This window comes from Centroberyx affinis, unplaced genomic scaffold (assembly GCF_046629955.1).
Source record: "Centroberyx affinis isolate AG114_WGS23_722 - 3 ecotype Tasmania unplaced genomic scaffold, CSIRO-AGI_Caff_v1 ptg003438l_1, whole genome shotgun sequence".
Taxonomy (NCBI): Eukaryota; Metazoa; Chordata; class Actinopteri; order Beryciformes; family Berycidae; genus Centroberyx; species Centroberyx affinis.
Window position 1 is genome coordinate 50248 of NW_027281410.1, and position 72089 is coordinate 122336.

General features: G+C 40.5%; 4 protein-coding genes and 1 pseudogene across 4 annotated transcripts; 1 reads left to right on the forward strand and 4 right to left on the reverse strand.

Moving 5' to 3' along the window:
• Positions 1-24993: 24993 nt before the first annotated feature.
• LOC139661041 (P-selectin-like) lies at positions 24994-28749 on the reverse strand. The gene is made up of 3 exons (XM_071539364.1): positions 28709-28749; positions 28027-28338; positions 24994-25349 (listed from the first exon to the last, which is right to left on the reverse strand). Exons 1-3 carry the CDS (start codon positions 28743-28745, stop codon positions 24994-24996), a joined length of 705 nt encoding a protein of 234 aa, XP_071395465.1. The 5' UTR covers positions 28746-28749.
• A 9874-nt stretch (positions 28750-38623) lies between these two features.
• Positions 38624-44960, reverse strand: LOC139661040 (C-type mannose receptor 2-like). The gene is made up of 6 exons (XM_071539363.1): positions 44748-44960; positions 43809-43876; positions 43035-43409; positions 41119-41460; positions 40893-40984; positions 38624-39895 (listed from the first exon to the last, which is right to left on the reverse strand). Exons 2-6 carry the CDS (start codon positions 43843-43845, stop codon positions 39764-39766), a joined length of 978 nt encoding a protein of 325 aa, XP_071395464.1. The 5' UTR covers positions 43846-43876; positions 44748-44960; the 3' UTR covers positions 38624-39763.
• Positions 44961-48583: 3623 nt separating this feature from the next.
• On the forward strand, positions 48584-54814 carry rpl23 (ribosomal protein L23). Its single transcript, XM_071539361.1, has 5 exons — positions 48584-48632; positions 49862-49945; positions 51593-51721; positions 53523-53636; positions 54681-54814. Exons 1-5 carry the CDS (start codon positions 48620-48622, stop codon positions 54761-54763), a joined length of 423 nt encoding a protein of 140 aa, XP_071395462.1. The 5' UTR covers positions 48584-48619; the 3' UTR covers positions 54764-54814.
• Positions 54815-57002: 2188 nt separating this feature from the next.
• On the reverse strand, positions 57003-63333 carry LOC139661042 (von Willebrand factor C domain-containing protein 2-like). The gene is made up of 3 exons (XM_071539365.1): positions 62947-63333; positions 61200-61325; positions 57003-57245 (listed from the first exon to the last, which is right to left on the reverse strand). Exons 1-3 carry the CDS (start codon positions 63331-63333, stop codon positions 57003-57005), a joined length of 756 nt encoding a protein of 251 aa, XP_071395466.1.
• Positions 63334-66550: 3217 nt separating this feature from the next.
• LOC139661043 (SWI/SNF-related matrix-associated actin-dependent regulator of chromatin subfamily E member 1-like) overlaps positions 66551-72089 on the reverse strand; it is a 6485-nt pseudogene continuing 946 nt past the window's right edge.

Here is a 72089-nt window from a genome sequence, read left to right on the forward strand (position 1 = left end):
ACCAAGGTGAGGCAGAGAGAGAGAAAATGCAGAGAGACAGAAAGCAGAGAGCAGTCTCCGGCGATGAGAGGATCCCTGTTGGGAAATAAACGAATAGATTTCTCAGTTGGCTAGGGCTCTTCTCAATCTCTCTCTCTCTCTCTCTCTCTCTCTCTCTCTCTCTCTCTCTCTCTCTCTCTCTCTCTCGCTGGCGCACTCACTCTGTATTTATCTTCTTCTCTCTTTCTTTCGCTGTGTTTATCGCTCTCCCACTCCCTTGGACTCACTCTCTCTCTCACACACATACTTGCTTAGTTACTCTCTCTAGTCTCTTTCTTTCCCCATCTCTCTTTTTTCTCTCTACATTTGTCTCTCTTTCTCTTCTCTCTCACACAGACTCTCTCACCCTCAAGCTTGATGTCAGTCTTTTATTGCACACTGACTGCTGTGCTAATTATGAAATTTATCTTCTCTTCTCTCCTCTCTTCTTCTCTCTTCTCCTCTCCTCTCCTCTCCTCTCCTCTCCTCTTCTCTCCTCTTCTCTTTCCCTCAGTGAACCAGTGGCTGCTGAAGTAGAAATATAAAAAGATGTCAATCTTCCGCGCCAGAGAGGAGAGGCAGAATCCATTTGAGTCTTTTTCACACTGCCAAACCAAGCTGAGCAGAGCAGAGCCGGACTAAACTGAACTGAACTGAACTGAACTGAACTGAACTGAACTGAACTGAGCTGAGCTTACAGTCGCTCTGCTGAACTGAGCTACACTGACCTGAACTGAATGGAAAGCAAAAGAGCCGTGAGAGAGCTTACAGTAACTGAACTGCTCTCAGCTGAGCTCAGCTGACTTGACTCAATAACAATCTACTGTGCTGGCCTCCCACCACATCCAGCGTCCAGTCCCTGAAGCTCTGGCTCGTGAACGCAGCTCATGAGGGCCAGCACAGTAAAGGCACAGGTCACACTTTGACTCCAACGTGTGAAGAAGACTACAAGGACTCTCATGTCTACGCTGTACCGTGTTTTTATTTGGTGTGTGAACTGAAAAAGACTCTCTGCAGTGTTCTGTGGCTGGCTTTCAGCAGAGGGATGGACGTTACCTAAAGACTTTGGGCGACCGTTCTTCAGGTGGTGTTTGGCTGTCATCTTCACTAGGCCACATTCAAATCCTGACTAGTGAAGACAGCGCACTCCCTCCCCCCACCCCATTATGAAAATGATTAGCCATTTTCTAGATGACTTGCTCTGGGCCACGGAGATGCCGCAGAGAAACAGTCCGCTCTGATATGATTAGCGGTATCAAATTTGCTGGTTCTGATATCAAACACTAAATAAAGAAGGTAACTTTCACAGAGAAAACAAGTCAAGAAAGAGAGAATGTGACTTCAGGTAACAGAGGGAGAGACTGCAACACTGACATTTTACTGACCTGAAACAGATGGGGACACTGCAGAGCTTAAAGTGATAGGTCACTCATTTTGCATTACATTACAATAGTTCTCTTATCTTCAAGGTTGATAATTAAATAGTAATGACAGAATCTACCTTGCAGCAGATCCATGCTTTGCTCCGCTGCAGAAAAGGCCGGCTTCCCTTCAGCAATAAGCTAACACATCCTGCCAGCTGATATCAAAATAAGCCAGGAGGATACACTGAAAGCATTAAACGAAACTTGTGTTAAAGGCCAAATTGTACAAAACTAATCATGACCAAATTGGGGATGAAATGATTAGAGGTAGCAGTAACCAGAGCAAAGCAGAGGAACGGCGCAAGGTTGATTTCCTCATTAGTCTGTTGTTCAACTCAGCCAGAAGCGTAAGACGGACATTGTAATATAATTCAAGAGTCTCGTTCCAAAATGAGAAATCCACCGTTTGAAATGTTGTCTACCTACTCTTACTGCTGTTAAGAAGATGTGAATCACCTTAAAACCGTTGTTAGAGAATAGTCATGTCATTTCAAGATACAATAATCTGTGTCTTTGAAATATTAACTAATGGATCTCAGGTAGCAAAAGGTTTTCAAAGTGGGTGTGTGGACCTTTGGAATGAAACTCTTAAGTTGCAAAATGGCCGATCTATGCGTTAACGGACATCATGGATCAACTCATTGGTCGTCTGCTTGTTTGATTGTTTACTCAGTTTGCTGTGTTTGTTGTTTTTCATGAACTCTGGGGAACAATGCTGGTTCATAGTTTGTTTTTTTTGTTTTTGTTTTTATTTTTCAAAATATAACTGTAATAAATAGATGGAACTGAAACGGGGATGGTCTCCGAAATCTCTTGTGATCCTGTGTAGCTCAATGGATGGAGGAATGCACCTGCACTACAAGGGTTAGGGGCTCAATTTCTGTTGGGGCCGCCTGAGATAAAACTGCATTCCCTCATGGTACTCTAAGGCGCCTTGGATGAAAGTGTCCATCAAATGGTATATGTCATGTTGCATTATCTCTGAGTGGGAGTTCAATTCCAGCCGCTCACGGAGCCTAAATCCATGGTTCTTAACTTTATCGACGTCCGCAGAACCGCTGCACACTTTCTCTCTCACACTTTGGAGAGACACAAAATACACAGCATACACATGAAGTTACCGATTGTTTGAAAATGTAACACATGAAACCTTGTATGAGCATATACTCTCAGTAGGGCTAATGTGTAAATGAATGCTGGACAAGGCCCACGGTGCATGACAGGAGAAAATGCAATCCTGTATTTTCAAAAGCCATTTGGTTGATGTTAAAGGAAGTTAATCTAATACCGCTGTTGTCAGACGAAGACCTCACTGCATAAAGTAGGTTTTCAAAATAATAGTTTCTCATTAAAGTAATAATCTGCAACATTTTCATTTGCTGCTCTGGATAAAATGGATAAAATGCAGCAGTGACTCAACCTACAGTATATCCAGTTGATGAGATTTTCTCCACTGTCTGTTCTAAACAGCCGGTGTCTGGTAGCTCTTTCCTGGGAAAAATCCTCTGCCGCACAGGAAGTGATGCGTTTTACGATTCCGGTTTGTTTGGAACAAACAGAAGAAGAAGAACTGGGTAGTTAGCATGAGCAGTGATAGCCACCATGGCTGAACAGACAGAGAAAAGAGAAACTCAAACTGCAGCAACAGAAAATCCAAGCTCCGCCCACACTGTTTGATTGACAGGTGATCTGTGGGAAGCGCAGAGCAGAAACACCACAGCAATCAAAGCACCAAGGATGTCGCCCAAAAAAAAAAAAAAAAAAAAAAAAAACATATTGCTGACCACTTTAATGGCCATGAAGTTTTGAAATTATACAGTTGTGTTTTAACAGGTTTCAGTGGCCCAAGGGTGAGGAAGCTCAGCCAACACATAAATGGAAGAAATGAACCGGCAATCTTTTGGCCACAAGCCGCCTGTTCTAAGCTCAAAGCCACATCCGGCCCCATATATCAAGGCACATGCAAGCTTTGTCCAGGGCACATCAGCGTGTCCCATTACACCAGGTGAGGACCGCTGCCCTGGAGGCCTGCAGACATCACCCAATGGGAAATCCACATTATACAACAGATGGTTCCAGTCCTCAGAGTCATGTTCGAAGTCGGTGCAAAATGCCTGATAACACATCTGTTATCTCAAAGCAGTTCATATAAATAACGCCCTATCCAAAAATCAACACTCCTATTCGTACTGGTAACACTTGACAATAAGGGTACATTAATTAAGGTTTAGTTAATGCTTAATAAGCATTAACTAACCCTTAATTAACAGTTAACTAATGTGTCTGGTAATAATTTACTAACGGTGTTCATGTTAACTAAGGTATTAATTTATACATTATTTGATAGTTTATAAAGATGACTATTAAATACTGTATAAATGAATACCTTAGTTAACATGAACACCATTAGTAAATGATTACCAGACACATTAGTTAACTGTTAACTACCCTTAATTACTGTACCCTTATTGTAAAGTGTTACCTTTGTACTTACATGACGCTTAGCAACCACGTTGTTTAGCTACTGTTCAAGAACTATATTGCTGGGTGAAAAAAAACAAAAAAACACTAGTTAGTCATTAGTGATTAAAAAATGAAAGATTTATTGAACGTTGCATTCTTTTTTTTTTATTTCGACAATGTGTTACCATTGTTTTATAAAATGTATAAGCTTAAAAAAAAAAGCTGTTTCACTCCAAAGAACTATTACAAAAAAAGATGGTGGGGAAAGGGAGAACCTGCACACATAGTTTGCTTATAGTAATAATATTAATAATGACAAAAATGTGGCCAGTGGCTTTATTGCAGTGTATTAACCTGTGGAAAAGTGTTGGAAAAGTGCTGCAATAGTACTGTGTATGTGCTTGATGTACTGGGATAAAATTGTGTAAAACTAACACAGTGCTGGCACAGAATCATTGTGGACTTTTTAGCATAGATATACACATGTGAATACACAGGAATGAGCCCATTGTGAAAGTCTTACCAACAATGTTAACTGCTGACACTTTGCTTTTTTTATTTTCCTCTAAGCCAGATTAGAGTTGTGCCCAGCTTCTGTCTTTGCAGACTGAGACAACGTGATGCGAGGGCACCGGCGCTTCTTAAAACTGTGGATCAAAATGGTCCCAGGAGGAACAATGGGATGAAAAAATCTGGTACTTTGTATTCAGTTCAGAGTTTTTGTAACCATTTCAGGCTAGAAAATTAGTGATTTCCCCAAATGTTTGTGATGTTCATGTATCTGTTATTTGCGTGGGTTTCCTCTGGGGGTTCCGCTTTCCTCCCACAGTCCAAAGACATGCAAATAAGGCGGACTGGAGACTCTAAACTGCCCCATAAGTATGAATGTGATTGTCTGTCTACCTGTTTTGGACCGGCGGCCTGTCCAGGGTGCTTCTCTGCCTTCCGCCCCAGTGCATGCTGGGACAGACTCCAGCCCCTCCACGACTCTGAAAAGGAATAAGCAGATAAAGAAAATGAATGGATGGATGAATGAATGAAGAAATGATTTGCTCTATCTCGTAAATTTCAAAAAGAATAACAGATGTTGAGACCAGCAGAAAGGCCTGGAGAGAGGCAGCCGAACGGAGAGGACCGCAGTAACACACTCCACTGTATTTGACCTAGATCCTCTGTTAAACAGCGTGGTGTTTTTTTTTTGTTTTTGTTTTTTTTTTTTCTTTCTGCGGACGCGGCGCGGGACGTGATTTGTCTGCAAATTCAACTCACAAGGCGTTCCTTATCAAATATTTATCCTCATTTTGGAGTCAGAGCTGTAACTGCGAAGAGGAGTGTGTGGGTGCGTGTGTGTGCCTGTTTTTGTGCATATGTGTGTGTGTGTGTGTGTGTGTGTGTGTGTGTGTGTGCGTGCGTATCCATCCATCCAAGTCTCCGCTGGGCTCTATTTTGTCAGATTAAAGAGGGTCTGATGCTGAGTGTTAAGCAGCCTGCTGTCTGGTTTGGTTTCGGTGTCTATCACAATAGTGGCCATGGGAATATCACACTCTGCTCTGCCCTCAGGTTAGAGGCATGCTCGTTCTCTCTTCACTTCCCTCTGTCTCCGTCTCTCTCTCTCGCTGTCTCTCTCTCTCTCTCTCTCTCTCTCACACACACTCTCCCTCTATTGCCATATTTTCTTCCATTCTCTCCATCTCTTCCCGGCTTAAATTCCCTCTGATACCCTCCTGTATAAGAGATAATGAGCAATAACATAGCGATAAATTAAACTATCAACTCCATTTGTTGATCACTGTGATCTATCTATCTATCTATCTATCTATCTATCTATCTATCTATCTATCTATCTATCCATCCATCCATCCATCTATCTATCTATCTATCTATCTTTGTCTCTCTTTCACACACTTACATCTTACTTTCTCATCTTCTCCCCTCCTACATCTCTCTCTCACTCTCTTCATCTCTCGATCCCTGGAGTTTCCCACACATCCTCAACTTCACACATCACACACACGTACACACACACACACGCACACGTACACACACACGCGCACACACACACACACACCTTTTCTCTCTTCTTCTCCGTCCTATCACACCTACTCCCTTTTTCCTGTCTTGAGAATTCTTTACAACCCTCCTCCCTCTCCTCTCTCCCTTCTCCCTCACTCTTTTCTCTCTCTTCTCCCACTCTCTATTTCTCCTTCTTCCTCTTCCCCTGTTTTTTTGTCTCTCCCTTCCTCTTTCCTCCTCCCTCCCTCCCTCCCTCCCTCTGCCACAGTCTCTTTTCACTCTCTCTCTCTCTTTCCTAGATGTCTGATAAGCATTCAGCAGCAGTACCATCTGATTCTGCAGCCTCCCCCCCTCCAATCCCTCCCTCCCTACACACACTCTCACACACACACACACTCACACACACACCACCACCACCACCCACTCCCCTTCCATCTCACTCCAGCCTGCCAGTGTATCCTAGCAACCCAACTTTACTAGTAGTAGTAACATCAGTCTGGCATCTCCCCTCAGTACAAATGAATATGCTGCCTGCTGCATTTGAATGCTTGTAGGTTAATGGTGACTTTCAACCCAAAATGTAGACAATCAGTCCAAACAGTGTCTTCCAATAATGTAACTGAAGTAGTATCAAACTCAAACAGGTAAACACGTAGTGATGCAGCCACTGGGGCCAATCAGTAACAAGATGCATCGTCAGTCCAAGTTTTGTCAAAATCGGACCAGTGGAGAAGGAGTTACAGGCCAAGTTTGAAATTTTGACCTTTAATTATAGCGCCTCCATCAGGACTATCAGTGTATTTTTTTTTTCAAGGCCAGAACACCAGCGCCAAAATGTCCGTCCAAGTTATGTCAAAGTCAAACCTGTGGGGTCTGAGATATCACATTTGAGTTGTGATGTTTAGTGCTGTTTAGCGCCCCCATTAGGCCAATCAGTGTAATTTGTTGGATGCTAGAAGGCGGCTGTAGCATCTGTCCAACTTTCACCATGATCAGACCACAGTCAGTCTAAGGTATCACAGATGGATGGATGGACGAACGGACACAGAGGAAGGACAACTTCTTTTCATAGATTCTGCCCTCTCTTCCATGGAATAGTCAGGGTCCATCCATTAATTAACTTAAAACAGGCAAGTATTCCATAAGTATTTATACAAAAATATGGGAAGCCCTCATCAAGTCATGCATTATATTGTTGTAAATAAAAAAAAAAATTCTGGAGTTTTGGTTCCAACAGACTTGTTACCATGGCATGTGAGCGCTCTTGCAAATCATTGATGCTGCATTCACATTGTGGCCTAAAATAAACCCATACCAGTTGGCATCGTGGGATGTCTGTCAAGTGCAACAACAAACTACCTTCTCATTGCCATGGTAATTTAAATAAAGATTTTCTGCCATTCTATGCACATGGATACAACAAAAAAATAGGAGTGCTTTGTATTATTTTTGGAATAACACATCGGAATTGGACTATCCCAGCGAAACCAAAATTTAGCAGTATACCTTTTTGTCCTGGACTCCCGAGTGGACAGAAGAAGAAAGTTCGTGCTTATTCACAACTTTATCTGCATTGGAAGAGGAGACAGGAAGAGAAAGTGGACAAAACATGCGTCCATTTTGCCAGACTTTTCAACATCCGGCTTACCTTCACTGCCACAGAGGAAGGCAAAACGGCAAAATTCAACTTGCAGGTAAAAACAGAGCAGCAGCCTGTCACGCCCCGATTCAAGACTCCAGGATTCGACTCTCCAGATTTTCAGGCAATTTCAGTTACAAAACTGAAGCAGCAGCCTCTGTCTCACTTACCGGCCCTGCTGTTGTCTAATCTAACATCTATTACATCTGTCTATATGTATTACATTACATTTATTATTAATGATTACATCAATTATTCAGTTGGTCATGAATATGCACAAAAAATGTGATGTTGTGTGTGGTGTTAAAAGAGTTGAGGGATATAGATAGATAGATAGATAGATAGATAGATAGATAGATAGATAGAAAGATTGTTGCTCTTATTCTCCTGTACTGCTGCAAGGGTTCAGACTTTGTGGAGGAGTGGAAGGACGATCCTCAATGCCTACTTGAGAAAACGTAGTCATGAGGAGGAGGCATAGCATACTCTTTTAATTACACAACAAAAAAAATCATCAATTTATTTGAATAAAAGGCCGATGCAGCGGGCTTTCTGCCTTGAGATTGTTGCATCTCTTCCTTTGAACATTGGTTCAAGGTTTGGCGTCAGTCACCGTACTTCAGTGTCCCTGGATCTCTTCTGTCTGTCTGTCCATGTTCATCCTCAGCACCGAGACAGGGAGCGAGGTATAGGGGCAAGATTTACGTTTTAGGCGTCCATCTGTGGCCCTCTGCCACAGAGACTTGGAGTTAGACTTGGAGTTTTCCTCAGGACCATTTTAACAGAACACATGCCTGCAGAGGTGTGACCAAATCAACTTTACTCAAGTCCCAAGTTAGTCTCAAGTCCTCAGACACAAGCCTCAAGTCAAGGCCCAAGTCTAAATGTTGATTACCAAGTCAAGTCCAAGACAAGTCCATGTCATTAATGTCAAGTCTCAAGTCTAAATGTAGAACAGCAAGTCAAGTGAGAACAAATCAAGAGTCCAGTATCAATTTAATATCTTAAAGAAAACAAAATATCTAGGACTTTTCAATGCAATATGGTTTTAATAGGATAAAAACTTGGTAAGAGCATCATGAGTTTCAACTTCAATAAATTCAATCATTCCATACAAATTCAGAAAACAGAATTTAAATTCAGTCGTCTGCTGGAACAAATCTCATCACTTTCAATCTAAGTCATTTACACAAACACAAGATCTCAAGTCGAGACTTTAGAAACCTTTTCAAGTCGCCAAAGTACAAGTCAGAGTCAAGTCCCAAGTCACCAGAAACAGAAGTCAAATTGTGACACGAGTCCAAGTCACGTGACTCGAGTCCCCACCTCTGCATGGCTGTTACGGTGATCAAACCTGTGACCATTTGGATACAGGATGGTATCACTGACCATTGGACCACTCTGCCAGCTGAGAAAGTAGAAATTTTGCCTCCCGTCCTGGGTCCTAGACTAAAAAAAAAAACATCTGATAGTATTGCTGCTACAGTTTTCATGAGGAGACCCATCAAAATGTTTTCCATCTGCTGACATTCCTTCTCTACACTGTCTGATGCATAAATACCAAGAATGTAATTTGTATATATTGGACACAACTGTGAGCTTTACAGACAGACAAGTCTATTCTAAAAATGACATATCCACTAGAAAACTAGATATTTGTGTGTGTGTGTGTGTGTGTGGAGGTGTGTGGGAAGGTGATTACCTGAAGTTTCTCATTGAATATCTCTAAAATATAGACAATCCACTCTTCCACACTGTGTTATCACTTTGTCAAGGAAGTGCTTAGGTTACCAGCTATCCTGTAAAAAGTACAATGATTTTCAGATCGTTGATATCCCATTCAGAAACTCTTCAAGTGTCAGAGGCCAAAGACACATTTGTGATATAAATGCAGCATCAAAGGATATTTACGGAGCCCGGGAGTGGCCATCGGGAGAAAAATAATTCATGTTGTGGCCACGATTTACTGTAACGAGATACAGTTGGTTCCCTCGATTTCCTCTTTTCGTGTGCACAAATTGGTAAAACGTGCCCTCGAAATAGTGATATTGTGCTCTCGATATATAATAAATGCGCTCTTCATAAGCTTATAAAGAGTCAGTGCACATATTGGTGAATATGTTTAAATGTGGCGCTGTCCTGGGTGTGTTGCAGCACCTGATTGTGTTTACATGGCCTGAAGGTTAAGAGGCTAAATATGTTGCAATATTTGGGGGATTTGCCTATTCAGTGTAAACAGACAATGGATATTAACATACCAAATCCTTACTAGGCCTATATGCAATACCTAAAAGGTACCTTTAAGTTGCATTTTTTCCTAAATTGCACAGTTTAAATCGTGGCCTCGATATAACTTTTTTTTCTCTCCCAATGGCCACTCCCGGGCTCTGTAGATATTACCAGTGTTTTTTTTTAAGTTTGTGCCAGTCGTCCAGGTTGCCTCTTTTCTTTACATCCTTCCTGGTTTTTCTGCACACAGTCAGCATAGTTGCAGATATCAGGCAGCAAACAAACAAAAAAGTTTGTTTGCTGCCATTCATTCTTGTCTGGTATCACAGACTAAACATGAAGCCAAACTTTCTATTTTCTCCTCATTTCTCTGGACCCTGCATGTCTTTTTATACGGGGCGTCTACAGTTAGTTTCAACAGTTAGTTTCAACCTAGATTTGACACCCTGAAGTTTGTATTTAACGACACAAAAGGAGTAAATGTAAAAAAAAAAGACGTAGGCAGAAGTAAATGGTCTAAATGACACCGGTATTCTCCTTTAAGGTATTTTTGCTTTATTAGCAAGTGGCAAGATACAGGAAAGTTGGGAATGAGCAAAGTAACTAATGTTTTTAGTTCTAAGTTTTTCGAGGATGTTATTTTTAGAGTTTGGGGTGGGAATGAAAGACAGCAGATGAGTGGTGCAGCGGCAAAGGTCACAGGCAGGACCGAAACGTACGACGCTGCGGGACGGCCCGACGGACAGAAGCACGAGGAGGAGAACAGGAGGAGAACAGGAGGAGAACAGGATTCCTCCGCCGTCCTTTGATGAGAGAAGAAAAGACGCGGTGCAGAGGAAGGACATTGGATGTGAATTATTGAACAACGTCCGACAGCGGTGTGTCTGCGTATTCACATCACAGGGAGACTTTGAGACAAGACTACACACTTGTGCATGAAGGCCTTTGTAAAACACACACACACACACACACACACACACACACACACACACACACTTTTGCTTAGACACATATTGGCCCTCCTTTTCAGTCTCTCTCATGCATATATATACTTTTGTATTTACACATTTGCACATTTTTCTCAACACATACATGCAGCTCACATATCATAATGAAGAGTAACTCTCTCTCTCTCTCTCTCGCTCTCTCTCTTTCCCTCTCTCTCGGCCAGGAGCAGGGTAATGCATTGTGAAACATGAAACTTAATTAAACTCCCAGAGCATATAGGACAGGCCACAGTGCACGAGTAACATGTTGAGTGTGTAGCAGAGCAATTTTGCCAACAGTTGCGACCGTGTGGGCAGAGAGCTGCAGTCAAAGTTTAATTGCAGTCTCCACACTACAGGGGCGCAAAGTTACTAGAGTGGAAAGTTGAGACTTCCCAATGATTTTTCATTTTACCTGAAAGCCTGTGCCTTAAAGCATGATTTGAAATTCCCATGATTCTGCCCATTTTCCAATCCCCATCGCTTTTATCACAGGCAAATGTCCCTTTTCTACCTTTTCTCCCTTGCTCTTACTTCTTTACCTTGCATTTCTCTATCAAAGGACACATGAATATGTTTTTCATCTACTGTCTGGCAGCTCATTATAAGTGTAATGTCGCCAGTCTGAGGATTGAGGCTTATTTTACCGTTGCACTCATTGTACGTCACTCTGGATAAGAACATCAGCTAAACATCTATAAAAAATATATAAAAATTATAATAAATTTGTATAGCCCATCTACATTTCTACTAAATGTTACCCATGTGTCATCACCTGAAGGGTTTTTATACTTTTTCAGTTAGGGACCTAAGAAATGAGGAATTTAGTCTCTCACCTTGGGACCCACTCTCATTTGCTATAAAACATATTGGGGCCCACCAGCAAAAGGTTCACAGCCCATTTTAGGGTTCTGACACATACCAGGGCCCAAGGGCCTTGATACATGGGCCACTTTATGAGGCAGTGATGATGGGCTGTATGGCCAGCAGCTGGAGAGGAATTGGTAAAGGGGACGAAATGAATGTGCATAACATAGGGGACTATTGTAAGGAACGAAATTGCGATGTTGTAGAAAAACCATGTGACTGAAATTTGTATGCTTTTCTTATTGGATGAATTGTTTTCATGGTCATTATGTGCCAAGTGAGTTTCATTAACCTCGTGCCCTTGAAACTTGTTATGATATGATTTCAATACATGAGTGTCAATGACAAAACAGGCATTATACATTTTTCAAAAGTATTAAAATAAGCAATATTTTCTATTGCAGATACATACAAGATACATACAAAAAAATCATAATGGAAAATACATACTGTATATACAGTATTGGTTATAGATGTGGCCTCTTGTCTTTTGTTCTGTCTTACTTTTCCCTTTGTTTATTATGTTTATGCTCAGTAAAACACTTTGTGCCAAACATATTTTGCTAAAAGGGCTTTCTGAATAATTTTGAATTGACTTGAATTTGAGATTTTAGAAAAAAAAAAATTAACATCTACTTGGCATCAAAATGTGACAAGCATGCCAGTGTGTTGTGATGGTGGGGACTTTAGAGAGCACAGCCAGCTGATGCACAGGGAGACACAACAGCTTTAAAGGGTACCTTGACATTTTGGATTTTGCCTGTTATTCTTCTTCACCAGGCACCTGTCAAATAGTGGGATAAAAACTTCCTGTATTGACTCTCTAGTTAACCAAAAAGGCCTTTTCCCTACATGGTTAGCATGCTATGTGACAAGTGCCTGGTGAAGACAAAGAACAGACTAAAATTCAAAATGTCAAGGTAGCCCTTTGAGTGCTGTCCTAGTTTTAAAAGTATCTCTAAGGAAATTTTGTGTTCAGAGAAAATGGCCCAGGCTCAGGCTCAGGCACAGCGATTACTTTTTGACATTACTGAATCAAATGATATAAGTGGGTTTCAAAACCACAGCTTTTATCTGGACGATTCCTTGTATCCTTGTTTCAACCTGATCACACAGAAAAACGTGAAATGTAGCCTGCGCGACTTGTTAACACCAAATTACGAAAAAATGACGTGTTCCCAGCACAAAAGGTTACGTGAAGGAGACACGACTATAAACAGAAAGTAGAGTCACATTGAAGTAGCTCAGTGGAAAGCAAGGGTGTTGTGGTCGGGTGGTGGATGGGTGGATGAGTTTGTCTTTGATGCCTGTGACCAACCTAACCCTTTTTTTGGAGTTGTAACAATACGGCCCTGTTAACTTCAATAGTCTGGGAGAAGGCTGAGATGCAACTATAGGGCTAACTTGCTGTGCGGTTGATGGTTGTACAAACCTCAATAGAGTTTGTGGAGATGAGATGATAAAGACAAAATTTTTATTCCTTTAAAGACAGGAGACACTTTAAAGTTATGTACAACACTCACCGTCAATTTGTGAAGGTGAGTGTCAGCCCACTCCTCGTCCACACTCGTCATATGAAAGTAAATATTCTAACTGATATGAATTGACTATGTAATTGTCACTATGCTATTTGAAAACATACCTGTAAGCTTCAGGATTGATTTACATTTACATGTACATTTTTGCTGATGCTCTTTCCAGAGCAACTTGCAATGAGTGCAATAGTAAAAACCAAAAATCTTAAATTCCTACATCGCCAAAAATGACAAGCAACCAAAAATAATGAGTGTAAATGTCAGGGCTCTTGGTGCTCTTACAATATTCCTGGGGCCTTATAATGACCATTAAGATAAGAGCGAGTGCTAGGAAAAGAAACACAGTAAGAGCTAAGGACAGAAGTAGAAGGGATTTTTTTGTTAGAGAGCAGAGTGAGTACAAGGTAAATCATTCAGTGGGAAGAGAGTGGCATGAGCTATTTCTTGAAGAGATTTCAATTTTCATTCAGTGACAGAAGATGGAGAGTAATTCTGCTGTTTTGACTGGAGTGGGAAGGTCGCTCCACCACTGGAGGAGCCAGAAGGGAGAGGAGCTGAGACCGGGTGGAGCGATGGCCGGGACAAGTTTCACTCTTATTTAACCAAACAAACTGACTGAGGACATGTTTTGTCGAGTGGTTTCAGTGAAGGAGCTTTGCACACATCCACGCTCTCATCACAGCTGGGAGCTGCATAGCATTAGTTACAGAGCGGCTCCATTGGAGGAGTTTGTGGTTCAGTGCTTTGCTCAAGGGCGCTTTGACTGTAGTTACTGAAGGATAGGACCGTCTTTTTAATTAGTCTTAGGAATTCATTACGCCACTTTAGTGTCAGGAGTTATGTCCATACCCATGCTCCACAAGGTTCAGAACTGATTCAATGCATTTCCATCCTACTCCTTCATTTTTTGCTGTTCCAGTGCATGGTTGGACTCACCGACGGCTGCAGCCTACTGCATGCCACAATGCATGAATGCACATAGCGATAGAATTTTTTTTTTGATATATACTATATTTAGTGTAATATTTATAGTGCGGTGAAGGTGAGGTCTTGTTGTCCTGGTACCATGTGACCCAGTGTGTACGTTTATATCAATACTGTATTATTGTCGATATGCCTCTGCACCAAATGTCGCCAAGCCAAATCCTGTACATTTATTGCACTTGGCGAATAAAGTGATTCTGACTCCCCACCCAGATCTTTCCACACCCAGTTCACGGATTTGACCCAACAGCCTTCCAGTCACAAGCCTGTTTCTCTAACCTTCATCTCATCTCTAACCTTCCGCCCCCCCTGACCTATTGGCCCATGCCCATTTCCTGTCCGCCATTCCCCTTGTTAAACCTGAACAGGTCACCCACTGGGTACAGCCACACCATCACAACACGAGCTTGGATGAGCAGGCCAACTATGTGGAACTGATCCTGACCTTGGATTAGAAAGAGGAGAGTAAAGCTATTTTCACACTGCAGGGAAGAAATGCAGTAAGCCTATACACTAAGAAGAAAAATATATTCCCATACCATTCATTGTCCTGAGAAACTTGTTGATTTTCTAATTGATGCTCCTGTGCTTTTGGCACTTTAAAATTCATGTTTTTTTAGAAGAGGGTGATAAGGCCATTTTCATACAGTAGAACAGATCAGTATGCCTGTACAGTGAAAAGATACACAGCCACACATATAGTTTTTGGTTAGTTTCCTAAACATTAAATTCAACAAATTGATCAGGACATAATGTGGGAACTGAACATCTTTTGCATAAATCCTGTTCTTTACTGTTCTTTACTGTGATGAGTGTGTGTGTGTGGGGGGGGGGGGGGGGGGGGGGTCCCAGCATAAATGTGTCAGACACCAGCCTTCATGTATCATCTCTCCAGGTTTTGACAAAACCTGGAGGGATGATACATTTTGGCCCTGTGCTTTGGTGTTTACTAAAATTACACTAATTGACCTGATGGGGGCGATATAACTAAAGGTAAAATTTTCTAGCTTTGAAAGGCCATAATTCGTACACCGTTAAGTCAGACCGACACAAAACGTGCTACACACATTCAGCCATGCTTACAAATTACACTGTTTGGCCTAACAAGGGCGCTATACAATAAAAGGTCAGAATTCCTAATTTTGAAATACATAAATGCTACACCACTGATGCGATTTTGATGGAACTTGGAGGGATGATGTGACATGCTGACTACATAGTGCACTTATGAAAAGTACAGCAAGGAAATGTATAGTACATTCCCATGCTGTCAGTGTTGTGTCGTACACATACACAAATGTTGCATCTCCAAAAAGTCAACTTTATAAACTTTGCGAAAACATCATGATTTTCCTGTTGATGTCCATGAAGATTTGACATTTAACAGTTTACATTATCAGTGTTTGGCATGGTCCCAGCGCATGCAATATACAACTGGAGACAGTTTTCAGTTACAGGGAAAAGGTGAAGTTGGAGATGGAATATTGCTGCAGCAGACAGATGATGGAGTTTAGGCTCAATTTCATACATTTCATAGAAAAACTAATCGATAAATATGACAAATGTATTTTTTTTGCAGATTATTCATCTATTACACTGTAACACACTGTATTGCCTCAACTGTAGTGAATGGGTGTAATCAGTCTGGCACATAGTTCAGCTATGTTTGGTTTGGTAAAGCTGTGAGAAACATATCCTGATATATCCAGAAGGTGATTTAAGCAGTGATGGCAGGGGATGGTGCCTCCCTTGCTGTGACAAATAATGGAAAGAACCCCCGTGGTTTCAATCATTCAGTCCATGGGCGTTAAACTTTTTCATCAAAACAAGACATTTATTTATTTATTTATCTATTTATTTATCCCATACCCCACGTCAATAACTTGTGAGGACCGATCAGAGGTCAGCCCACAGCCCATCTGGGGTCCCGGCCCGTAGGTGAATAAACCAGGCTTCTGATAGATTATACATTACACATAATGGAAAATAATCTGTTCCCTTCCCACCATTCTCCTTATATTTGAACAAATTGCTAAGTGAATATACCCAGATCACTCCTAGCAACAGAGGAGGTCTTTTGGGACTCAATACACCCACTCAGTCAGGTTCATTTAAGCACTTCAGTTATACAAGTGAACTTCTAAGCCCAGTTCACAGACATTGATTCCGCCTTGTCTTCAGACACTGATGCATGGACATTATTGTCTTCAGGAGTGATGGGTTGAGAAGTGGAATAAAATCTATGTAGATTACATAGTACGTTATTAGAAACAAAAGCATCAGAACAAAATATAGTGGATAGCCAGCAGAATTGTGTAGACTTTGCCACAAATGGCTGCATCACTTTTAAGTCAAAGATGCATATTGCAAATTTTAGAGCAAATCTGATGAGCAGCAATATCTCAGTATTGTTGCTTTGATCACATAGGAACAATCTGTTGCCAGGAACTATTTGATTAGATTTTAGATTTGTGGCTCGCTTTGTTGCCCAGTAGTGTGAACATTGTCAGTGAACATCGCCCCAAAATCGCCAAATATATTACCACTCTGATGATAAAACCGCTCATCTCTGTCTAGATTTCCAAGTAGACATTTTTTTAGTCCAGGACTAAGTAAATGGCCATGAAATTGAGCTACTTACAGCAATACCAATACTCAAATTCACAGTTGCCTGTATATGTGTGTATATGTGTATGTGTGTAGCTGTGAGTCCATCTGTCTGTGTTTGTCTTTCCAACATGTTTTCATGTGCATGGACTGTATTTATGGGATACAAAGGGAAGACTGACAGTCTGCAGAAACAGTGGTGGTGATTTGCTGCCACCTAGTGGTTGATCAGATTTATTAGAAGCAGGCCAGGGAACAACTGTGTTTCTGTGGAGGACAGAATCTGCCATAATTAGAAATAAATTCATAAATAAAAAAAAGCAAATTACAATGCAGTATACAAAGTTATAAAATAATATGCAGATAAATCAATCAATAAATACATTTAAATGAAATGAAATGATAAAGAAAGAAATGATACAATAAAATAAATAATCAACCAAAATTAATAGCGGTGGTATAATTTGGCACATGGTTAGTTCCTTAAACCTGCAATAAGTGATTTCAGACCCTATAACCAATCCTGAAACGTGACTCCTTCCTCACTGTTTGAAAGCGGCAGTCACCCCCTCATAATGCATGCAAAAATTTTCATAATGCATGGCGGAATCGATGAAGTGAGCAAGTAAACTTGTTAAACTAGTAAACTTGCTACCTGCCTCTTCACTTGTCATTGTGGGACATGTGACCTTCAGTAAGAGAAAAATCTGGCAAAGTGCTTATAGTGCAAAGCTTAGCTATTAGCCTTTATGCATGGTTTGTGCTTTGGGGCTTCCGTAGCCCAGTAGTTTTGCTGTGCTTTATTTACAAATGTGTTGCGTTTTCTGTCACCCTCTAGTGGTCAGAAAATCGCTCCCTGTATGAAGTGGAAAAAGGGACAGTAACAACATTCCTCTGAGGAATTGCAAAGTAAACACTGGAAGTCCTATGGAAATTGTCAGAGTTTTGCATTTTTTGTTCGCTGGATCCTTGCCGTGATTAGGTTACTGCCATTACAACGATTTGTGTTGTCTGTGGAGAAGATATGGAAGGTAAGGAGTCACCATTTTGTGAGTCTGTTTTGTGTCCACTGCTGTTACAAAAGAAGGGATCGTTGTTGCTATAACACTGAGATCATAAAATGGTGTATAATGATAGTTTCACACTTGCATTGACTTGTATTGCATGACCAGATTGACTGAAAAATGTCACCCTAAAAAACATGATGAATGTGAATAACACCACTTCCCATATACCTGCCAGTGCGTTAAAAAGGGTTATGCCGAATTTACCAGAACACCCTACCGGTTTGTAAAAAGTCTCAAGTTATATTTTCCAGTTTATGTTTTTGCAGAGAGACAAATTGCCAAATTTTTGAACGGACCTTGGCCTGATGCTCTCTCTGCAAGCTATGCAGAGGCATAACAAAGGCTAATGTGGAGCACAATCACAAAATAATGAATTAGAAAACATGTAGAAACATTTTTCTAGCAAGATTAGCTAACACATTCTGTAATGGCCTAATTGTTATTTACAAGTTGCTTATTTTTGCTATTGGTTAGCTAGAAGGCTAACAAAAGGTAAAGCACCTGGATATACTATGCTTTGAGTGGTAGGAGGGCCTTCAAACAATAACAAAAACACAGCCATAAGCCATAAACTGTTCACTTTTTTTTCACTATTTACTAGACATATTATGCTTCAGTGAAGCAGAAATTGAGTTGATGAATGGTTAGGCCTATATGAAGATGTCTGGAGTGAACATGCACTACTCCTTCATCTAGTTGCAGCATGTTTTCAGTAATGCCAACACATGAACTGAAAAGGGAAAACCTTTTTAAGACCCCCTGAAACCAAAACTCCCTCAAACGTGAAGCTTTGGTTACGATATTCACAGAATAGGAGATTTGTCTGCAGGGGACAGTGATGCTTTCCCTGATCATCTGCTTTTCGATGTAGAGACAATAATCAATAATTTCAGTCTGTAGGCAGCTCCAATAAATAACACAGAAAACAACGAGAATAAAAAATAAAATAACCCTCAAATTTGATATAAGAAATGACTATGATTCTTTTATGTGCCTCTACCACCACATACATTTCATAAGTTTCATGTTGAAAATATAACAATCTTGCAAAATTCTACAACCAGTATATCCTATTCCATATGGGAGGTACCTTGTGAACAGGTTGTGAAAAGAAAAAAAAAAACACACATGAAAGGTGTAACAGACTCCTGCTGCTGCAGGTCTCTGGTTGCTGGTGTGGCTGATCATGTTTTTATTCTTGTATTCTCTTATATTGTCAATATATAGGCTATTATCAATAAAGGATCCCATTACCTGGATGACTGAAAAATTATCTAATATACTCATAGTTCAATTTGTCAAACAAATAATTAACCTGTATATATCTACAGTGCTCCCTTTCAAGTAGGCTACTTTGTGTCAAAGATAACATAACTTAAAAATATAAACAGTGCTACACTGTTCTGTTTGTTGCTTGCTTTTGTCTACAAGGTACAGAAGAATAGAAATGAGGTCCCTTTTACAGAGAAATCTGCTTTTCTGCCCCTCTGCCCTGCTACATCTCTCTGTGCTGTCAGTTTCACCTGTATCTTTACATCGTTAAATTACTAGCCTTTGACATTATTATCTACTCTGTTTTCTTCTCTTTTCCTTCTTTGAAAATATTTTTCAATATTAATCTGGATTGAGGGAGCAAACATTCGGAGTCAGAGTTAAAAAAGTGAATAGTAAAGTAACGTTATCAGTCCACTCAGTTGATACTGACTAGCAGCTAGACAGCGTGCTAATCTCAGAAGCCCAGCTGTATTCCAAATACCGTTAATTGTTAGTTCTTCTTTTCTGGAATTCAGCCGGCCATCTTCTTGGCATGGAAAAAAAAATATCCCTCACACAGACGGGTCCGGTGAGAGCGTGAGAGACAGAGAGAGAGAGGGAGCGAGAGACAGAAAAAGTAGGGGCTGAGCGAATCAATTGTGGCGATCAGTGCTGATATTGTGGCGGGCTGCACCAAAGTTGTCTATGTATGGATTATAGACACGCCTATGGCCACAAGTCTAAAATCTAATCAAATGGTTCCTGGCAACATATTGATCTTATGTGATCAAAGCAACAGTACTGAGGCAACCTGTGTATGATTTGTTGCTCATCGAACAACATTGCAATGTGCATTGTTGACTTGAAGGAATAGTTTTTTAATTAGAATACGTAACGTATTTCATTACTACCCAAACATCTATCCTGCATATTGTTAAATGTCTCAAAGGTTGAATGTTGCACACAAACAAAACCCATTTGGTTTTGATTTTTCAATATGAAGAGATTGGATTGCACACAGAACTTTGCATTTTTTAAGTTTAATAAATCATGACGGACAAAACATTTTTGGCCAACTTCTGCCTTAAAGTATAAGTTCAGCGATTTTGGACCTATATATAATGTGTCTCTTGCATCCCTGTAGTACTTCGCACAGAGAATATTGGCTCCAGAGTCAGCTGTCAGTTGAAACAACGAGCTCCGTTTCCTCTTGCTGCTAACAAAGAGTCCAAACAGGGTTTGTCAAAATATCTCCAAAAAGACAACCTTTATGTTGAAGTACTACAGGTATGTAAGAGACAAATTATGAAGGTCCAAAATCGCTGACCTTTTCCTTTAAATAGTCCGATGTGTGAACAGGTGTTGACACTCACACACTACAAGGCAAATAGAAAACATTACAATTAGAAGTCATTTAAGAGCTTATAATGTTATCGAGAACAATGCTGTAAATACTGGACATAGCTTTGGATAGCAGCCGTGTGGCCGTTCATGAATCAGTTACACCAACATTAAACAAATCTATAATAAAAAACATATTCATAGATAAACTGACTGTCATTACTCTATGTTTGTCATTAGAAGATGACAAGAAGATGATACTGGGGTTGCTGTTTTCAGAGTCTGTATCCAAAACCATTCTCTTCTTAAAGAGTTTTGTTCATCATCACCACCCTGCGACTTAACAATACCTTCTCTATTCCAATGCAATATAAGTCACTGCTGTTATGGCTGCATTCAATAAAATGTCAAGCGACAGGAGATGTTGTATCGATCGATGTTATATAGATATGGGTTACATCACATGGCTCCAAATATTAGTAGCTATTTTTTATGTGAATAAAGATGGATGAGAAAAACGTTATTTAATGTCGTGTCTGATGAGAGAGAATGTTCCGGTATTTCCTGAAAGTCGACTGTGTGGCTGAAGGAACTGTATGTTAAGATCTAATTGGTTGAGTATAAATGAAAATCATTATCTTCATATTAAATTATTTTAATCCTGGATAATGCAGCAACCTCTCTGAGCACAGTGGTCCTCTATAAATTGATTATTTTGTCATGTTAAAAAAAAAACTATAAAATGTGAGTCATTGGCTCACTTATATATGTTTTTATGTAATCTTTTTAATATTTGGGAATTATGACAGAACTGGTGTAAAGTGAAAAATATTTTGACATTCTGACACTGTTCTTCAACAAAAGCCTATGATGGAAAATAGTGTAAACCGCATGATGTTTATCAGTGTGTTTGCATCTGTCTGTAAACAACTAAACATAAAAATTGGGGAAGTTGGTGAAAGCCACTGAGAGCAAATGTGTCTAACACAATAGACGCTATTTTGTACAAATCAAGAACTGTACTGAATCTGATTTGCCGACAGAGAACAAGCAGATAGGGAATGTGCTTTCTCAATTCTTGATTCATTATTTTTAATGTGAGAAATATGAGACTGTAAAACAAATCAGGCATTGTCCATCATTTTTGCTTGTATCTTGTGCCTATGTCATACAGTAAGTAATATCACATTTAACAAGTAACTGCAGTAAGTCACTATTCACACATTAAACTGATTTCATTAAATGCATTAAATTGCAATTGTTTTGGTTGTCATCACAGGACTGTGCACCCTCCCCTCATGTTTTCCTCGTCAGTACCACCTTGTTGAAGAACTAAAGACCTACTGCAGGGAGAAGTTCACTGACCTGGCCACCATAGACAACCAGGAAGATGTGGTCAAGCTAAATGACACTATAGGCAGACATTACGAGTGTGGACAGGACTGTATGATGGCATTAATAGTTGGAGGTGGTCTCTGGAAAGTAAGTGAAGAAGAGACAGAGTTCAGGACCTGGGACAGCGCTGACCTCCATAACGTCTTCTATGCAAACTGTGGAGTTATGAATGGGGCTGGGAAATGGGGGGGATGGTATGTGCCTCTCAAGATTTCGATTCATCTGCTACAACGGTAAGAGAAAACAAAAAATAATATTAAAAAAATAAAATAATAATAATAATAATAACTAATAATATCAGCACTAGTAACAATCTTAGTTTCTACCATCTCCAAATGAACACTGTAAAAGATTGTATAGGAAAAATCAGAACAATAATATTTTACTGGCTTGTTGCAAAAATGACCATAATATACCAGCGGGGGTTTGCAAGTGTTGTTGATCAATGCCCATCACTCCACTGTTACTTCAATGGCTACTGAACTTCTTTGGGTTTCATTTGCGCAACCACGGAAGAACGTACCGCGAGTAAACGATTAGCTTTGCAAGAAACCTCTGCCTAAAACGCTTTGCTCTAAGGCCAGAAAAAGGCAATGACAAAACCTGCTCCAAAACCAGAGTGAACATTGCTGCAGCATTTGTGGAGATAGCTTAGGACCAGTGGCGATTTTGGCATTAAAGTTTTGGTGGGGCCACACAATATTTACACATGAAAATTTGATGCAATCATACCACTAAGGACAGATGCAAACACATTGTTAAACATATCATTTGCATTGTACCACAAAGAGTCTGGCTTGCACTATTTTCCGTCATAGGTTTTGTTGAAAAAGAGTTGCAGAATATGTCAAAATATGTAGATGTAGTAGTAGTAGTAGTAGTAATAATAATAATAATAATAATAATAATAATAATAATAATAATAATAATAATAATAATCTTTATTTGTATAGCACTTCACAAACAATAAAAATAAAAATTATACAGAACAGTACAACAGAAAAATCAATTGCAGTTGTCACCAAATCTGTCGTATCTTACAAGTTTAAAAAAAGAGTGAAAAGGGAGCCAAGGCAGAAAATGCTCCGAGTTTTTTTTAAAGATGAAAAATAAAAACAAATGGAAAAATCAACAAGAAATCAGACGAAAAATCAAACAAGAACACAACTGAATTGGATAACAGAAACTGAAAACAGAAGTCTACAAGAAGAAAAAACAAAATACATTTAAATATACTTAATATACATAAAACATACTTAATATAACTGGATGCAGACAATGAAGTGTGTCTGTGTGTGTGTGTGTGTGTGTGTGTGTGTGTGTGTTTGTGTGTGTGTGTGTGTGTGTGTGTGTGTGTGTGTGTGTGCATGCTGTCATCTTTAAACAAACATAATTCTATTGGAGATAAGAGAGATATATAAGGTGAATAATGCAGAATTCACTTACATCCAAAATGAATGACATCCCTTAAAATTGACAAATTAAATATGGTTATTTCATGAACTAGCAATATTATCACCATCCACCAGGAACAAAACAAAATGCATCAAACTTTTTCTGAAACTTAAACTACTAAAATTTTGCTGAAGACAAATCTTACGCCTGAAGCTTTCAGCCCTGTAACCGATACAGAAGAAACAAACAAGAAATCAAACTGTCCTGAAACTAAAACTACAATTTTCTTTAAGAAGAGCTATTATAAATATAGTTGTGACGGACAGATACGCTAGCATGTTTATATTTATTGTGACTTTTTCCTTGTGAAGTAATGAATAATACTTCATCAAGTGAAACGGCACAAATGGAAAATCAAAAGCATCATATGAGGTTGCAGCTCTCCTCCTTCTTCTCCTCCTTCTCTTCCTTGTGGAAGATCTTTCCATCCGGCTGCTTCACCCATCTCAGCTTGACGTTTCCACTCAGGCCTTGGTCCTTCAGTCTCTGATTCATCTGACAAACAGAAACGTTATTTATTATTGCCTTGTTGTTGTTTGTAATGCGCTTTTGAAGTCTGTCTCAAAAACACTTTCCCATTATAGCACCATGTTATACTATTTTTATTATTACTACCATTCAGCCTTCTGGAGGTTTGTAGTCTAATTCATCATAACCTGCTGTATATGATGGGAGGAGTCCACTTTATAGCAGCTGCCTTTCCTCTGACATTCAAGCCGGTTAGATCAGATTAGTTGGATTATTAAATGTTTTGCTTTCCTGTCTTAACTGTACCATCCTTTCTTGTTTCACTGTTGTATGTATTTGGCCATTATCTTTCATCAGAGGCAACTGTACATGACACCAACCAGAGGAACTGCTCATCCAAAAGAGTCAAAGTGTCATTCATTGGCAATTTCCAATGTTTTGCTATGGTTGCTTTTTGTTTACTGCCATGTCCAAGATAGATAGCTCATTCATAATTTTGTAGTGATAGAAAATTAAAAAATGAAAATTAACTGTTTGTTCTGTCACTATGATGCTGTCTGACCATCCCAGTAGTTTTGTAGAGTGATGCAGTTAGGATGTTTCTGTAATGTGACACCTGAACATTCTTCCTTCCAAAGGTTAACAGTGTAGAGAAAAGTGTGCGCTTCTGACTCACAGCTTACCAAGAGTAAGCCAAATGGGTAGGACCAGTAAAGTAGTCAAAAAAAATGTATGAAGAAAACTGACACTGACAAAGAGATCACACCGGCTCTTCAGATGTGACAAAAAGTGAAAAATCAGCACTCTCCTCATAAAGGTTTTGAGCCAGGAATAAAAGGAAAATGCACTGGAAAATTCTTTAGCTGCTATTTTCCTAGCTCTTGCTTTGTCTTAGTGTTTGTGACGATATACAAATGTTCACTTATTCAACTGTTGGCACTCAAGCTACACTTGACAAGTGCTATTGCTAAAAGCCTAAAATGTAAGAATGCAAATAATCTTTCTGCATCACGCTCATCCATCATTACCTGCTGCAAGATGGCTTCCTTCATGTCCTCCAGGTCCACTGAGGAGTCTGTTTTAGTCAGCTTCACCCTCACCACCTGCTTCTTCAGAGATTTAGCTATTATACATTAAAAAATATACTGTAAGGTTTTCATCCAGTAAAAAATAAAAACTTAAAGCCGATGACCAGAAGCTTTTTGTAAATATTGAATTGACTGAATTTCAAAACGATTTAATTGTAGATCACAACTCACCACTGTAGCAGGCAAAGTAAAATCTCTGACCACAAGGCCAGTCTTCCCATTTGCCATAAGATGTAACCACACAAGATTCTGCGATACAGCCATTTGGTTGATTGTTTTCAGTATTCCAGTTGGTGAATGACATGGCTCTCCCATCTGACCATTTCCACAAGTCTCTGAACAGGCCGATCCACACATCGTGTCCCTGGTTTTTCATCTTTATCTCGTCGTTCTCAGCTTGGTTCTTCACACTGACCAGGTCTGTGAACTTCTCCCTGCAGTAGCTCTGAGCCTCGGTCCAGGTCTTGGATTCATTCACAAAGACGAATCTGGAAGAGTCCTGGGCTTTGATGGCCCCTGAAAATATTTTTTAGCATAAGTCATGATGCTGTGGTCTCAGCAATGATGTTGCACTCAACAATGACCATGAAGGAATTTCTGCACAATACTTTTGAAAGTTTTTTGCTGGTTTACAGGCTGTCCAGTAGCTCAGTCAAAGCAGTAGTAGCTAGCCAACACTGTGTAGTCTCTACGCTGAAAGAGGGAAGGGGATGACACAGATTGAGGGCCAAATTAGAATATCTTTAGTTATCACCTGAACAAGTGGTTGGTTGATTTGTTTTGTGAGAGAGCTGATCACATCTGTTGTAATTATGAAGACAATGTGTGGCTTGAGGGAGAAGCAATGCTTCCCGAAATGTCCTGTATTCTTTATAAGGGTGAACATCACAGTATGCTAGGAAGGAAGGAAGGAAGGAAGCTATGTTTTCCAAGTAAATCTTTTTTCCAGGAAAGCATTGCCCTGGTCTCGCTAAATAGCAACAAAATCCCAATTCAACCAGGTACATAAAGATTTGACGTCATTATCTCTCCCACAGTGATTGGGCCTTTAAAGTCTTTCACATTCACCCTAGGTGAGATGTTGTTATTGGCTACGCTCTATCATCTGAAGATGGTAGAAACTTTTGTTTACATTAATTAAGGTATTAAGATGATGATGATAATTAGGGGTGCAACCGCCCTATTGTATTTGCCGGAATTCTTCTGTGAACTTTCTTTTTCTCGGCTTTATGTGTCTGCAACTCAAAAACTTTAAAAGTCCTACAGTGACCATATTTGGCAGGTGGGCTCCTATGGCCCCCCACTACTCAGGTAAGGTAGGCCATGTATATTGACAAGATGGTGGCGCTATAGCACACATATTTATGTTTTGTTCTATAACTCTACCACAGTTGATGCCAAACTTTGCACACACATCCAGGCTTTCTAGATCTACAACTTTGTCATTGTGACTACCCATGTCAGCTATTTAGTTTTTCTGCCATTTTGTTATGTAAAATCGTTTTTTCCAATAGACTCTTTCAATTTTTCTGCTATTTGCGCCAAAATTGGTTGACAGCTTCAGGAGACTGAGATACACATAATTGAGTATGACCGTCAAAAGATAGCGTTATAATTGCCTTCCAAAATCCAAATCTTTTTTCTTTTTTTTCAATATATCGCAGAGTTTTATATATGGACTTATAATATGTCATGACTTATTTTCAATACATCATGGAACAGGGGCAATATATTTATGGGAAATCACTGTAATCACTGTGAAAGGTATAATGCTAACATGTAAATAATGACGCATATACCTACTCCAACTGCACTGCGCATGATCGTTGACCTCTCAAAAATATTTTTTTGCAACCCCTGCTTGATTACGACACATGATGACGCCGAAATCCCTGAAATTTAGTGAGTCCCTCTTTACCACATTGCTATATCACACTCACCTAGGGGCGGGCAATATGGACAAAAAATAATATCCTGATATTTTCTGTCATTTTGACGATGTCAATATTTGACGATATTCTTATTATTATTATTATTATTATTATTATTATCATTAATATTACATTATGTCATGTGAGAAATAGGACATTTTTTCAAAATATCTTAAATTGCAACTGGCTTTCAACACAGTTTACAAATCACCTCTTGTTTACGGTCCGTTTTACGAATCTAAACCACCTCCAGGCGAGCGACGTTGAGCCACATCTGGGAATTAAATCTTCGGATGTGGATGCGGAGCCTCTGCTCTCCTCGACAGTCGAGGGCATTTCTGTGACATGACCATCATCTGGCTTGTCGCCCATTTTTTTTGTTTATCATTCACCAGTAACACTTAGAGTTGTGAGCTACTGGAAAATTACAGCGAGATAGCATATGTGCAGCCTCAAATACCAAACTTATTTTCACACAGCACAGCCGAGGCATGTTCTGGTCAGACCGTCAGTCAGTCAGTCCACAATACTTCGTGTGATGGCCTCTAGAGGGTGTCTTTACCTATATATATTTATGTATTTAAGTAACGTTAGTGGAATTAATTTGACCATTAACCGTGTTCCAATGCTTCAATGAATTAAAATTTAAATTTAAATTCAATTAAATTGAACTGAACACATGCACCATGGACCTGTACAGGATCTGTGCTTGTTTTTTTTGAGTCAAATGCCAAACAACCGCTTAAGTCATTCCAGCCTTCTCGTGTCTGAATGTGTGATTGGCTGATGCACAAAGGTGCCAAATGCTAGATGGCGTTTCGCGGGCACGTTAATATCGATATCATCGCATATGATGTCATATCGCCCACCCCTACGCTCACCTCAGCTGACTCAGAAAGTTTACGCATGCTTGTGTGGAGGTATGCACATTCTCACAGCATTCTGCTAGCCAGTATCTCTCTCTGTCTCTCTCTCTCTGACATATAAGAATTTTTTTGGGAAACAAAGAATTTTTCATTTATTCATTTTTCTCCTCGTGTAAAATATCCCCCCCCCCTTACAAATCGTACCCTGTGTATGTGAAAATACATTTTGAAGTTTCATTAAAGAGTAAATGACATAGTGCCAATTGCCACTTACGGCTATATTTATTATTATTATTACTGATTTTGTTATTTTCTCCTTACCATTGTAGCAGATAAATGGCTGTTTAAAACTGCAAGGAGCGTCCCTCCACATTCCAGCCCAATCTATGAACATACAGCTCTCATTATTGTAGAAGTTATCAGGCTCGTTACTGGCCCACATCCTGAACTCAGCCTCTCCTTCACCATAGTAACTCTTCTTTTCCAGAGACCACCTCCAACTGTTAATGTCATCATACAGTCCTATCCAGACACTGCCTTCATAATGTCTGCCTAAAATCTCATTCAGCTTGGCCACATCTTCCTGGTTGTCTACGGTGGCCAGGTCAGTGAACTTCTCCCTGCAGTATCTCTGGGCTTCAGTCCAGGTCTTTGGTTCTTCAATAATGTGGTACTGACGAGGAAAACATGAGGGGAGGGCGCACAGTCCTGTGATAACAATCAAAGCATGTAATTTAATTCATTTAGTGAATTCAGTTTGTACAATGCGTGAATACTGACCAACTGCAGTTACTCGTTAAATGTGATATTTTTTGCTTAAATATGACAGGCAAGAGATTCAAGCACAAAGGATGGATAAGGCCTGATTGGTTTTTCATGTATCAAAAATCATACAAAGGCTACAAGAATTGAGAAAGCTCATACCTGTGGGCAAATCGGATTCTAGATTTGATTTTTTTTTATTTTATGAGTTTGTACAATGACTTCTCCATGAAATAAATTCAGTGTGAGACATTTGACTTTCTTGTTTTTGATCAGAATTGCTTGGAAAAAAATATGACCATCAAATGACACTAACCTGATAAGACCATGATAACAAACGCCTTCCCTTCCATGATGTACGATGCCACAGCTCACTGCACCTTGCTGTCATCAGAATAAGATTATTACTGTGAGGAGAGCTGCTCAATTATTTAAAATTTTAAAGCTGCTGTAGGTAAGTTTGGGAGGAAAGAGATCAAAACTCTGGAAATTCAAACCAAAACAAGGATTGACACGCCTCCCACTCCTCCCAGTGAGTGACAGGAGGAGTGACTGACAGGATGGAGTCCCGCCTTCTGCCTCAGACTTCTCCTCATTGGTCGGATGGGTTTCCACACATTTGAAATGAGAACAGCAGTGGAATGGGGCTACCGCTGTTTGTGAGATTCTGACATAGTGACCACCAAACTTTGAGATTCATTTTTATTACTACTAAATAAATGCTAATCCATAAAAAGTTACCTACTGCACCTTGTATCTAACGTATCTAACGTATCTAACAAGAATCTACTCACTTGTTTAAAACATGTCAGTGGAACAAAATGTTTGGAAAAAATAAACAAAAGTCACTTTTTAATGCACAAAAAGACATGCTACGAACAGCAGACCATACATATCACTCTATAAATATACATTAAGCATTCAGTCACTATGTTGAATGTATATTTGTGGACTCAGAGGTATAGTCTTGGTATAAATTTGCATTTACAATATCTGAATAATTCTTATGTTATCCACAACCTAATTTTCTGTTAATGTTCTGAAGATATTCCATAAGTGGAATGGTTGCCTGTTAAGTACAGGATCAATTTTAAGATATTACTGCTAACTTTTAAGGCTCAAATGTGGTTTAGCCCCTAGCTATATCACAGATCTCTTAACCCCATATGAGCCAGAGCGCAGTCTGCGGTCCTCAGGCAGGGCCTTCCTGACTGCCCCAAGGTCCAGACTGACGACTAAGGGTGGTTGGGCCTTTGCTTTAAGAGCACCTGAGCTCTGGAACGCCCTGCTGGAGGAGCTCAGACTTGCAAACTCAATATCATCTTTTAAATCGCTTCTCAAAACCCACTTATTTAACAAGGCCTTTTTATAGTCTGTTCTGTTTTTATGTCACCATTTTGTTCTCCTGTTTTTAAGTCTGTTTTAGGGTCCTTGCTTACTTATTTTTGCCTTGTTTTATGTTTTTATGCTGTTCCTGCCCCTTTTACTGCCTTTTATTGTTCCATCTTATTGTTGTTATTTTACTTTTTCTTTTAGTAGTTATTACTGCATTTGGACTTTCTTTTATTTTGACTGTAAAGCACTTTGTAACTGTGTTTTGAAAAGTGCTATATAAGTAAAGCTTATTATTATTATTATTAGTAGTAGTAGTAGTAGTAGTAGTAGTAGTAGTAGTAGTATTATAAGTGGTGTTGTACTTGTGAAAAGTACTGTACATTTTTCTTATCAAAACTCATTTTATCATCAACACTTACCCATAACCTCACCACAATGATCATTAGCTGATTTCAAATGCTCTCTATGTAAGAGCTGACAGAAATATCAAGAACAAATATTCTTTCAAATAAATGATGCTTTACCTTTCTTGTGTAAAAGAGAGTAATGTTGTCTGTCTCTCAGTCTTTCTGTCTTCACTTGCAGTCCCACAACACTGACTTGGCAGTATGGATGGATCAGTGTAATGTAAGTGTAGTGAGCGCAGGTCTGATCAGCGCAGTCCTCTAACATTCAAGACAGGTTTCTTTGAAGCTGCACATCCTACTTTAATAGCACATGGAGAGGTTACATCAGATCCTGTGCATTGGAAAACGTCTCCCACCCCTCTGTCTCCTCTCTCTTCCTTACGTAAGTGACAGTCTGATCATTTGAAGATGAAGATAATCATCACAACATGATTTGTTTAGCCGAAACAATGCTGCTCTCTTTCCGGTGAAGCTATTTGAATATCATAAACATGATATTGCACATTTTGGAGAAGTGTCTCAGGTGTTATTGTGCTAATGAAAGCACAAAGGGAACCACATTATTTAAATGTCATGATACTTGATATTTCTATTTGTGGACTGCCAGGCCGGCCAGAAAGGAGACAGTAACATCACTGACCACTAGTTCATACAGAATAGTTGATTTTATCATTGTTTTAAGTTCATTCTTTGTTTCTATTTCTGTAACTTTAAAAGTGCTATGCTGTTTTTCTTCTACTAAAACTACCATTATTATAACTACTTGTTCAAAAATAGATATAGGATAAAAATACAAGTGTGCTCACCGAAACTCTGTGTTTTCATTGAAATTCAGAACTTGATGCAAGGTAACAATTCATTTATTGTGTTATTATTATGTTATTCTGATGAGTCTGAGACGGTCCGATCAATATTTCCGACTGTCGCTCATGAAACCAGACAGCAGTGGATTAAGACTCAAATCTTGGTGTGTTGATATAATATCTGGACTGACTTCATACACAAACAATGTGACTGATCTTATGGAACAGAATGTCTAAATGAGTTTGATCTTATTGTAGTTTTATCAATCTGTAAATGAAAAGTATACTCCATTGTCTTAGACACATTTGCTCTCAGTGGCTTTCACCATCGTTTTGTATGTGGTTTATTTGTATACAGACAGTCAGATCCCAACATATTGATGAACATATCGTTTGCATTGTTCCCATCTTCACAATCTTCTTTTATTTTTATTTGTATGTGGATTATTTGTATACGGACAGATGCAAACACATTGATAAACATATCATTTGCGTTGTTCCTTGAAAAGTGTGGTTTACACTATTTACACTATTTTCCATCATTCTTTTCAGTTGCAGAATTATGTCAATATATATTGCAGTTTATACCTAATTGTCATAATTCATTTGCATTGTTCCACGAAGAGTGTGGTCCACACTGTTTTCTAACATGTGCTTTTGTTGAAGAACAGTTGCAGAATATGTTGAAATATATTTCAATTTACACCAAATATGTCATAATTCACAAATGTTAATAAACAATATGATAACATAAAAGGGAGCCAATCAATCACATTATTTATTCACTTTAGATTTTTTTTTAAAGATGAATTTGCATCCCTTGTGCCATAATCCAAGGTGAGCATTCATATAGAGGCCCAATTCAGAGTTCAACAGAATGTTATACTATCATGCAAATGAGCACCATAGAAAACAGGCTATCCTGTCATAAATCTACAGCACCACAAGACGGGTAGCAACATTCACCAGCTACCTACTCTAGCTTTCAGTGAGTGTAGGCAAGTTATTGGGGTTCTCAAGTGGGCAGCTTCCTTCACACATGTTTCACTGAATTAGGCCCATGACACCTCAAGAAGGCTCAACAGTGTATTCCAGCGTCCCAGAAACAGAAACACCCCCTCTTTGCCTCAGCAGACCCAAGTCCACTACACTGCTGTCACTTGCACCTTTGTTACCAACAACAACTTTACAATGTACGCTGCCATCAATATACCTTTCTATTGCAGAACTAATGCACTTACACGTTATAAAGTACACACTACATCTGCCCAAGCAGAGAGCAGATACCCGACCAACTCAGCAGTCCGCATATCCACATAGTGTCTGCTTAGGCTAAGCTAAGTCAGGCTGGCCCTGCTGCCTTGACTGGCAGCTTCATCTGGATGCCAGGGCCGCCTCAGCTGTCCAGCCACCCTCTAACAAAAACAAAACCTGTGTGGAAATACAGCTTTAAACCTGTATTTTTTTTTCTCTCCATACAGTTTAAGACATTTACCAATGCACATACAGCACTGGGGCCGTATTCACAAAACATTTTATCTTACCACTAGGAGGACTCCCAACCTTCCTGTGGTACTGTACCACACGTCCCTGTGGTACTGTACCACACGTCTCTATGGTACTGTACCACACGTTCCTGTGGTACTGTACCACACGTCTCTATGGTACTGTACCATACGTTCCTGTGGTACTGTACCACATGTTATGTGGTACATTCCTGTGGTATATTACAGGAAAATGTTAGTTTTTCTCCAAAATGCATGGAAGCATAAATTCATGAATTTATGACTATATACAGTAGACTATGAATCATGAATTTATGCTTCCTTGCGTTTTGGAATAGGCAAGATATCCAGGAACATTCCTAAAATAATAATAATAATGATAATAATAATGATAATACATTTCATTTGTATAGAACTTTTCTAAATACTCAAAGATGCTTACAATACTGGTCGTCACGGCTGGCTGGCACAGGGGTCGCTGATGGTGTTGAACAGTCTGATGGACGCTGACAAAAATGGACGCCTGAGGCATCAGCGTGGGGGGGAGGAGCCTGTGGCTGAAGCTGCTCCTCAGCCTCAGCTCGACGTAGAGAGGGTGAGAGGGTGAGAGGGAGAGAGGGTGAGAGGGTGAGAGGGTGAGAGGGGTTCTCCAGGATGAAGTTAATCTTTCCCCTCAGCTTCCTCTCTGCCACTGCCTCCAGACTGTCCAGCTGGAGTCCCACCACAGAGCTGGCCTTCCTCACCAGCTTGTTGCCTTCCCCAGCCTTGAGAAAAACAAAAAGGAAACTCTCACTAACAGTAGTAATAATAATAATAATAATAATTCACCGAACACATCAACATCAATTAAATATTTTCATTTTGGGCACCTTTGAGAGAGCGAGAGAGAGTACTGTAGGACAGGAAAAGGCAATATTTAGGCTATATCACCATATTGATATTACATAGATATATTGCCCAGGTGATTGTCAAAGCATCAGTAAGGACTGCACTTACATTCATAAAACTCACAACCAACGTCACTGGCTTGTACGCCGTTACCATGGCGACAGTCTGCTGCTGATGTGACGTTCGCTTAAAAAACAAACTTAGACTTCTTCTTTTTTTAAGTTAAAATAATTGAACACCCTGCACCCTTACACCCAGTGGTCGATTTGTACACAAATTTCAAGGGGGGTGGTGGGATCCTTACGGAGACAAACAATTTGATAGTGGCGACAGCATGGAGGGTAGGGGACCAGCTGTTTACCCTTTTGTTTATATTGTAACAGCACAAAGGTAATGCTATATTCAAAAGACATGCAAGTTAGGGATGTTAGGTATCAGATACTCCTGCCAATGCCCTGAACCAAGGCACTGTTCTCAGAATTGGTCCCTACGTTGCACTGTGGCTGCCCACTGCTTTTAAGTAGTTAGGATGGGTCAAATACAGAGGACAAATTTCCCCACAGGGATCAATAAAGTGTAACTTAACATAACTTAACACTCATGGCACTTTTATCTTATCCAAACTTTAAATTTATAGTTATCAAACCTCTACTCATACTCGCTTTGTCATCCTCTCCTGCTTGCTTTGCCTCTGCTGCATCGTCTCTTAAAACATCCTCCTGCCTATCATCTAGGTAGAAAATATAGACTAGTCAATAGCTTTTCAATGATGGCCAAATAGGCTACTTCGTACAAAGGTACCCCTACTGTGTGTGTGTGTGTGTGTTTACATTTGTTTCAGCCTTAGCAGTTATCCATTTCCTTTACCAGCGTAGATAACCACCCAAAGCAGTAATCAAATTAGGGCCACTGCACAAAATTCAGCACATACTAGCGCTGTAAACACCTTTGTGCTCTAAGTCCTGTGATCCTTAGTCAAATTTTATTTGGGTTTACGTGAGAACGACACACAAAGGGCTTCCTCCCTTTGACGGTGACTACCTGCCACTTGAACAACAAAATTCAAACTAGGTTAATCTTGACTTCCCGTTTATTTTGTTGCCTGGCAACATCCCGCTGAGGATGAAATGTAGCCTAATGTATGGCCTAATGTTTTTTTTTTCTTCCTTAATATAATTTTGGTGTTAAAATGTCAACTAGCTATCTAATCTCTGTTTAATCTCTGTTTCTCTTTTTCCCCACTTCAAACAGTGTAGGCTAAATTATAGAAAATAATCACTATGACTCCTGACGTTTCTCACACCTGTAGTCCTGCAGACCTACCTGCCCACCAGCCCATTTATAAAAATAATAAAATAATATCCTCAAGGTGTCATAGCCGCGTTGCAGATTTGCTGTGCCATCAACCAATAAAAAAACATGCATCCGTATCAGTGCAGGTGCATGTGACCCCCCGTCCTCGGATTTGCTGTAAACTCCAGATGTGCTATATTCATTAAAATAATTAAATATCAGTAATAAGTGGCTTACACATTTCTTGATTAAATGATATCTTTGTGCCATAAAGAGGGATGAAAGGGGGATGGTTTTTGACAATTTTCATTTCAGGGGGGATGGCATCCCCTCGCATCCCTCCTCAAATCGACTACTGCTTACACCACACAGGAAGAGAATAAATAAAACTATAAAAGTTTGGACACACCACTGTTCTCTTTATTTTTACTATTTTCCACAAACAAACGGGAACTTTTGGGAAATGTAACATGTTTAATGGGATTAAATTATCACTTTTATATACAACAAACGCTGATGTATACTGTAGATAGTCTTTTTAGATGTAAAAATTCAGAGTTTGCAGAAAATATCTCGGAAAAGCCTTTTCATTTCATGTCATAATACAGTTTTATTCATTTATTCATTTATTTTTGCCATGACACTTAGATTAAAATGTATGCACTCTCCCTATGAGTTTCTATTAAAATACTGTGAATGCTGCATTTATGCTTAATCAGTATTCCCTAAGATGTTTTATTAGTCAGTGTCATGGTCCCTGCCTGGCCCTTGTGTTTTCCTTGTGTCTCCCCTTTCCTGTGTTCCTAGTCCTGTCTGTCTCTCTCCCTGTCCATGCTTTGTTTGTGTGTGTGGGCGTGGTCTCCCTTCCCTGTTCTCCTGGCTCCCAGCTCAGCTCATTCTGCACACCAGTCTACAATCAGCTCGTCACCGTCTGCTCACCTGCTTCCTATCAGCCCACACTTTATAAACCCCAGTTTGCCATCCACTCTCCGCCGGATCATACTCTCTGTCATGAGTACACCTCAGCCAGACTCCAGCCTTTTGCCTCCAGTCTTCCTGCCTCGTCTGTCTCCCTTGTTGGATCCTCGCGCTCTGGATCCCACTCTGCCTGACTCTCCCCTGCACTTTGCCTGTCCTGCCTTGGCCCAGCTTCGCGCCTCACCTCCAGGTTTACTACTTCCAGCCACGTAAATAAACTGTCATTGTATTTACGCTCTGCCTCCTGTCTCTGTGTCTGCACTTGGGTTCACTTGCCTCCCCGTGACAGTCAATTTGAGTCCAGATGTCATATCCAATGCTGGAACTGACCATGTGGGAAAATACCATATAGGGCATGCAGTGTGTGTGTGGTAAATATATGGTACATTACCATAAAGCGTGACGTACATTACCACAGGACATAGTGTGTTGTAAATCTATGGTACTTTACCATAAAGCCTGTGGTAATGTATCACAGAATTTGCTTGTCCTGTGGTGCCAAAATTAAGTACTGCAGGAATACCACAGCAACATTTTCAGGTACCACAGGAACTTTTTTTTTGCAGGGTTTACATCCAGAAATTCATTCATTCAGAGAGTCATTTCAAAATGCAGATTATGTGCGTAGCCAGTTTTAATAATATCATTACAGAAAGCCAGTATGGGCTTGTGTGGCCCCAGTGTGGCCCCAGTGTGGCCCACCCACAAAAAAGCCATATGGGGCCCGTAGGTGAGAAAAGGGCATGGGCCCTGCATGGGCAAAGCCACAGTGGGCCCCAATGGGCTTTCTGTGGACTTGCCTAAGTGTGGGCAGCCCACAAAAAACCCATACAAGGCCCATAGGTGGGAAAAGACTGTGGCCCCGCATGGGCAAAACCACAGTGGGCCCTTGTGGGATTAGAGTGGGTTTGCCCCAGCCCACACTGCCCACAAAAACCCCACAGTGGCCCTGCAGGGGCTTGTTTGCTGGGAAATAGCACTAAACGTTTCTAGTTAAGAGTTTCCTCTTAAAACCTATTCACGAAGCTGCTGAGACCAACTTTTACTAAGCAATGGGGAGAAATCTTAAGCTAAGAGAAAGGGCGGGGTTGACCTCGTTGCTATGGATGATGTCGTGTTTCATGAAACAGTGATTGGCTGATAGGGGATTGGTCTCTGTCAGTGAATTCATCATAGAAATACTGTAGGAGGTATCATGTCGCCATATTCAAATAAAGATTTTAAAATAAAAATGTAGGCTAAGTGTCACTGATTTAACATGAAACAAAGAATAATATACTGACTAGTCAAGTATATGTGCAGCTAATTGTCAGCCTCTTACATATCTGGCAGCTCGTTAAACAATTAGTGGATATTCATATAAGAAGCCTTTTACAGTAATTATCAGACTAGAATAATCATAACTTCACAACCTTGATCTCCGGAGTTATTGGGTTGTTTCTGTTTGTTGGTGAAGTGACTGCATCCCTGACTAGCTCTGCTATGATCATAATACCCTCGTGATTAAGGTGATACCTTTTTAAAAGCTCAGTATCATTAAATGTTTCTAAAATGTTGACCCGATTACGAGGCGGATTGCCGGCAGCAGCCATTTTAGGATTGTTTGTGATTTGGTCTCAGTGACTTAGGAGTCCTCTTAACTACCCCTAACTTTTCACTGATTTAGGAGCTAAAATTAGGACTGACACACCCATTATTTTTAGGAGTTTCTCCTAAATCAGCAAGTTGGGAGCTACTTTTTGCCTTAAGATGATTTGTGAATACGGCCCACGGGCTGTAATGAAATACTTGTAATGGTGTTACATATTCTAAATTTAAAAATAAATAGATAATAAATAACTTCCTTTAAGTCAATGCACATTGCAGTTTCCCACACGAGTTGCCTCAGTACTGTTGCTAGGAACCAGTAGATTTGATTTTAGACCCTGTGGCTCACCTGTGGGAGCATTGTCCATGAACATTGCCAGAAAAATGCTTATTGTATTACCACTCTGATGATAAAATGGCTCATTTCTGTCTAGATTTCCAGTCAGACATTTCTTTTAGCTATTTACAGTAGTTAAATTACACGTATTCACATCTGTCTGTGTTTGTTTTTCCAACATGTTTTCATGTGCATGGACTGTATTTATGGGATACAAAGGGAAGACTGACAGTCTGCAGAAACAGTGGTGGTGTTTTGCTGCCACCTAGTGGTTGATTCAGATTTATTAGAAGCAGACCAGGGAACAACTGTTTTCCTGTTGAGGACAAAATCGGCCATAATTAGAAATGAATGAATGAATATATAAATCTAATAATACATTCCATAATAATTAAATGAATAAAAAATAATATGCAGAAAAATCTGTGAATGAAAAATAAATAAATAAAAGTGAACATAATTGAATCAGTAAATGAGAGAATCAATGCAGGATCAAGGAAAAATACATGATAAATTGACTTATTCGTTTATTTCCCAACTGATTTATTTCAGTATTTATTTATGTATTAACTGCTCCATAATATGCTAATAAGAAGTGTCAGTGGTGGTGTCTGGCTTTGTCTCCTCACAGTCTTCCATCACATGTGATGTAACACAAGGCTCAATTCTGGGGCCAATCCTATTCTCCTTTAATATGTGTCTTTTATTGTGAGGCCATTTTATAATCTTTGGATTGTATTTATTTATTTATTTTATTTTATTTTATTTTTAAATAAATACAGAAACAAACAGGGAAATATATGAATGGGGAAATAAAGGACTATATATAGATCGTTTTTTCCCATTAATGCATTGTCTTACTCATTTATTTATTAATTTATGCTCACTGTTATTCATTTATAGATTTATTTCTGAATTATATGTATTTTCATGTCTAAGTGACTTTCTTCTTATAGCAGTATTATCAATCTGTAAAATATAAACCTTTTGTCAGACACATTTGTCCTCAGTGGCTTTGGTGGGTGGGTTTTTGTTGAAAAATAGTAGTAGTAGTTGTAGTGGTAATAAAAATAATAATAACGATAATAATAATAATGATAATGATAATAATCTTTATTTATATAGCAATTCACCACACAAAAAAGGAAAATAAAAATGAACAAATTATACAGAATATGAGAAGTACAACAGAAAGATCAATTGCAGTTTCCACCTGTCGCAATTTACAAGTTTTAAAAAAGAGTGAATAGAAAATGAATAAAAGGGAGCCAAGGGAGAAAATGCTCCAAGTTTTTTTTAAAGATGAAAAATAAAAACAAATGGGTTTTCATTTGTGTTCAAATACAGCAGAGTGTAGTCCTGTCTGTTTTTTAAAGACATGTACCAACTCTCCTCTGTCCTATTTTAGGAGAACACCTATGTGGGCAGAAAATCATCTATATCAAATCTCTCAATACACTTTTACCACAAAGTCTGCCCTTGTCTTCCGACAGCACCGGATCAGTTACTGCACATCTGTCATTATCAAGGGGCTTAAGAAACATCTCACCTCAAAAGAGACAAAGAAACATCAGAGAGAAATTAGAAGAAAAATCAAACAAGAAATCAGAAGAAAAATCAAACAAGAACACAACTGAATTGGATAACAGCAACTGAAAACAGAAGTCTACAAGAAGAAAAAACTAAATACATTTAAATATACTTAATATACATAAAACATACTTAATATAACTGGATGCAGACAATGAAGTGTGTCTGTGTGTGTGTGTGTGTGTGTGTGTGTGTGTGTGCATGCTGTCATCTTTAAACAAACATAATTCTATTGGAGATAAGAGAGATATATAAGGTGAATAATGCAAAATTCACTTACATCCAAAATTAATGACATCCCTTAAAATTGACAAATTAAATATGGTTATTTCATGAACTAGCAATATTATCACCATCCACCAGGAACAAAACAAAATCCATCAAACTTTTTCTGAAACTTAAACTAAAACTTTGCTGAAGACAAATCTTACACCTGAAGCTTTCAGTCCTGCACCGATACAGAAGAAACAAACAATAAATCAAACTGTCCTGAAACTAAAACTACAATTTTCTTTAAGAAGAGCTATTATAAATATAGTTGTGATGGACAGATACGCTAGCATGTTTATATTTATTGTGACTTTTTCCTTGTGAAGTAATGAATAATACTTCATCAAGTGAAAAGGCACAAATGGAAAATCAAAAGCATCATATGAGGTTGCAGCTCTCCTCCTTCTTCTCCTCCTCCTCTTCCTTGTGGAAGATCTTTCCATCCGGCTGCTTCACCCATCTCAGCTTGACGTTTCCACTCAGGCCTTGGTCCTTCAGTCTCTGATTCATCTGACAAACAGAAACGTTATTTATTATTGCCTTGTTGTTGTTTGTAATGCGCTTTTGAAGTCTGTCTCAAAAACACTTTCCCATTATAGCACCATGTTATACTATTTTTATTATTACTACCATTCAGCCTTCTGGAGGTTTGTGGTCTAATTCATCATAACCTGCTGTATATGATGGGAGGAGTCCACTTTATAGCAGCTGCCTTTCCTCTGACATTCAAGCCGGTTAGATCAGATTAGTTGGATTATTAAATGTTTTGCTTTCCTGTCTTAACTGTACCATCCTTTCTTGTTTCACTGTTGTATGTATTTGGCCATTATCTTTCATCAGAGGCAACTGTACATGACACCAACCAGAGGAACTGCTCATCCAAAAGAGTCAAAGTGTCATTCATTGGCAATTTCCAATGTTTTGCTATGGTTGCTTTTTGTTTACTGCCATGTCCAAGATAGATAGCTCATTCATAATTTTGTAGTGATAGAAAATTAAAAAATGAAAATTAACTGTTTGTTCTGTCACTATGATGCTGTCTGACCATCCCAGTAGTTTTGCAGAGTGAGTTAGGATGTTTCTGTAATGTGACACCTGAACATTCTTCCTTCCAAAGGTTAACAGTGTAGAGAAAAGTGTGCGCTTCTGACTCACAGCTTACCAAGAGTAAGCCAAATGGGTAGGACCAGTAAAGTAGTCAAAAAAAATGTATGAAGAAAACTGACACTGACAAAGAGATCACACCGGCTCTTCAGATGTGACAAAAAGTGAAAAATCAGCACTCTCCTCATAAAGGTTTTGAGCCAGGAATAAAAGGAAAATGCACTGGAAAATTCTTTAGCTGCTATTTTCCTAGCTCTTGCTTTGTCTTAGTGTTTGTGACGATATACAAATGTTCACTTATTCAACTGTTGGCACTCAAGCTACACCTGACAAGTGCTATTGCTAAAAGCCTAAAATGTAAGAATGCAAATAATCTTTCTGCATCACGCTCATCCATCATTACCTGCTGCAAGATGGCTTCCTTCATGTCCTCCAGGTCCACTGTGGAGTCTGTTTTAGTCAGCTTCACCCTCACCACCTGCTTTGTCACAGGAACTTTATGGATAGGTATTTTATGTTAATAAAATAGACTTTCCATCCATTAAAAAGTAAAAATTGAAGCCAGAAGGTTTTTGTGAATATTGAATTGACTGAATTTCAAAATGACTTAATTGTAGATCAGAACTCACCAGTGTAGCAGGCAAAGAAACTTCTCTCACTACAAGGCTGATTCTCCCATTTACCAAAACCTGAAGCCACACAAGATTCTGCGATATTGCCTGGTTGATTGTTTTCAGTATTCCAGTTGGTGAATGACATGGCTCTCCCATCTGACCACTTCCACGAGTCTCTGAACAGGCCGATCCACACATCGTGTCCCTGGTTTTTCACCTTTATCTCGTCGTTCTCGGCTTGGTTCTTCACACTGACCAGGTCAGTGAACTTCTCCCTGCAGTAGCTCTGAGCCTCGGTCCAGGTCTTGGATTCATTCACAAAGACGAATCTGGAAGAGTCCTGGGCTTCGATGGCCCCTGAAAATATTTTTTAGCATAAGTCATGATGCTGTGGTCTCGGGAATGATGTTGCACTCAACAATGACCATGAAGGAATTTCTGCACAATACTTTTGAAAGTTTTTTGCTGGTTTACAGGCTGTCCAGTAACTCAAAGCAGTAGTAGCTAGCCAACACTGTGTAGTCTCTACGCTGAAAGAGGAGAAGGGGATGACACAGATTGAAGGCCAAATTAGATTATCCTTAGTTTTCACTTATTAGAGATTTACCTGAACAAGTGGTTGGTTGGTTTGTTTTGTGAGAGAGCTGATCAGATCTGTTGTAAATATGAAGACAATGTGTGGCTTGAGTCAGAGCCAACGCTTCCCGAAATGTCCTGTATTCTTTATAAGGATGAACATCTCACACAACAAGAAAAAGTAGTTGTTTTTTCCAAGTAAATCTTTTTCCAGGAAGACATTGTCCCGGACCCACCCAAAACTAACTAAATCCCTGTTCAACCAGGTAGTTAAAGATCTGACGTCATTATCTCGCCCACATTATCTCGCCCACATTATCTCGCCCACATTATCTCTCCCACAGTACAAAGCAATTGTTAAAGTCTTCTACAGTCACCTCAGGTGAAATGTTGTTATTGGTAATGTTCATCATCTGGAGATGGTAGAAACCAGGGTTCGAGTTATGTGGGAGCCAGTGGGAGCTGAGCTCCCATAAGGAGGGTCTGGGCTCCCATAAAATCATACATCTGTGGGGGTCGCTAATACATTACCAACAACCATAATTTTAATCACAAATGATGCATTTTTCACTGTAATGAGTATTATTTACGTTAATGAGATAAATAGGCTAAAAGAAACATGTTTTCCAAAAGAACTACGCACCATATTCTCTTGTGAATGACAGAATGGCTGCACTTCACCACCAAATGTGGCCACATGCGACATGATAAAAAAGTGGGCTGCTGTGTGTGTGTGTGTGTGTGTGTGTGTGTGTGTGTGTGTGTGTGTGTGTGTGTGTGTGTGTGTGTGTGTGTGAAAGTCTTGGACCATGTAATGAGCAGTGAAGTTATGGAACACAATGCAAATGCACTAATTCTTGTTACTCTCTCTCACTCTTTCTCTCCCTCCCTCTCTCTCTCTCTCTCTCCCTCTCTCTCCCTCTCTCCCTCTCTCTCTCTCCCTCTCTCCCTCTCTCTCTCTCCCTCTCTCTCTCGCTCTCCCTCTCTCTCTCTCACGGAAAGCGCACCCGTTAGGCTATTACTACCTCCGCCAAGGAGGTTATGTTTTCAGTGCAGTTTGTCTGTCTGTTTGTTTGTTTGTCTGTTAGCAGGATTACGGAAAAATTACTGGCCTGATTTTCATGAAACTTCGTGGAAGGGTGTAGCATGGGCCAAGGAAGAACCCAATCAATTTTGGAGCGGATCCGGATCCGACTCACAAACAAGCAATAATAGCACGAACCTTGGCGGAGGTCTGCGCTCTCCGAGTGCCCTTACAGTTTATTTATTTATTTATCTCCGCCCCTAACGTTAGTTATTTTAGAGACCCCCACAAAGAGTTATTATTGTTATTCATTTCATAGTTTTCTTCTCACCGTTGTAGCAGATGAATGGAAGTCTATCACTGCAACGACCATCCCACCATGTTCCATCCGCTCTCATTCCCGCACATGTCTCAGTGTAGAAGTCATTGGGTTCAATACTGGCCCAGTTCCTGAACTCAGCCTCTCCTTCACCATAGTAACCCTCATTTTCCAGAGACCACCTCCAATGGTTAATGTCATACAGTCCTATCCACACATTACTATAACTGCCTATGATGTCATTCAGCTTGGCCACATCTTCCTGGTTGTCTACGGTGGCCAGGTCAGTGAACTTCTCCCTGCAGTAGCTCTGGGCTTCAGTCCAGATCTTGTTTTCTTCAACAAGGTGGTACTGACGAGGAAAACATGAGGGGAGGGCGCACAGTCCTGTGACGACAATCAAAGCATTAGTGAAATCAGTTTGTACAATGACTCCTGCATAGAAAGGAATTAATGTGTGAATGCTGCCTAACTACACTTACTCATTAAATGTGATATTTATTACTTAAATATGACATGGGCAAGAGACACAAGCACAAAGGATGGATAAGGCCTGATTTGTTTTACACTCATGTATCTCTCACACAAAAAACATACATAAAAAAGCACATTCTCCATCAGCTTGTTTTTTCCGTGGGCAAATCAGAATCTAGATTAAATTAATTTTTTATGTTCTTGATTTGTACAATGACTCCTCCATGAAGTAAATTCAGTATGAGACATTTGACTTTATTGTTTTTGATCAGAATTGCTTGGAAAAAAATATGACCATCAAATGACACTAACCTGATAAGACCATGATAACAAACGCCTTCCCTTCCATGATGTACGATGCCACAGCTCACTGCACCTTGCTGTCATCAGAATACGATTATTACTGTGAGGAGAGCTGCTCAATTATTTACATTTTTAAAGCTGCTGTAGGTAAGTTTGGGAGGAAAGAGATCAAATCTCCAGAGAGTCAAACCAACACAAGGATTGACACGGCTCCCACTCCTCCCAGTGAGTGACAGGAGGAGTGATTGACAGGATGGAGTCCCGCCACTTCTCCTCATTGGTCGGATGGGTTTCTACGCATTTCACTTTGAAATGAGAGTAGCAGTGAAATGGGCCCACCACTGTTTGTGAGTTCTGACATAGCCTACTCGTCTTTGACCATCAAATATAGCAATTTATTTTTATTACTTCTAAATAAATGTTACTCCATAAAAGTTACCTACTGCAGCTTTAATTTTTTTTTTTCAAATATTTGAAGAATCCATAATGAGAAACACACTTGTTTAAAACATCAGTGTAAAAAAATGTATTAAAAAAATCTAAATGTCCCTTTTTTGACCAATCCACAAAAATGCTATGAACAGTCAACCATACATATCACTGCACAAATATTCATTCAGGATTCAGTCATGTGCATAAAAATGTAAACTAAATGTATATTTGTGGACTGATATTTATAGCATATTCTATTTTCTCTGAAATCCATTTTGTGTCTCAAGCACCTCAGTGTAACATCAAAAGTGTTTTGCTATTTTGTGTTAAACAGCTGACAAATATATTTTTATAAATTTGCATTCACAACAAACCCCAAACCCTAAACCCTAACCCTAACCCTAACCCAGAATTATTATTATATCACCAGCATGATCATTACCTGACTGAAATAAATGTCAAATGCTCTTTCTCTAATAGCTGACAGAAATATTCTTTCATTAAATGATGCCTTACCCTTATTGAGTAAAAGTGTCTCTCAGTCTTTCTGTCTTCATTTGCAGTCCCACAACACTGACTTGGCAGTATGGATGGATCAGTGTAATGTAAGTGTAGTGAGCGCAGGTCTGATCAGCGCAGTCCTCTAACATTCAAGACAGGTTTCTTTGAAGCTGCACATCCTACTTTAATAGCACATGGAGAGGTTACATCAGATCCTGTGCATTGGAAAACGTCTCCCACCCCTCTGTCTCCTCTCTCTTCCTTACGTGAGTGACAGTCTGATCATTTGAAGATTAAGATAATCATCACAACATGATTTGTTTAGCTGAAACAATGCTGCTCTCTTGGTTATGAGACTATTTGAATACCATGAATATGATGCTATAAATTTTGGAGAAGTTCCTCAGGTGTTATTGTGCTAATGAAAGGACAAAGGGAACCACATTATTGAAATGACATGACACAGACAGTAAATCCTGGTGACTCGAGACATTTATGTAAATCTGCTATTTCTATTTGTGGACTGCCAGGCGGGCCAGAAAGGAGACAGTAACATCACTGATCCCTAGTTCATACAGAATAGTTGATTTCATCATTGTTTTAAGTTCATTATTTGTAGCTATTATTGTAAAGCTAGCTGTATTTTTAAACATGCTTACTACTACTAAAACTACCATTATTATTACTTCTTGTACAAAAATAGATAGGCTGTATGATAAATAACTGTGCTCAACAATAGTCTGTGTTTTCATTGAAATTAAGAACTTGATGCAAGGTAACAATTAATTTATTATGTCATTCTGCTAGTCTGAGACGGTCCAATCAATATTTCCGACTGTCGCTCATGAAACCAGACGCCAGTGGACTAAGACTCAAACCTTGGTGTGTTGATATAATATCTGGACTGACTTCATACACAAACAATATGACTGATCTTATGGAACAGAATGTCTAAATGAGTTTGATCTTATTTTAGTTTTATCAGTGTGTAAATGAAAAGTATACTCCATTGTGTTAGACACATTTGCTCTCAGTGGCTTTCACCATCTTGTTTGTATGTGGTTTATTTGTATACAGACAGTCAGATCCCAACATATTGATGAACATATCATTTGCATTGTTCCCATTTTCACCATCATCCTCTATTTTTATTTGTATGTGGATTATTTGTATACGGACAGATGCAAACACATTGATAAACATATCATTTGCATTGTTCCTTGGAGAGTGTGGCTTACACTATTTTCCATCATTGTTTTCAGTTGCAGAATTATGTCAATATACAGTATATTGCAGTTCATACCAAATTGTCATAATTCACAAGTTTTTAAAAAAGATTACATAAAAACATAGAAAAAGGAGTCAACAAGAGGGTGGGCAAAAGGGAGGTAGCATACTGTTTAATTCAGTAATAATTATCGTAAACTATTTCTGATAGAAAATATCAAAGACCATTTTACTAATCTGACATCCTGTCTGGAACAACTTCATCTTCCTATTCCTGAGAGCTCTAACAAGTTCATCTTCGTCCTTTTTTCTACAAGCATTTTTTCCCCATGATTTTTATTGTAGCGCGAGTAAATAGGGTTACATAATGTCACCAAATCATACAGTAATGTGGAAATATAAATAACGCACAATCATATTATTGGATCATAAATTACACCTGCTTATGCGCTCACAAGCGTGCGTATTATCTGTGCGTAACGATAGTCCCCAGTTTTGATGAAACTTGGAGGAATGATACCAAACCTCCTGCCTCTCCTGATTCCTTCTACCAGCGCTATCTAGGACTTTTCAATGCAATATGGTTTTAATAGGATACAAACTTGGTAAGAGCATCATGAGTTTGATTTCTATAATCAGTTAAATTAAAAAAAAAATCAATAAATTCAATCATTCCATACAAATTCAGAAAACAGAATTTGAATTCAGTCGTCTGCTGGAACAAATCTCATCACTTTCAATCTAAGTCATTTACACAAACACAAGATCTTTTGTCAACCTTGACCTTTTCAAGTCAAAGTTCCAAGTCACCAGAACCCAAGTCAAGTCTAGTCTCAAGTGTTCTCTTCATGCATCAAGTCAAGTCTCAAGCAATTCAATTCAATTGTGACCCGAATCGGACTGGATCGCCATCTCTGACAAACAGCGACAATAGGCGGATTATGAGACAAAGGGCCCCTGTGCCCCCCCCGCCCGAGGCGCGCTGAGTGGACAGTGAACACCGATGCGCTTGGACGGTGCGCTATGGGTGCGCCTGGCATTGCCAAGCAACCAAACCAAAGACAGCAACTTCACACAAAGTTTGTTAGTAGTTATCTGAAATAATGGATTACCATCGCAGTAAAACTGTCGTAGTAGCTTTACTTCTTGATCTACATATGGAGCAGAAAAAGATCTCACCATGAATGCATCCGTCTCTCCAAGCCCGCAAAAATACGAGAGTACGGAAATAGATCCTGGACCTTCGCTTGGATGGTGAGCGATTCAAGGCTTATTTCAGGCTGTCAGGCTGTGTGACATGCGGTGCGCTTGCGGCATTCCAAAAAGTTGAGACATTTGTATCTCAGTGCGCCGTGGTCGCGGTCAGTGCGATTGCCCTCGCGTTTGCGCGCGTCTGCCGCGCGCCCCCATTAAAGTGAATGGATTTGAGTGTGCAAAAGACGGCATGTGAACCGGCCCCTTATGGGAGAGAAACTAAATTCTAACAATTACAAAGGAATTACAAAGTGCAAACATATTATTCTAGGCCTAAAAAAACATATTTTGTGCAAAATGTGCAAAATGCCTCTGATTGCCTACTGACTTAGTATGGGTCAGTGGGTCATATTCTGACAGATCAGGAGTGGAAAACAACATTTTGGGGTCTTCGTAAACCAAGACTTTACATTACGAGGCCTATGGACAATAATGCAGAGCTTTACTGCTAAAGCGCTATAGATAAACTGAGGGGAACACTCACTGTGACAACGCCATGTGGACACCTTCAAAAAATGTTTAGGTTATTATAGGGGGAATTTCGGGGCTTCCTAAATAAATAAATGACAAAGCCCTTCGACTGCAGGGCAGTAAATGTAAAGTTAGTGACAGCATCATCATGTAGCTATCAGGCTCTGGCTCAGGGGCCCCCTGAGCTCTTGGGCCCCTGGGCCTGTGCCCGGTTGGCCTGTTCAGTAATCCATCCATGCCTACAAATAATACAGAATAAAGCATTAAAACTGGCACACTGACTCCCATTTACATTTACAACAGCAATCATTACATACACACACACATACAACAGGCATTCACACCATGAGACAGACTCTCCGCCCTCTAATCGTTACAACTCGGGTTTCACAGAAAAGTCAAATTTTCTCGGTTATATTTGCCGGGTCCGTCGTTCATGTGTCCCCATCTCGTAATTGCGATATTTCTGACAGCACTTGAAGGCAGCATGGCTAGGTTTTACATTCATAAATGTAAATGGTCAAGGAAAAAAACACATATTGTACAATTTAAAATGGAAGTAAAACATTATTTTGAAACTCTACAGGGTGTTAAAAACCAGAAAGCCATTAAGACTCTGGCTATTTACAATGCCTTACATATATGTATTTTGTTTATTTTTTTGTAACCCCTGTACTGTATTTCTCTCTTTTTTGGAATTACTTTGTATTTTATTTTAGTATTTTTTATTTTAGTATTATTTTTTTTAATACAGTCACTGATGTTTGTTTACAGACGGATGTGTTCCTATGACATTATTAAGTGGTATGAATATGATAAATACAAAAAAAAAAAGGCGGCGGCAGCATGGCTCCGCGTCCTGACCCGGATGATGTTCTGCTCAACTTTATATCCCACAATTCCTTTTTCCGTCTTCCTCTTTCCCGTCTGCAGCAATGTCTAAGAGAGGTATGAAAACCGCCTTGAAAAATCCACATTCATCTGCCACTTTATCCCCCACATCAGTGTTAAAAAACATGTTTGTGTGTGTGCGGACGCGGTAGAAAACATTTCTGCGTGCTTAGTTGTGAATTTGTGAGAACGGTTTACTATTTCTGAACGGTAACATTTACGTGCTAGTTGCGGAAGCCATGTTTGCTGTCAACGCTACTTAGCTAGTTTAACAAGCAAGGCAGATTGGAGGCCGGTTGAATTAATTTAGTGTTCGCTGTTAAGTTCAGAGTTACTGAGCTCATCATAGGCTTAAAAGCACGTTACGTGATGAACTCAAACTATAGGGTGAAATAGTTAGAAAACCGCTAACTTAGCCGGAGCTAACGCTAGCTAGCTAGATCTAGAATGCAGCGTACTGTGAATCGTGGGTACGAGCAGACCACAGTGCATTGATCTGGCAGTTAAATAGAAAAAACAGCGTTTTTTTTTACTGACGTTTGTACACATTATTTTGTTGGATACGTAGGTAAGAAACCGGTATGTAAGGTTATCTACATGGTTATCTTAAGATGGCTAATGTGAACAGGAGAAAAGCCATCTTTAATTAAAATAGTGTATGCAACCAACCGCCCTGCTGGTTTAGAGATGAACGCGCTAACCTTGTGTTTTGGTTTGAGACTTGCAAGTGAGGTTTATTTCATTCAGCTTCGTGTCATTAATGATTTAGTGAAGAGGCAGCTGTGTTGTGTGTGTTAGTTACCAAGTTGGCCAGCTCAATGCCTTTACAGTGCGATGTTTAAGTTCTTATTCTGTCTGTAAATTTGGTCTTACCGTGTCAAAGACTATTGTGTATGAGAAGAAGAGACTCACTGTATTTTAATAAAGTATTAAAACGCATTCAAAGAGTGCTGAACTTTGCAGTGTGTAAATCACAACTATTTGAGCCTCAGCTTGCTTCATGTTGGCGTTTCAAAGCGATACCTTGACATACAGTTTGAATCTGGCCTTGCCCCTTGGTATGGGAAACGAATAGAAAAATATTAACTATCTCACAATGTTAAAAGTGAGATGAAGTGGAAAGACTTAACTGTCAAATATCAAGCTATTCCTTTCATTTGTCAAAACAAGATTAAGTCATTAACTTCTCTCTGTTCTCAAGTGTTAAAACAAGCCCATATCCTGATTTGTTCTCCTTAAAATTACACTGGCAGAAATATTAATAAGTGTGTTTTTCGTTCTACCAGGACGTGGTGGGTCGTCTGGAGCCAAGTTCCGCATCTCGCTGGGTCTCCCAGTGGGAGCGGTCATCAACTGCGCCGACAACACAGGTAGGCATCAACTAACCTGTCGTGTGGCTGGACATGCTTAAGTATGCAAATTGGGTTCAGTACGGGAGAAGTGAATTGCAAAATAATGCTGTTATGGATGGTAAATAGATATGGATGATGCTTGAGCATATACTGCACAGATTACTGGGAAAGTGTTTTTTTTTTTTTTTTTTTTTTTCTATCTGCTAGCTGTTGGTTGCTTGTATCTAAAACTTGCAACCTACTTACAACTTTTTCAACAGACAAAAAAATGCCATTCGAAATGACAGGTCACCTGCCAGTAGATGTTCTTCAGCAGTGTTTGGCTGTTAATTCAAGTTCAAAGTTAATTTATTTATATATCCCTTCATCACAAGCATGTCTTAAAGGACTTTACCGAGAAAGAGCCTAACTAGGTCTAACTGATCAACAATCAGTCGTAGAACAGAATGATGAAACGCAAACTTAAGGAAGCAAAATAAAGCTGCTGTGGTAGTAACAAGGACTGCAAAGTCTAAAAATGTATTGTATATTGGTAATTTCCAGGTTTAGAAATGTTTTGAAATTGCACAAAAGTTGAAGAAAAAAAAAAATATATTTTATATGATATACTGATATAGATGCACATTCAGTGTTTTTTGGCCCCCATCATCTCACATGTTCTGATATTTGTTGCGGTGAAGAAAAATCTTCATCTGTAGAGTGATGCGGCATAGTTAAAAGGGGCTAGATGATTATCAGTGTAACTAAACTCCTTAACGGAAAATAACGTCTGGAAAATGTATTGAAATTGAAACTGTAGAACCCCTGCAGTTATTACTGATGGGTGCTGCCTGTAGCTAATGTTGTAGTGTAAAGACAACCATCACTGTGCCAGTCAATTAGCAGGTATTGTGTTAACGGTTCATTAATGTTATCATTCAGACTGTTGGTGAATTTTGCGCGTTGTTGGATTTGTAACTTTGGAAAGCATTTTCCCAGTGCTCCCCCCCCCCCTTCAAAAAGCACTTGCTTTGTCTGGTCAGTGGCTGGGTGAGTTGTCGTAGAAGGGAATATTGATCTCATCACTGTGGGTGAGATGGCAGTGACCCACTGTGGCTGACTAATCTCAATCAGTGATGAGACAACAAACCCAGAGTGACGTTTGCAACCAGTGTCGTTCTGAGATGTAAGCATCGGTGCTGGAGAGACCCACAACGTTCCTTCAGCAACTTTTCAACCGTTGTGGAAAGAAAAAAATATCATGCAGTCAAAAATATTCGTTTGACGTAAGATAAACAGAGATTAACCTTTAACCTAACTGTCAATCGTAGAAAAATCTAGGCTTTGACCGTAGATATTGTATGAAATGTTGAAGGCAACATTTCTCCAGTGATGTTGGGTCGATAAATTATTGTGTAAAATTGACCTATGTTTAGCTTAGTATTAGCTATGGTCTTTTTGCATGATTTAAGCTACAAAGAAGTGACGGTAAATTGTCTCCGAGTTTACCTTACTGGATATCTCATTTCTGTTTTGTTCTTTTCTCTTTCTCCCTTGCCTCCCTGTCTTGTCTTTGCTCCCATTTTTCTGCTTACATTTCTTTTATCCTCCTTTCCCTGTTTCCTCTTTCCTTCCTCGTTTCCTATGTCGTCCTTTTTGCTGTATCCCTCCCTCCCCTCCTTCCAGGTGCCAAGAACCTGTACATCATCTCTGTGAAGGGCATCAAGGGTCGTCTGAACCGTCTGCCCGCTGCAGGAGTGGGTGACATGGTCATGGCCACAGTCAAGAAAGGCAAACCAGAGCTCAGGAAGAAGGGTGAGCTGAATAGTGGTCTATATGGAAGTCACTATAGCTGTGTTTCCAACTAGCAAACAAATCTAAAGGGAACTTTTTAAAATGTCGGCCAAAAAAATAAAATGCCAGTTGGGCTTAATTTTCCATTAGCTGAGTTTAAGCGAATACATATCAATGTAGAAATTAGCTACATCAGTAAAATACGTCCACCAGAAAGATGGAAGTCTTTGAGAAATTAATTGGTATTATGCATGTATGTTATTACTTGTTGGTGTCAGTTAATGTTTGTCCATGCCTGTGTTTTCCCTTTGAGTGTTATGCACAGGGCTACATTTAAAATTACCAAAGTATTTAATTTAAATTACCAAAATAATTTAAATTGACAAACTCGGCAAGGGAATTTTTCTTAATCAGTGGATTTAGTCCATCACTGATTCCCAGTGTATTCATCCAATCGTAATTCGTTACATTATAATTTGCATAAAAACGCTTGGATGGAAATCCGGTTTATGGCTCAGGTGACTGCTGGTCTTTTTTTAGTGTGGATTTCAGGATTCTACTGATCAGTTTTAAAGGATAAGGCTGGTGTTTTTTTAATGCATTTCTGCACTTCGTAACAAATCCTGTGAATATTTTTATCTCACGAACATGAGTTGGTAATTTCTATCTTTGTGTTTCATCATTGTCATCATTTATCACTTTGTTTAATGTTTTATTACTGTGTAAATAAACTAAAGAGATGTATAGAAATGTATTTCCCCCCCTTCAAAAAGCACTTGCTTTGTCTGGTCAGTGGCTGGGTGAGTTGTCGTAGAAGGGAATATTGAGCTCATCACTGTGGGTGAGATGGCAGTGACCCACTGTGGCTGACTAATCTCAATCAGTGATGAGACAACTCTAACCTGCTGTATGCAGCCGCTCCAAGTTTCTTTTCATTTTGGTTGCATTGAGGATCGTGTCAGGCATCCAAAAAGTGAAGTAAATTGTTCTTTGAAGCTTGTCTAGTCACCTTTCCCCATTTCTATACTCCTTGGCATTCCATGTTATGGTTGTACGTTCAGCATGAAGTCAATTTCCTTATTTCAAAGATCTTTTATAATGAAATCAACTAGAAACATGTTTTCCATCTCAGGAAAGTAGTTCCGTAGCACCGAAAATAGTCCCCGTCGTAATGAAGAATTTGTTCTTATTTGATTTGGTAATAACTACAGTAGCCTGACTTTTCATGGAAACAGTTAGAGATTTTTTAAATTGAAACTGTCATTGTGAGCTGTATAAAGGTTTTTAGCTTACAATTGAAGCCAGTGACTTCCGGGTTGAAGGCTAAAAAGGAAACGTGGGAAGTCGGAAAGTAATGGGAGTAGAGCAAACGCATTGTTGATTTTGTTATTTTCATAGGATTTTTTTGACAATAAGAAATGTATTTAAAAACACCAGCCGTACCCTTTAAGGCACGGCACTTAGTCTAGCGTCTGTCTACATTGATCTTATTACCCCATATGAGCTAGAGCGTATGGAAGAATGGAAGCACAGGATGAGGTCCTGTACAGCTGGATGGGTAGAGCATGACACCCACTGTACTTGGTAATGGTACTGGATGGTGTTTTGGATAAAAGTACCCACAAAGTATTAACTGGTGGTATTGAAACCACAGTATATAACTTTTTGAGGATGAAAACAAAGTACAATAGAAGTTTTTCCACTACCCCCTCTGTGTTGTAGTGATCACATGCCTGTATTTTCCACCCCAAGTCCAATGCCTGTCCCCCCACAAGCTTGTTGGTGTGACCTTGAGTCTTAATCGGCCTCCTCCTCTCCACAGTGCATCCTGCGGTGGTGATACGGCAGCGGAAGTCGTATCGGCGAAAGGACGGCGTGTTTCTCTACTTTGAAGACAACGCGGGTGTCATAGTAAACAATAAAGGAGAAATGAAAGGTGGGTTACCGTTTGGTCACTTGGCAACATCTAGGTGTGTCTGTTTCTAGGTTATTGTTCCCTTCAGGTTTGTCACCGCTTGGTTCATCTGCTCAACACCAGCAGGAAGTAGTTTAAGTGATGCATTAGATTATCTATCTGTGTTTGATAAAATCAGATACTTCTAAGAATCTGCTGGTTTAGGAACATCTAGATAGGTAGTTGGCTTGAGGAGTTTTAGATGTGTTGATTTAGGTTGAGTAATTTAGCTCTTTTTATAGGATTATCATATTGCATGTTAATATGGTTTTTGAAGCAGTGGCTGCATCAGACCCTCGGGTTTGGCTGCAGCCTGTCTGTAACGCTGACAGTTGCATTGTGTTGTGACAAGGTTCATCTTGTGTGATCTTCACCTTGTAGAAATTGACAGCCCTGCTGGACTGGATTTATTCTGGGAAATGTCTTTAGATGGTTATATTCTTTAATCCAGTGGTATCTTTCATATATATATATATATATATATATATATATATTTTATTTTTTTTATAGGTTAGATGATTTTTTTACAAGCCCCTTTTGGTTTTTATGTCACTAGCAATGAGTTGGTAATTTGTCTTTTATTTCATCATTGAAGTTTATCACTTTGTTTAATGTTTTACATTAAATGTATTTCCCCCCTTCAAAAAGCACTTGCTTTGTCTGGTCAGTGGCTGGGTGAGTTGTCGTAGAAGGGAATATTGAGCTCATCACTGTGGGTGAGATGGCAGTGACCCACTGTGGCTGACTAATCTCAATCAGTGATGAGACAACTCTAACCTGCTGTATGCAGCCGCTCCAAGTTTCTTTTCATTTTGGTTGCATTGAGGATCGTGTGTCAGGCATCCAAAAAGTGAAGTGAATTGTTCTTTGAAGCTTGTCTAGTCACCTTTCCCCATTTCTATACTCCTTGGCATTCCATGTTATGGTTGTACGTTCAGCATGAAGTCAATTTCCTTATTTCAAAGATCTTTTATAATGAAATCAATTATGCAATGTTATGACACAAACTTCTCTGCTTCTCTCCAGGTTCAGCCATCACAGGCCCAGTGGCCAAGGAGTGCGCTGACCTGTGGCCCAGGATCGCCTCCAACGCCGGCAGCATCGCCTGAGCAGGACCCCGCACCTCTGTTCGTTTTCAATAAAAACTGTTGTAAAGCCAACCACACGTCTTGGGATGTTTTTTGTTTTTTTTTCCCTTCATAGAAGAAAACATTATTTTGAAGTGAATGTAGAAGGGTTGTAACCTTAGTTATTATTAATTTCTTGTTTGTCCTGTGGTCTTGATGCCGTCTTAGGGAACATTTGACGGGTTTAATTCCAAAATAATAGATACATGTTTAGGAAAGGGTGACTATTTTGTCATAAGTCCTTAGAGTTTGCAGTTACCTGTAATGTGCCTTATTTATTGGTAAGATGTAGTTAATTTTGAGCTACTAAAATGGTTAAGTACTCTTCATGTTCATGGAAATATTTAGTGTCTTGAACAGCTGTCAGCTCCAACTTGTCTGTGTTTTACCACTTATATGGAGTTATTCCTTATCAGGTAGAAGTTTCTCAACGGTCAATTTTTATAACTATTCTTTTTTCCAATTTTACTATTTTCAGAAAGCAAGTTGCACTACACTTAAGCTAATCCTGGTGCACTTCGTAAGACTTGCCACTAGAGGGTGTATTGAAACTTGACATACAAGACTTTGAGTAATTACTGATTATCCATGATGGGTTTATTTCATAATCTGCAGCTTTCAGACATCTTTTACATTTTTACCAGTATGTACAGATCTTCCACATAGTATCTAGAGCTATGTACAGATGACATGGGATATATAACAACGTACATGAGGTGACTGAGAGGAGGTTGTTGGGGAAAGCACTGCAGTCAGACAAACCACAGGAGGAAGTGAGCTATATACAGTATAACCCTGAGGACCCAGGTGGCCCACAGAGCATCTGAGCACTTTAAGGACAAAAACTCCGTGGCACCGGGAAAGTACAGAAAACGCCAAATTGTGTTTGAAAGAGAGGATGAGCAAATGAATGCCTGCATGCTGCTGGCCATGCAGTTGAATTCTGTACAACATACTAATGACATCTGACGTGTATCTGAGATGAATAATAACAGTCTGTCCTGGCTATTAAAATGTGGGAAATATAACTAAATTCATATCACAACAGTTTATTTACAAATTATATCTTTTACAGCTCTAACATTACATACATACGCTGCTCCAGGTAACGCATGAATCCATTTTTCTGCTTACACAGTGATTCTGAGCAGTGTGGGTGTGTGTGTCTGGTCTACTAGGTCATGCCTGGCCTCGCTCCGCTTACAGACGGAAACCAGCAGGCCCATGGAAAGCAACCAGGCCGCCACCTGCCCCCAACACTTGTTTCCCCTCGGCGCACACGCCCTCCATCCCTTGTATCCCCCTATGCATTTATTTCACTCAACTTCCCAACCTGAAACCTGCTGGGGGGTGGGGGTGTGTGGATCAGATTTAAAGCTGCACTAGACAAGATTTGTATGTAAAAAAAAAAACATCCATCTTATTAGCCTAAATCACAAAGTCGGGCTCCAACAGAGAAGAGCGTCCCGTCCCCTTTAATTAAAACCGCGTAGATTTGCTGTTTGCCCAAATTAAAGTCAGGTCTCAGGTATATGGCCAATGTCTGTCAAATTTCCCTCAAGACACATTTTCTCTCATCCACAATTACCCACAACTGCGACAGTTCCAACAACACCTGAAGGCGGGGGGGGGGGGGGGGGGGGGGGGGGGGCTGGATTCCTCACAATCTCCACAGTTTCTCAACCTCCTGCCCCCGCTTTCACCCCCAAACCCCAACCACCCGCAGATTGGAGCTTTAGTTATACACACATTTTTGGGAGCCAGAGCTGCTTTGGAGGCAGAAATAATATTATTGGTTGAGTTAAACCTCAATGGGCGGAGCCCAACAAACAGTTTTGCTTTCTTTCTTGCCATCCTAAGATATCTAGGTTAGCTAGTTAGCTAGGTGATCTTCAAGGTCAAACTAGCCATACTAGCCTATAGCTATCTAGGTAAGCTAGCTAGCTGTCTGCTGACCTTGCAATATAATGAATGCCATGGTCAGGAATGAATGAAAAAAAAAGTCAGTGCATTTTATATTTTTCATTCATATTTTGAAGACAGTTGCTTCTTTGCCATTCAAGTTTTCCAGTTAGCTAACTTGCACCGAAAAACTGTGGTTCTTTGGCTCCACCCACTGAGGTTAAACTCAACCAATGAGATTATTTCTGCCTGCCGCACAGCTCTGCCTCCGAGAAATGCTTGTATAACTAAAACTCCAGTTTGCAAACCTTCCCCTCCATCACGGTATCACATCCAGTCTGGGACTGAACACCCTCCCTCCCCTCCCCCTGGCCTCCTCCCTGGGGGGCTCGGGGCCGGCGCTGGGCGTCGGGCTGGGCCTGGGATGCTGCTCGCAGGTGGCCTGGGGGTGGGTGTGCCACGTCCCGTCCCGGTAGGTGCAGTAGCACACCGTCTGCTCATCGATGTCCACGCGCTCGCCCGCCGGGATCACCCGGTTACCGGCAAAACAGTTGGGACCTTGGAGGGGAGGGAAGAGAAAGACAGTGTAGCAAACTGGTGACAAAAAAAGTTCATACGGTTCTTTTGTGTAGCTGTCAGCCGCAGTGTGGAATGGATTACAAGTTTTGTGTCTTTTCACTCAAACACAAGCCTATATAACTGTATAGAACTGCTGTTGATGAGTTATGGATGACCTTGCAATGCCTAAGAACATTATTTCCTTCTTGATCAATCTTGAATTCCTTATACTTAGTTATTTTTACATAAACTTGTGTACACCTGCTACTCAAAAACCAAACCATAGCACCAAACCCATATTCCTCTGTGCCTTTTCACTGCCCCCAGTGGTTTGGAGTGTTATTGCCCCAAAACAACAACACCGACCTAGACAAACTTGAACCACCCATATTGGCTCCAACAGAGAGAATCAGGCCGGGGAAGCATATGACACACATGAGGGCAAGAAATGAGAGAATAAGAAGGAAGCGACCTGTGAATCTGTGAAAAGAGAACAGTTGGTCCTATAGCTGTGAGACAGGGAAAAGAGACAAAATGAGAAACAGATTAAGAAATAAGAGATACAATTGGAAGGGATTTTTGACATGAATCGGTACAGAAGGTGAGAATAACAAAGTCTTTAAAATTGCTAGAGAAATGCAGCATTTGTAGTGTGTGGAATATGTGGATTTCAGGGAGTGACGCCCTAGAGCAGTGGTTCTCAACGTGGGGTCCAGGGACCACCAGGGGTCCTTGAGGGGGCCCCAGGGGGTCCCCAGCAAATTGATGAATCGTTAAACTTAATTTACAAGAAGTTAACACAATTAGAGAATGTTTTGATCATAGTTTCACTGTTATCTCTCTACCTACAATACAGATAGTCATGGAATTCTGGACAAAATCATATCTAATAATAAAAATATTCTCAGATTTGGGTCTGAGAGACAAAGTCTCAACGGTGGACTGCCCGAATGGGGGTCTGTGGCTCTAATGTGTACTAAATTAGGGGTCCTTGATATGAAAAAGGTTGAGAATCACTGCCCTAGAGGTTAGAGAAGGAGGCTCGTGATTGGAAGTGTGTGTCAGTTCAAAGAGCTTAGTGGGGAAAGTTAAAGAGAAAAATCCTTCTTCAACAACTCCTACTGGCCTGATGCCGCACAAAGTCAGCCTTCAAACCTGGTTCACAGTTCTTCTGAAACTGATTTGACTAGAGGAGAATGCAGGTGTGTGATAGGATGCGACAAACGGAGGCAGGGAGGTGCAAAGTCGGTGATATACCCAACGGAGAGCACAACGATGAGATACCTGGGTGTTTGGAGGTGACGAACATTCATGCCAAAGAGGGAAAAAAAAGGGTTGGAGAGCTGACTGTACCTGTGCACTCCTCTGTGATAAAAATGAATATCTACAAAATAGGAGAGAGTCACTGTAATATGTAACAGGATGTTTCCATGAAATATAGCTACAGACACTAAAAATGTAAAGTGTGGAGCTAAACCATGCCAGCAAAAAAGCAAACAACCTGCTTTTGATATTTATATCCCTCATTTGCTGAGGTGGTTGCTTTGTTTTGGCAGTTTATCTGTGAAACGCTTTACGCTCAGCAGGGGGGGGCAGGAAGTACAGGTCCTCTGATGCCAGATCCGACCGAGTTCGACAAAACACAGCTGACGTGGGGAATTTGGCAGCAGCGGGAAAAAAAAAAAAAAAAAAAAAAGACACAACAGAGCGGCTCAATAACGCCGCGTCCGTCTGACTGTCTGTCCGGCAGAGGAGCGGTAAAAATAGAAACTACAACTGCCATAAGGCAACTAGGAAACAGATTGCATGCGTGCTTGTGTGTGTGTGTGTGTGTGTGTGTGCATGTGCATGTGCATGAGGTTTACATTTTCATTTAAGTGTTCAGAAAAAAACAAACCCCCTTACTATAATGCTTTTGATTGTGTAATTCCTTACATTTTACTCCTACAAAAAGAAAGCAAAACAAACACAATCTGCAATAAAGGAGTTATTATCCCTGCTGAATCCTCTCTCTCTCTCTCTCTCTCACACACACACACACACACACATACACACTCCCCCAGTGTTAGGAAGGGACACTAATGCCAGTGGCGTTGTAAGCATGTATGACATAACAGGGATGGCTCTGTAAGCTGCAGGGTGTGAGATGACATAACGGGTGCTGCCTCCGAGAGCTACAGGGTGAATACCAGCCACACTGAGATCCTGCTAATTATAGGAATAAAAGACATAGGGGGGCTGCAGAGATGCTGTGTGCATAATGTGGTGTGTGTGTGTGTGTGTGTGTGTGTGTGTGTGTGTGTGTGTGTGTGTGTGTGTGTGTGAGAGGGAGAGAAAAGTTGTCCACCGCAACCTCGCCACAACAAAAGGACACATTTGCAGAAAACAACAACCCACTCCATTAGCTTCAGACTGCAGTGTGAACAGGCTTGTCGGACAAACCGGTCGAATTCTTCGCACACAAAGCCCCCGTCCGCAGTTGGTCTAAATAATATCACATGATTGGTCGTCTTGCCTCGTGGGAAACCCATCTCCAATTCTTTTTCCACTTTGTTTGCGAACAATCCCGCGGGCAAAATGAATCATTTGGAGGCTCGGCTTGCTGAGCTTGTCGGAGGATATTTGCACCTTAAGGACCAATCAAACGGCTTCTAAGTCCTCATATTCTCTCAGCCACAAGTTTGTTGCCTGTATACTCACGACAAAGTCAAACTTCCCTGAAATCCAAACACAGTCAAACACGTTGCATTTATACCCCACGCTAAGTGGAGGCGGAGGTGGAAGATTTAAGAGGTAACTGTAACCTCGGGAAGCTGGAAATAGCGGTGACAAAAACTCAGAGAACAACAACGACGGCCGAGGTGAAAGAGCGACAAAGGCTGCTGAGGGAAAATGTGAACTTGGAAACCATTTGATTGGTCATAAAGGTGCAGATATCCTCCAATAAGCTCAGCAGGCCAAGCCTCTAAATGAGTCATTTTGAAGATGTTAGCAGGGAGATGTGTGAACCAGAAAAGGAAATGGAGACGCTTTCCCACAAGGCAACATGACCAGTTTTTTTGTTTTGGTGAAGTTGTGCTGGACACTTTGGCTTTAACCTTTACAGGAAAAAACTTTGGCCACAAATATCGCCGTTATTATTTAATCAGCAAATACATTTCTTTCACTTCACTATTGAAAAACAAACAAAAAAAACTCCACCTCAAGCAAGCAAAAAAAAAAAAAAAACAGAGAGAGATATTTACGGAAGCCGAGAACGGCCGTGCTTGCAATTTTTTTTTTTAATGCCGTTATCTCGAGATCATGAGTTAATTATCTCGTTATCTCGAGAAAACAAGCTCTGTTATCTCGAGATAACGAGATAATCAACCAGTTATCACGAGAAAAAAAATGTTGTTTCCTCCTATTACTTATAATGTTTAGGAGTGCCATGCCAGCATGCATATGGCGTCTTGACAACTGTAGCAACTGATTTAAGATGAAAATCAGAACTGCAGCAAACAAAACTACACATTTATTCTTCCTGTTATGAATCCTCCCCGACAGCCATGACAGTGATCTTGAAGGCTGAAATCAGGTATGATCAAATGAACCAGAAACTCATTTTCGAGTTCTCCATAATTATCCTGTGATGTTGAGAAAACAAAAGTTGTTTTCTTGTGAGAAATTATCTCGTTATCTCGAGAAATCTGCCTTTTGTTTTCTCGAGATAACAAGATAAATGAACCTGTTATCTCGAGAAAACAAGCTTTGTTATCTTGAGATAACGAAATAATTAACTTGTGATCTCGAGATAACGGCATTAACAAAAATAATTGCAAGCACGGCCGTTCTCGGCTTCCGTAGATGTTGATTACATTTTAGCAAAATTTGCCATTTCCATTCACTGTTCCTAATTTGATACATTATAATTTGCCTGGGTGGAAACCAGCCAGTGAGTCAGTCTTGGTCTTACCCCCTTGCAGATGGGGCAGCAGTGGTTGGGTTCGTAGGTGGGGTTGACACAGTGGGGGGCGGGGCAGTCTGAGATGGTGCAGTACACCTCTCTGTTGGCCTCGCAGCGACACCGCTCACACCGCGACAACTGGAACACACACACACACACACACACACATATTTTAAATGATTTATTTAAAGATGCTAAACTAAGTGTAGCATTTTTAATCATCATTGTCAAAGTAATTGTGACACAGTGGTGGAATTACTGTAAACAAATGAGACTATAGTCAAGACGATTGGTTGCCTCTATCTCACACCAGTTGTATTGTTAGTGCTAGCAAAATGAAGACCATAAAACCCGCTGCCCCCCCCCCCCCCCCCCAAGAGGATCAACATGTTGGAAGTGATTTCTCCATCTTCCTTTCCCTCCTTCCACCATCTGCTGCCAGAAACTCTGAAAGCTTTAGCTCTGTTTGCTCTGGAAGAACAGAACCTCTTCCTGTTTTGTGCCGTAAAGCGATCCAGCAGATTTCCCTCCAGATCCACCAGGTGGAGAAACAGTGGAAAATGCAGTCAAAAATTTAAATATTTGTGTACTTAAGATACAGTTATTCCAGATGGTCACCATACTTTCGGGACATTTGATGGTACAAATGCAGAAACTGAACAGAATATTTACTTTTTATGACTAGGGCTGCCTCTCTCTCTCTCTCTCTCTCACACACATACACACACACACACAAAACATGCACAAAAACAAAGTTATTGTTATCAAACAGCCTTGGAGTGAAGGACGCTGTCTGATTTTATCCAAAATTAAAATATTGGAAAACATTTTTGCTTGAAAGGGTAATTGAGGAAAATATAGAACTACTGCACGCGCACACGCACGCAAGCAGGCAAAAAAAGCACGTGTGGACATTCAAGTTCAAGCACCCTCGGACGTGCACGTACACACACACACACACACACACACACACAGTCGACCTGTTTCTAGTCTTATCGACATTACTGGATCGCTCTCCAATCAGATCATCAGTTACATAAAGCAGAATCGATGTCTGTCCTCTCACTACCCAATCCCCAGCGAGCACATGGCCGCACGTCAACGCGCATGACTCTGTTTGTTGACATGATGATGCAGTAAACAACCGCACGACACAAGACCGCCCCTCTGTTTTTACGCACGGGCGTGTGCAATGTACATACCGTCTGTCCCTTTGCATGATACATTATTCGTCTGACTATTCATTAAAAATAACCCAAGAAAAACTGAAGTGAAGTGCGCTAAAGAAGGCTAACAAATTATTTTTTTTAAAAGTAGCCTACCTTGAACGTCATCTCTTATGCATGTTATCTCTTATGAAAAATAACCTGTAATCTGTAATAACTTTTACAGGGTAGGCTACTGTACAAATAGGCTGTAAACAGAAGTCCCTATAGGAACATAATAGGAATATTATCTTGATACCATAGGAGATCAAATATACCATAAATTATAATATGGTGGTCACTAAACTCACTATTGGGTACCACAGAGACGTCCTACCTAATATAGCTTTATTATAGTGATACCATATAGGAGATACAAATATAATAGTTGCTAAAGGCATATTATAAGAAAACGCTAGTGTTTTATAGGGGGTTTATGTGCGTAAATCTACAATTACGCACGGTCAGTGAGCAGCAATTCCCTTGTGCGTAATCCTCATGGGATTTGATCTGAACTTCTGAATCTGAAGGGTAAAAGTTTGGATCATTCTCACCCTGAACTCCTCGAGGAGCCGGTACGTTTTGCCCCCGTAGACGCAGACCTTGGCCATGGCCTCGCACACCGGACAACATGCCTTATATTTGATCCGCGTGCACCGGGGGTGGATGCGGGGACACTTGGGTCGGACGCACACGGGACCGTCCACGGTGCACGTGCACGGGCACGCCGAGGGGCTCGGGTAATATACCTCTCCGATGCCGTAAACAAAACCGTGGTCGTCGATGCACCACTTTCCCCGGTAGTCCCCGAACTCGTACTCCAAGTCGGTTTTCGAAGAGTATTCCGCCGCTACCGCGATCTCCGTGATGCTCCGCGGGCCGTGCAGCAGGAGGAGGAGCGCGATGGGGAGGCAGAGGAGCGCGCGGTGCCGGTGGCTCATCGTTAACGGGTTTCCAACACCGAACTGACCATCTGTCTGTCTGCTGCGCCGCTGCGCTCCGGTGCGCTTTTCCTCCCACCGTCAGGGGCGCCGGTGACGCTGACGCGCGTCAGGCCGGGATCACACTGACATGCGTTGGGCTACTGTACGGTCATTCTTCTCCATAGGCGTCAGGTGGGCACGTGGCAAGGTGTGGCACCCGCTATGCCTCCGCTCGAATTATAGTCCAAATTTTATATTGTTTTTATCTCTCTATTAAAGCAAAGATTGGCAGAAATCCATTTTGAAGCCACAGCCAACATCACAGCAGGAGAGCATTCGGGTCCGTGCGTGCGCGTCTCTGCCCGCATAGTGTGGAGACTTAAGGGTCCAATAATTTATCACAGTGACCATAATATTTTGCCAGTCATCAGTCATCGTTCCACTTTGTCCCCAGGAATGTATTTGATATAAGCGGGTTTAGGTTTTGTTGGGGAATCATATTAGATTTGGAGGGTGTGAATTCAGATGACAGAATCCATTCTGCAGGTGTTGAATGTGTTGATTGTTTTCCCCATAGGCCTATGCGTTGATCATGCGTAAACCAAAACTACGCCCCCCCCCCCCCCTTTCTTTTTTTCTCTGTGAAATATTCATAGAGGAAAACATTTCTTCGGCAAATGAGTTGCAATGAAAATGTTTGTTGTAGGCCTAATACTACTGTCGACAACCACGTCGAATCAATACCCAATCTGAATAATCCGAATCTAAGAGTTTTTTCAGAGTTATTCCAATTTGATTCATGAAATACTGCCAGAAAAGTTTTGAAAAACAGAGGGAGATCTCTGGGAGCAGAGACGAGAAAAAAAACACAAAAACACGAAATAAACCAACACAGCCGCTGAAAGACAGAGAAATCTTTATTTGGGTAGATAAGTTTAGACAGTACAAAAGAAAGATGCAAAAAACGCAGAGAGGAAAAATACTAAAAACAGTCCGATTCAAGTAAGAAAACAGTCCTTTAAATGCATAAGTGACTGAGGTTACATTTGGATGAGGGTAGCGTGTGCATTTCTCTGGTGAAGTTAAATGGTCGTGACGTCAACAGGAAACGGTAATTAACAGAGAGGTAAGCAGTCCGAGTAGTTTAAAAAATAGCCATAATATGTAGCTCTTATAGATTAATTGCTAATTGAGTATTGTCTCATATTTTTTTCTACATAAATATTTAATGGGTACAGGGGCAATACAAAGGATGTTATTTTAAACATCTGTCTACATCTTACAGGTAATGGAAGTCAGTCTGTCACCCACATATGTCCAGAAGCACCTGGGAGACGCCTCCATCACTGTTTAAAAACTTTTAATACTTAATTTCCCTGTTTGTGAAATTATGTCAAACTTAAGTGATCCCCGCGGACGAATTCTCTTATTTCGCGGTTGTTACAAATGCACTGAAGAGCAAAATGAATATTTTTGCAAGTGGGTGACAGCTTACGAAGTTGCTGTTGTGACGTCTGCAGCCTCGTGCGTCTCCAGCCGTGCCGGCATCTCCAATTGGTGTTTCCATTTCAGAGGGACAACATGCACTTTCGGTGCATATCGGGCACAACACAGCTCGCGTGTTTAAGTTGTGTTACAACAAGAGGTTGGAGTCAACACTGCTGGAAATTAACTGGGTTCCTACACATTTTTAAATTTCAAATACCAGTTTTCCTAGACCTCAATTGCCTGACTGGATTTGGAGACTTCAGTCATTCTGTATGCACCTGAAGCCAATTCTTCAAAACAATTACCACCGTATGCAAAATGACTGTGGGTGGACTACTACATAAAATATGGAGTCATATGTGTAATGTGACTCCTCCCCCCCCCCCCCTCCACACACACACACAGAAGTTATTTTCCAGACCTGCAGGAACCTTGAACACAAGACATGCGATCCCTGGCCAAAATCAAATATGTTAAAAATGACATCCTTTTCAAGTACATACACGTTTCATATGAAGGCTGAATTCGATTGTTATATTAATCTAACACGTTCTATTGGATCTCTAACTAAAACAAAGGTAACAAAATAGAGGCGACAGTAGCAGTAATGTAAAAGCACACAAACTGATAACTACAGGGATCTGAGGTTTGGAACGGATATGGGGTCGAGGTTCTTCCGTGCCAGGTTGACCCGATATCACCAGATCACATATGCCAAGGTTTCAGAGAATAGAATTCAGTCTCCAGACATTAATTATGCCTGGTAAAACACTTCAACACAATTTAGCAATGTTGACCCAGTTTTAGAAAAAAAATACAAGGGTTAATTTAGAGTTTGATTCCAAACGTTTGGACATCCAGACTCTGAGGAATGTGAACCTGAGTACTCAAGTATGTCAGCCAAATCCATCAGTACACAGTGCGCACAGTGGGATTCATTTTAGGACTAGACTTTATCCATGTCTGTGAAACCAGCCATCACCATGCCTTCCCACCGCAAGCAGCTCCTGAAACCAGTTGTCAGAAGTCCAATTAGTTTCTACAACCAGAGAAACTGCTAGCAGTGTGAGGGCAGAGTTAGCTGTGACCTAGGATTTATGGTCAACTCAAACAGATGTACAAGCTGGGTCGAAGGTCAGCATTGCTATTCTAAGGTTATAAATCTGGACCCAGCCAACTGTGGAAATGTATCTGAGGAGTAGGAAGAAACTGACTGGAAGGGACTGACTTTGGACAATAATCCGAGGAGTGGACAATGACGTCAGTGAGCGAAGATAGGCTGGGGTGGATGTTGGTCGGCCCTCGCCACCTGATTGCACCTCTGATGCCCAGATATCAGTCTGCACTCGTCCCTGTCCACTCCTTGTTCTGTCCTACAAAAATCTAGCAAGCAGACATGGGTTAAAAATAGGAATGGCTTGAGCAATGCCTGGAGCACAAACTCAGTCTGGTCAAATTAAATACTCTTTGGTGACATTTGAATTACCTAATTCACACCATTAAACCGGGCATGCTGCATCAATCCAAAAGAAACCGATTTAATTGAATCTGCAATATGCTCCATCCAAATCCTCATTTCCCCTTCTAAAAAGGTTTTGTTTGAATCGAATCAGGTATCGTTCAAATCCATACATCCTGAATCGAGCTTATATTAAATGCATGATGTTAACTACTTATTGACCTTAATTACAGACCCTCAAAACTTCACCACTTCCTCTCATTCCCCAGATGGGTTGCAGCTGTAGCCACCATACAAGTCCCACTTTTTACCACACAAGTCCCACTTTTTCCACACTTGCTGCACAACTGCAGTGCTGTCGCTCCATCCAGAAGAGGAACAGAGGACCGTTGCAGCGTGGGAGGGACTTCTACAGTAGCTACCGCCGTATATCTACATACCTAACCCAGGGTCTACACTCACTATTACAACCGCATACTACTGGCTGGTCTGGCTGGGGGGCGGTAGTGGCGGCGGTGGAGGGGCTGGTTCTTCTGAGGCAGGGGCCGGGGGAGGGGGAGGAGCCGGGGCCGCGGCCAGGTTAGGAGGAGCCGCGCTGGGGTTGGCTTCCCGGGACGCCGGGGGGTCCGGGGCCGCCGTGGGTCCGGGGACGCTGTCAGAGGAAGGAGGGGGAACACTACTACTACTGCTGCTGCTGCTGCTGCTGCTGCTGCTGCTGCTGCTGCTGTCCTCACTGGGGGTGCTGTTGGCAGTAGCGGCGCTCTCCCTCGGGGGGTCGGGGGGAGGGGCGGGCTTGTCGGGGGCGGAGGAGGGGGGGTCAGATGGAGGAGGTGGTGGAGGCTGGGGGTCTGAGGACGACTCTGCAGGCGCCGCCTCGTCTGGGGAGAGAGTAACAGAACGCTTTTTAGGTTGAGGCTAGGTGTGCGAGAGCGTAGGTGTTGATATTTACTTGAACGTGACAGTTAAACGTGTTCAGTGTTACATGCATTTTGAGGCTGCAAAAGGTCTGTTTACATTTTGGAAACACTGAACTGGTCCAGTGGGATCTGAGAGCTACAAAGATCATTTCCTTCACCAAGATTTACATGTGTATACACCTACCTAGAACTGAAGCATTTAAGACTCAAAGCGTATTGATGCAAAACGCTTAGTCATCTTGTATTAATGTGACATTTAAATAAATTGTTGTTGGATGAAAAACACATATCCTTTAAGTGTGTGTGTGTGTGTATGTGTGTGTGTACCAACCTGTCTCCATCGGTGTGGGCTTGTCCTCCTCCTTACTCCCTGAGGTGGGGTTAGCTGCTGTGCTAGCATTAGCATTGCTCTGCTCAAGGCTGTTGTTGCCAGCAGCTTTGTTTACAGCTGCCTCCTGTTGTTGTTGCTGTTGTTGTTGTTGTTGTTGTTGTTGTTGTTGTTCCTGAGCCTGTTGGGCGGCTTTCTCCGCCTGCTCCGCCGCCTCACGCTCCCTCTCCTCCGCCCGGCGCCTGGCCGCCTCCTCGGCAGCAGCCATCTCTGCTGCTAGCTTCTCCATGTCAACCTCCACTTTCTGGCTGCACAGCTACAGACAGAAAGATTCATCACTTTTCCATTACTACAAATGGCTTTACCAATTTCTCCATACACACCTCAGCATTAGCTGCTTACACTCCAAATAACTAATAAGCTTGAACAATCTAGTTGTTTCATTCCAAAATGAAATGTCCACCTTTTGAAAAAACTGACACCAACAATAATCATGTCTTTTACTTTCAGGCTATCAATCATTTTGTAAAACTCTGAAGTAATCTTAAGACCTTTACTTATAAAATACTTATGTTTTTAAGGATAGCATCATGTGTTTTTCAAATTTCAGGTTGCAAATTTTCTTGAAATGGATGCTTAGCATTTTGGAATGAAACCTCCACCTTGTTGCTACAGTCAGTGGTCTGTAGGTACAGACCTACTTACCAACAAACCAAACAACAAATCAGCTAACCAACAGACCAAACTCCATGTCTAACAGCGGTAGTGTTGCCGTACCCGTTTGAGTTCAGTGTTGAAGGAGTCTGTGGTCTCCAGGAAGCGTCTCTTCTTGTCTTGGTGGCGATCCTCAATCTGCAGAAGTTCTGCCTCCAGCTTCCTCTGAAACAGACATGAGGACCAAGTGACCAAAGAGTGAGAGAGAGAGTGTGTCTACACGGTTTTACACACCCACGTGAAGCGTGAGTTCAACGAAAAGTAAAATCATTATTTTACATTATATCCAATGATTTCATTTGTAGCTTCGCTGGTAATCTTGATTCCTCATTTCTAATTGTTTATGGTTAATTATTTTATGTTTAGATGCCGCAATCCTTTGTGTTCCTTTTATGTTTAATGTAAGTGGTTTAGATCTCAGTCCTTTTTCTATTATTTGAAACGCTATGATTTATTTGGAATAGAGCAATAACGGCTTATATTGGTTTATTGGCAAATATGTAGGTTATATGTATACACAATGCTCTCTTGCTTTCTTATTGACATTTTTCTTTGTTGTGTTTTGTTTTATTTTAGGAAACAAACAAACTTGATCATCCAAACTCAAACCTGTCATAATCCATCTAAAATAAAATAAGAACCGGACATTTCATTCTCATGTGCTCATTGCGCCTGACCAGCACCCCGCTGTGTTAATCCTCCTGGAACCAGCTCCAGCTACCACTAGAGTACAGTCCCATCCTACAATATACAAATCCAACAGTCACCTTTGTGTCTGTACGTACGTATGTATATATGCCCCGTCAACCCACCTGGTGCACCATGAGCGACTGGACCTGCCTCTTGAGGACCTGCATGCGGGCCGTGGTGACCACCGAGCGGACGTCCGGCACCACGATCTCGCTGAGGATGTCGCTGATGAGCCGGTGGTTCCTCTGGAAGCGGGCCGCCGCCGTGTGCTTCACCGAGAAGCCGTCGTCATAGTCTGGGCAGAGGGGAAGGAAGAGATTTAAACTGACAGTCTGACAGGGTCACAGGTGTGTGTTAACAGGTTATTTTACAATGGCTTTGAAGATGGCTGACCTATCCGTTATATAAGATGATGTATTCCAATAGTGGCTTGGCATAAACCATATCACTATATATATATATATATATATTGTGGGGCAGAAAAGTGAATGGTGATATTATCTCCATTTTATTCTGCTGTAGTAATCACAAATGAGACGCTTGACCATCACAGTTTCACAAGCTCTCCATCCAAATTATATTATCTGCACTTTGTAATGACATTTTAGCATTCTAGTGAGCCAATGCCATCACTAGAAAGATTTGTGGCTCAGAAATAAACATAATTCTGCACAGTCAGAATTGTCTCTTAACTTATATTTATTACATCGTATCATGGTTGTATCGAAACGTATCGTGAGATAAGCATATCGTCCCATCCCCAATAAACCGTGTTGTCATGTTTATCTGGACTGGATCACAGCTGTTTTTCCCCCCTTACATTTTTTACTTTTAGAGCAATTCTCAAACCACCTGAAAACACCAAAATTGATTGAATTGATTTAAAAACTTTTCTAATTTCTCCACACCTGTGTCAGAACTCTGGAAAGAGAGTAAAACTCTACAAACTACATTTCTCCATAAATAACGATTTCTACTAACCCCCCCCCCCCCCCACCCCTTCTACTGTATACTGATTGGCTTTCAGCTCTACTCACCACTTACTGTTAAATTCATTATTATTATACATATTTCTGCTTTCCTGATTGATGCACTTGATAAGCATTTCAAAAACAAAGCTTTGTAAGTCTATTATCGTATCTAGAACTTACCATCAGGGTCTTCAGCCGGCTGGATGCTCATGTACGGCTCTCCTTTGTCCATACGACTTTGTCTCTGCCTGCTCTCCTCCTCCATCGCTGCTCAGCCCGGTTCTTAGCGTTGACGTACGCCAGGTAGGCTGGGGAGTTGTGGTAGGCCTTCAGAGAGTCGTTGTACTCAATCTAGGTGAGGGATGGAGAAAAAGAAAGATGAACATACAGAAAGGCAGTCTGACTCTGGTGTTTCGTTGAGAATCGATTACCGACTTCCTGTTGGGTCCTAGAAACTGATGTTTGTCCACATGGGATATGTTGTGAGTTGTTATGCGGTTATTGTCCCATCGCTAATGATCCATCAAGACACTGACCTGAATTGTGATTGGCTTGCAAAATTAAAAAGGAACCTTGGATTGCTTTAGAAAAAATGTTCCCTTATATATGCTCTTCCCATACAAAAAGTAAAAGCCTTCATTATTTACTGGCTAATTATTTTAATTTCATTTTAATTTTAATTTTTCAGATGCAAAGCTCCTCATGGATCCAGAAAGTAACTCTCATATTAATTTATTCACTCACGGTTAGCCTATCTGCCCCTAGTGGCTGTTAGGAGAAATGGCACACAGGATGCCGTGTACGGTGCTTTGCATCTACAACACTGTGTCTTAGGGCTGGGCGATAATTCAATATTATCGTTTATCGTCTTTCAGTGGAATCATATCGTGATGATATGAAGATATTTTAATATCGTGACACGCATTTCTGCTGTCTGAATTGATGATGACAAGCAAATTTTACTTAAAAACTCTCATAAAATGAGGTATGGTTAGGAATATTATTTGAAAATTTCAGTTTTGTTTGACCACACTTAACATTACCATTCGGTTCAATGAGATGAACATTGATTTGATTATTTAATGTGATTTTGCATACATGAACCATATCTTTATCTATATATTGACAGAGAAAAATCCTTATGATTATCATATTGATTTCAACCATATCGCCCAGCCCTACTGTGTCTGTGTTCTTGGAGGGAAGTGTTTATGGTCTGCTGGTTCTCAGCACAATCCCTGGCCTACAAATCATGTTGCATGTCAGAAACAATTGCATTTTATTCAAACTGACTAAATCCTAAACCCTATCTTTACCCTATTCATAGTATTCCCATAATGTCATATGCATTTCCTACCAAATACACAGCTCATTGGCTGTGGCTGTCATTTGAGTATAATCACCTGTTAATTTATTACAATCACCTGTTATTTTCCTACCAAGCCGGCCGTGTGGTGATGGAACAGAATACTATGAATTGGTATTTCTTTAATTAACCCTCTTAGTATCTCATTTCCTCTCACCCCACCAGCATAATTTGCTTTTGTAAAACTTACACACAATGAAACTGTGCAGACAAAGTGTCCACACTAGCTGTCACCATGGTGTTGGCTAATGGGAATATAAAGCACTTCCTGCGGCTCACCTTCTCAGCCTCGTATTCGTTCAGGTAATCCTGTTTCTCCTCATCAGTCAAGTCCCTCCACATCCCTCCGATAATCTTTCCAATCTCCCACAGCTTTAGGTCCGGGTTGGACGCCTTCACCTGGTCCCATACCTTGCACGTGCACGCACACGCACACACACACACACACACACACACACACACAAGATGCATACACACATGCACAAGCAGGTGTACAAACAGATGGGCACGCGCACACACACACAAACAAAAATAGCATATGGTCACTACAGGGAGACTGCAGCTAATTGTAAATCTAAATTACTACAGGAGAGGAAAATACAGGTGAAGAAAAAGGAAAAATAGTGTATAATAATAGAGAGTTTCATTCCAAAATGAGGTATCCACTATTTGAATGAAACTAATGCCATCTCATACAAAATGATTGCTGGCATGGAATTAACGCACATTATGGGTTACAATTGGGTTTTGGGGCCAATTTCAATCCCCCCCCCCCCGAATGGACATGTAGCATGAAACATTAAAACTCAAGCGCTAAAACTGTAGAAGCAGAGAAGGAGAG

Bases quoted from the DNA above. Each gene is read 5' to 3' on its own strand.
- LOC139661041 (XM_071539364.1), bottom strand. From the start codon at position 28,745: ATGGAAGGGAAGGCGTTTGTTATCATGGTCTTATCAG. The intron at 28,339-28,708 runs GTTAGTGTCATT...TTGTTATCACAG, and splicing joins TGTTATCATGGTCTTATCAG to GACTGTGCGCCCTCCCCTCA. The intron at 25,350-28,026 runs GTATGTTCATAG...AAATATTTTCAG, and splicing joins CTTCTACAATAATGAGAGCT to GGGCCATCAAAGCCCAGGAC.
- LOC139661040 (XM_071539363.1), bottom strand. From the start codon at position 43,845: ATGGAAGGGAAGGCGTTTGTTATCATGGTCTTATCAG. The intron at 43,410-43,808 runs GTTAGTGTCATT...TTGTCGTCACAG, and splicing joins TGTTATCATGGTCTTATCAG to GACTGTGCGCCCTCCCCTCA. The intron at 39,896-40,892 runs GTAATGATGGAT...TCTGTTTGTCAG, and splicing joins AGGAAGCCATCTTGCAGCAG to ATGAATCAGAGACTGAAGGA.
- rpl23 (XM_071539361.1), top strand. The intron at 51,722-53,522 runs GTGAGCTGAATA...TCCTCTCCACAG, and splicing joins ACCAGAGCTCAGGAAGAAGG to TGCATCCTGCGGTGGTGATA. The intron at 53,637-54,680 runs GTGGGTTACCGT...GCTTCTCTCCAG, and splicing joins CAATAAAGGAGAAATGAAAG to GTTCAGCCATCACAGGCCCA.
- LOC139661042 (XM_071539365.1), bottom strand. From the start codon at position 63,333: ATGAGCCACCGGCACCGCGCGCTCCTCTGCCTCCCCATCGCGCTCCTC. The intron at 61,326-62,946 runs GTGAGAATGATC...TGTGTGTTCCAG, and splicing joins GGCTCCTCGAGGAGTTCAGG to TTGTCGCGGTGTGAGCGGTG. The intron at 57,246-61,199 runs GGGGTAAGACCA...TTCCCTCCCCTC, and splicing joins ACTGCTGCCCCATCTGCAAG to CAAGGTCCCAACTGTTTTGC.